This window comes from Polypterus senegalus, chromosome 11, assembly GCF_016835505.1.
Source record: "Polypterus senegalus isolate Bchr_013 chromosome 11, ASM1683550v1, whole genome shotgun sequence".
In the NCBI taxonomy this organism is placed as follows: domain Eukaryota; kingdom Metazoa; phylum Chordata; class Cladistia; order Polypteriformes; family Polypteridae; genus Polypterus; species Polypterus senegalus.
In genome coordinates this window covers 12920330-12979072 of record NC_053164.1, presented here as the reverse complement: position 1 = coordinate 12979072, position 58743 = coordinate 12920330, and the positions used below count along the sequence as shown (strand labels likewise).

General features: G+C 41.9%; 1 long non-coding RNA gene across 2 annotated transcripts; it reads left to right on the top strand.

Moving 5' to 3' along the window:
- The first annotated feature begins 22168 nt into the window (after positions 1 to 22168).
- LOC120538672 lies at positions 22169 to 47931 on the top strand. Of its 2 annotated transcripts, XR_005635495.1 has the most exons (4): positions 22169 to 22236; positions 27297 to 27409; positions 44550 to 44563; positions 47920 to 47931. It is a non-coding gene; the product is annotated as an uncharacterized LOC120538672 (long non-coding RNA). The 2 variants fall into 2 exon arrangements; XR_005635496.1 differs by lacking the exons at positions 44550 to 44563; positions 47920 to 47931 and adding an exon at positions 33983 to 34081.
- The last annotated feature ends 10812 nt before the right edge of the window (positions 47932 to 58743 follow it).

Sequence of the window (58743 nt, the reverse complement as noted above, 5' to 3'; positions counted from 1 at the left end):
CCTCACTGCTTCCTACTTTTCCTCCACAACCTCCATTCTCTTCTTTTTTTCTTTTTTCCCCCTTAACCGTCTCGGGCTTCTATTTATAATGGATGTGGTAGCTGTGGCTATCAACAGTTCCCAGGAACAATTACGGAGCGGACCGTCTCTCACCTGTACACTTAGGTGAGAAACGTTCCTCAGGACGAATCCACATGGGAACTGCTTCAGCCACACTACCATGCACCCTTGCTAAGCTGCGAGCGCGGTGATTATTTATTTAAAAGTGGCTTAAGACAAGAGCTGTGGACCCGCCATACCATAGGAACCCCTTTTCTCTGAGTTCCTTTATTTTCACACCTCCTGACCTGAGGATCAGGGCTTCCAGTCAAGTTTTAGGCTGGGGTACTTTCTCTATATGTGTGGGAAGCAGTGCTACTCGATTCCCATCACCATCAACAGGGACCACTTCACACTGTACTACCCCGAGATCACTCACCTGTACAGTCAGATCCATGCTGGGCAGCAGACCAATTCCCAGGTGCCTTAAATATCTCTTAGCAGCTTCAAGAAAGTAAGAGCTGAACACTTGAACAAGGAGACTTGTCAGAACTGTGGGAAGGATGGATGCAACTAAATACAGAATAGTCATTAATGAAAACACACTACAGAGTGCACTCTGCCTCAGACTGGGGTGACGGTTCACCTTTAAGCATGATAGTGACCCCGATTACTGTGCTACCTTTAAGGGAACAAATGGTACAGGAGTTGTTGTCAGGTAACAACAGCTGGTTCTCATTTCAATTCAACCAAATGTTAGGGCTCAACGTGCCAGGAAATGACTGACACTCATGGTGAAGGGTTGACCCTCTAGTAGTTTGTAAACCAAGATTGGGCACAGTGGTGAGTGAGAGATGACAACCAGGTTCAAATTGGCAAAAAGGGCATAGTACATGTTTGCTAAATCAAAAAGTGCCCAAAGTGCAATCACATATTCCATAAATCCAAATTCATAAAAATAGTGCAAAAAAAGTAAAGTTAAACTCCATTCAAGTTCCTTCAGTGGTATCTCTACAAATGTTCTTGTTGAATATCCAGTGTCCAATGAAGCATACCCCAGCTCTTGATCCAAGAGTGATGACTTAATCTCTGAGAGCGCTAACCCTTCAATGGCCAGGCAGACTGCAGTTCATCTTCTGGCAACTCCTGTCTCTGCTGCTCTGGCTCAGGAACCCTGATACCCGTTGGCCGAAGTCACTCACGCCTCCAGCTCCTGCACTACAATCTCCAGATGGTTGCACAGACTCCCTTTGCCACATTTAATCAGTATATAGAGTTTCATGTTATTTCACAGTGTCACAAGAACGACAAAGAGTCATTGGAAATGTTTGGAACAGCCACTCATATGCAAAATTGATTAAATAGAACAGACATGTTCACACGACTGAGTCCAAAACAGAACTGACTTCTGCCTTAAGATGGCTGCTTTTAAAAAGGGTCTGCAAGGAATTGAGAGTGAGAATCAGTGCACTTCACCGCCCCCTGGTCAGGCGTGGAATTACATTTATTCTAGCTCTTTAGTTGTTCCCTAAACATGTGTGTGTGACAACAGACAATCGTGAGTTCTTCTTTTTCATGAAAGGGTATCAACAAATATGTCCACGTCTGTACATGTAGGCCACCTTATGGAATTATTACATTCATCCATGAATTTATATTCCTAACATTTCAAACTGTAAGAACATAAAAAGTTTGAGACAACTTTCAGTCCAGCTAGCTCATTTGATTTATAGGGTCATGAGTTCTGTAGCACATTTTATTTTTGCCTCTATTTACCTGACAACGTAAATACTGTACTTTCCAAAAAGGTTAAAGCCAATAAAACATCAACTGAATACATGCTTTTAGTGTTTTTGTTTTTATTTTAGGTTTACCCAAAAATTTCCACTGAAATGAAAAGGAAATTTAGATCCAGTTCAACTTTCTGATTCCTTCTAACATCTTCACATTAAGTACTCATCACACCCTTCACTCTTAACTGTTTCACTTTGGCTTCTCTCATTATTACTATTATATTTTGCATTTTCCAAGATTCCTTATACTTGTCATGATGTAACTTAATACAATCTTTCTTTTACAATCTTCTTTCCAATTTGTTGAATGCTTCTTCTGGATAAAAATCCATACATTTGTCACTTTCTTCTTTTTCTTTTCAAAAATCTTCCTCATTTGTTCAGCCTCTAGTTTTGAAATCTGTTCATATCCTACATTATATTACCAGTTCTTCTTAATGTAGTTAAGAATTTCAGGGGGCTTTAGCCTACCCTGGCACCACTTCACACAAGGCAGCATATGAGCAATGAACATATGATGGAAAAACTGAAAATAGCATTGCTTAAGAAGACAAAGTTAAAGTTTATGATTTATTTTGCACAACATCTGGTTGGTTTATACCCCATCTTTAAACTGCAGAAAGATCACTGGTAAAATAATCTTGAAGGATAAGTTTGGTATTTTTGTAGTCAAAGTAATTTTTTCACAAACTCGCAAAATTATATTCTAAAGTTAAGTGTTTTCTATTCATTATAAACCACATATATCTTGTCTATACTGGTACTTTACAATGGAGGAAATGAGACATAAGGTGCCACTGGAAAATAAAGCATGAATCAAAACTTCTCAACTGTTTTGGACATCTTCTTCTTCTTTCGGCTGCTCCCATTAGGGGTCACCACAGCTGATCGTCTTCTTCCACATCTTTCTGTCCTCTGCATCTTGTTCTGTTACCCCCATCACCTGCATGTCCTCTCTCATCATATCCATAAACCTTCTCTTAGGCCTTCCTCTTTTCCTCTTCCTTGGCAACTCTATCCTTAGCATCCTTCTCCCAATGTACCCAGCATCTCTCCACTGCACATTTCCAAACCAGCACAATCTCGCCTCTCTAACTTAATCTCCCAACTGTCCAACTTTAGTTGACCCTCTAATGTCCTTTTTTCTAATCCTGTCCATCCTCATCACACTCAATGCAAATCTTAGTATCTTAAACTCTGCCACCTGCAGCTCTGTCTCCTGCTTTCTGGTCAGTGCCACCGTCTCCAACCCATATAACATAGCTGGTCTCACCACCGTCCTGTAGACCTTCCCACTCACACTTGCTAATAGCCGTCTGTAACAGTTCACTCCTGACACTCTTCTCCACCCATTCCACCCAGCCTGCACTCTCTTCTTCACTTCTCTTCCACATTCCCTGTTACTCTGTACGTTGATCAAGTATTTAAACTCATCCACCTTCGCCAACTCTACTCCTTGCAACCTCACCATTCCACTGACGTCCCTCTCATTCACACACATGTATTCTGATTTGTTCCTACTGACCTTCATTCCTCTCCTCTCTAGAGCAGATCTCCACCTCTCCAAGGTCTCCTCAACCTTCTCCCTACTATCTCTACAGATCACAATGTCATCAGCAAACATCATAGTCCATGGGGACTCCTGTCTAATCTCGTCTGTCAACCTTTCCACCACCACTGCAAATAAGAAAGGGCTCAGAGCCGATGCCCTTCCTGATGTAACCCTCCCCATTTATCTGGGCTTGGGACCAGCACGAAGAAACACACTGGTTTGTACATCCCCTGTGGCTGGGTTTCTCAACTGTTTTGGACATATTTTGTACGTTTTTAAGCTTTTAATTTGCAGTTGTGCCAGTTCACCAAAGGCAGATCTCAGTGTTTGACGGGGCACCATTCTATTTTATGATTCACTCAAACAGAATGGACAAGTTCCGAATCACCAACCAAACCAAAGCACAAATTGTTGGGATGTAGGAGAAATTTTGAAACAAACTTTGCCCCGATTTTATGAATGAATAAAGTAGGTGATTGATTAGATGCCTTTTTTGATGACTATGGGTTTTTTCTCTCTCTCCAAGTTCCACGTAGTGAGAAGACAAGCAAAATGACACCTTTTATTGGCTAACTAAAAAGATTACAACACAGGCCCCTTCTCAAGGCAGGATGAAATACAGAAACTGGCGTTCCCTGTGTTTATATACACACTAGGACAAGTAACAACACTGGTAAATCTTTAAGTGAGACATCTTAAATGTAAAATATTAATAGACCTCTTCAAGCTAAGGTTCATTTAGCAAGAGAGAAGACCAATGTATGGTCAAGATCTTTGGATAATATAACTGTCCAACAAACTCTTTGGAAGTTTCTGATGAGTTTTCCAATACAATGTGTATCTGTGGTCAGTTTGTCTGTGTCAGCCCGAGAGATGCAAACAATCCTCATATCTGGCCATAAAACTGTTGTCTCAGTTCAAACCATGTTGTAATGTATTAAATTTTAACATGAGTTTGACTTCCCATTCTTTTCTCTCTTGCTGTGCTTTGAAGTTGCCCATAAGCACTGTGAGTTTAAAGTCCCTCTCACAGTGTCCATGGCTGTTGAAGTGGGCCACTACAGGGACATGCAAGAAAACGATGACACAACAAGCAGTTACAATAGCCCCACCAATAAATCCACACGGACACAAGAAGCTGGCAGAAACTCCACCCTATTAAATTATATATGTTACAGCCGAAACCGCTCCTCCTTGAACCGTCACCTTATCGTGGTGGAGGGGTTTGCGTGTCCCAATGATCCTAGGAGCTATGTTGTCCGGGGCTTTATGCCTGGTAGAACCACCAAGGCAAACTGGTCCTAGGTGAGGGATGAGACAAAGAGAGGTTCAATAAACCTCTAATGAAGAATAAAAACCTTGGACGACGTTTTCCCTTGCCGGGCGGGTCACGGGCCCCTCTGGAGCCAGGCCTGGAGGTGGGGCTCATGGCGGCGCCTGGTGGCGGGCCTGCACCCATGGGGCTCGGCCGGGCACAGCCCGAAGAGGTAACGTGGGTCCTCCTCCCCATGGGCTCACCACCTATGGGAGGGGCCAAGGAGGTTGGGTGCAGTGTGAGTTGGGTGGTGGCCGAAGGCGGGGACCTTGGCGGTCTGATCCTCGGCTACAGAAACTGGCTCTTGGGGCGTGGAATGTCACCTCTCTGAAGGGGAAGGAGCCTGAGCTAGTGCGAGGTCGAGAGGTTCGGCTAGATATAGTCGGACTCACCTCGGCGCACAGCTTGGACTCTGGAACCAATCTTCTTGAGAGGGACTGGACTCTCTACCACTCTGGAGTTGCCCCGGTGAGAGGCCAGCAGGTGTGGGCATACTTATTGCCCCGACTGGAGCCTGTGCATTGGGGTTTACCCGGTGGGCGAGAGGGTGGCCTCCCTCCGCCGGGTGGGGAAGGGTCCTGACTGTTGTTTGTGCGTATGCACCAACAGCAGTTTGGAGTATCCACCCTTTTGGAGTCTCTGGAGGGTTGCTAGAGGGCATACCTTCTGGGGATTCCCTCGTTTTGCTGGGAGACTTCAATGCTCACGTGGGCAATGACAGTGAGACCTGGAAGGGCGTGATTGGGAGGAATGGCCCCGATCTGAACCCAGCGGTGTTTTGTTATTGGACTTCTGTGCTCGTCACGGATTGTCCATAACGAACACCATGTTCAAGCATAAGGGTGTTCATATGTGCACTTGGCACCAGGACACCCTAGGCCTCAGGTCGATGATCGACTTTGTGGTCGTGTCGTGGACTTGCGCCATATGTCTTGGACACTCGGGTGAAGAGAGGGGCGGAGCTGTCAACTGATCACCACCTGGTGGTGAGTTGGCTTCGATGGTGGGGAAGATGCGGTCAGACCTGGTAGGCCCAAGCGTGTTGTGAGGGTCTGCTGGGAGGGCTGGCAGAGTCCCCTGTCAGAAGTAGCTTCAACTCCCACCTCCGGCAGAACTTCAACCCGTCCCGAGGGAGGTGGGGACATTGAGTCGAATGGGCCATGTTCCGTGCCTCTATTGTTGAGGCGGCTGACGGGCTGTGGCGCAAGGTGGTCGGTGCCTGTCGTGGCGGCAATCCCGAACCCGTTGGTGGACACGGCGGTGAGGATGCCGTCAAGCTGAAGAAGGAGTCCTATAGGACTTTTTGTCCTGTGGGTCTCTGGAGGCAGCTGATAGGTACCGGCAGGCCAAGCGGAGCAGCGGCGGTTGTTGCTGAGGCAAAACTCGGGCATGGGAGGAGTTTGGAGGCCATGGAGAATGACTTTGGACGGCCGAGGAGATTCTGGTCCACCGTCCGGCGTCTCAGGAGGGAAGCAGTGCAGTGTCAACACCGTATATGGTGGGGATGGTGCGCTGCTGACCTCGACTTCGGGCGTTAGGGTCGGTGGGACCAGTACTTGAAGACCTCCTCAATCCCACTAACATGCCTTCCAATGAGGAAGCAGAGCCTGGGGACTCTGAGGTGGGCTCTCCCATCTCTGGGACTGAAGTCACCGAGGTGGTCAAAAACTCCTTGGTGGCAGGGCCCGGGGTGGATGAGATCGCCGGAGTTCCTTAAGGCTCTGGATGTTGTAGGACTGTCTTGGTTGACACGTCTCTGCAACATCGCATGGACATCGGGGACAGTGCCTCTGGATTGGCAGACCGGGGTGGTGGTCCCCCTCTTTAAAAGGGGACGGAGGGTGTGTTCCAACTATAGAGGGATCACACTCCTCAGCCTCCCTGGAAAAGTCTATTAGGGGTTCTGGAGAGGAGGGTCCGTGGATAGTGAACCTCGGATTCAGGAGGAACAGTGTGGTTTTAGTCCTGGTGCGGAACAGTGGACCAGCTCTTCACCCTTAGCAGAGTCCTGGAGGGTGCATGGGAGTTTGCCGACGGTCTACATGTGTTTTGTGGACTTGGAAAAGGCATTCACCGTGTCCCTCGGGAATCCTGTGGGGGTGCTCGGGAGTATGGGGTACGGACCCCTGATAAGAGCTGTTAGGTCTCTGTACAACGGTGTCAGAGCTTGGTCCGCATTGCGGCAGTAAGTCGAGCCCGTTTCCAGTGAGAGTTGGACTCCGCCAGGGCTGCCCTTTGTCACCGATTCTGTTCATAACTTTTATGGACAGAATTTCTAAGCGCAACCAGGGTGTTGAAGGGGTCGGTTTGGTGGACTCAGGATTGGGTCACTGCCTTTTGCAGATGATGTTGTCCTGTTTGCTTCATCAGGCCGTGATCTTCAGCTCTCTCTGGATCGGTTCGCAGCTGAGTGTGAAGCGGCTGGGATGAGAATCAGCACCTCTAAATCCGAGAGCATGGTCCTCAGTCGGAAAAGGGTGGAGTGCCCTCTCAGGATTGGGGGAGAGATCCTGCCCCAAGTGGAGGAGTTCAAGTATCTCGGGGTCTTGTTCACGAGTGAGGGAAGAATGGACGTGAGATGACAGGCGGATCGGTGCGGCATCCGCAGTGATGCAGGCTCTGCATCGGTCTGTCGTGGTGAAAAGAGCTGAGCCGTAAGGCAAAGCTCTCAATTTACCAGTCGATCTACGCTCCTACCCTCACCTATGGTCATGAGCTATGGGTAGTGACCGAAAGAACGAGATCGCGAATACAAGCGGCTGAAATGAGTTTCCTCCGCAGGGTGTCTGGGCTTTCCCTTAAAGATAGGGTGAGAAGCTCAGTCATCCGGGAGGGGCTCAGAGTAGAGCCGCTGCTCCTCCGCATCGAGAGGAGTCAGATGAGGTGGCTCGGGCATCTGATCAGGATGCCTCCTGGGCGCCTCCCTGGTGAGGTGTTCGGGCACGTCCAACCGGGAGGAGGCCCCGGGGAAGACCCAGGACACGCTGGAGGGACTATGTCTCCCGGCTGGCCTGGGAACGCATGGGATTCTCCGGAAGAGCTGGAAGAAGTGGCGGGGAGAGGAAGTCTGGGCCTCTCTGCTTAAGCTGCTGCCTCCGCGACCCGACCTCGGATAAGCGGAAGAGGATGGATGGATGGATGGATGGATGTTACAGCCGAAACCTGAAGTTCTGCCAGTTCCCGAATTGGCTTGGCATTTTGCATTTTGGCCGAGAGGTGTGGCCAAAGTCTGAATTACTAGAAATGACTAGTGTATATGGTACTTTGGCCAGCCATTTTGCTGGCCAAGAAAGCTCTGGCCGAAAATCGATGTGCTGACTCAAGGTGCGAAGATGCTTAAAAATTCTGATGCAAATTCAGAAGGGAATTTTCCATTCTGCACAAGAAATTGCTCACACTGGAATCCATAGGCACAAAAGAAAAATCACTACGACCTGTCGCGTCTTCCCAATCAGTGACCAGCGGCCATGGCTACACTCGATGCAATTGCAACAAATCGCTGCTCATGCCTTTTTTCTTCAGACTTTGGCTGATAGCCCCATGCCATTTCACCAACTGGCTGGCCAACTCCCGAAATCTAGGAAAAGATTGGATATTGGCCGGTCAATTTACAGTGACATTGGCCATTTCCCGATTTGTCCGGACACTTCCCACTTTGGCCTATTTCGGGTTTTGGCAGTAACATATAGACTGTTTCTGACAGAGAGTGAAAACAGGGATATCAAACAGAGAGCAAAATCGAATAGAAAACATTACTGTGGAGGAGCGGAGAGCCATACATTAACTAAGGGAAAATATAGAAATCATTATCAAACCAGCAGACAACGGGAGTGCTTCAATCATCATGAACACATCAAATTTTATATAGGAGGCACAAAGACAATTGTCCGATACTTTGCATTATTACAAACAACAAGAAGACCCCACAGATCTCAACAAGAAGGAACTAAAAAAGATAGTAAGCAGCTTTCCTCTTGTCATCAGGGATCATGTAAATAGTTTTATTCCTGAGAACTCTAAAATGGGTTACTTCTACATCCTTCCTAAAATCCACAAAGAAGGGAATCCAGGAAGGCCTATAATCTCAGAAAATGTTTCAGGTTGGGTGGAGCACATCCATAAACCCCTAGCCCGCAATACAACCAGCTACATCTAGGACACCACTGACATCTTAATAAAATTCTCTGGTATAGGCCCCTTACTTGAGGTAACCTTCCTGGCCACAATGGAAGTTGAGGCACTTTACACAAACATCCCCCTTGATGATGGCATATTGACATGTGAAATGTACCTCAGACAACATGACTTACCCCCAACATCAGTAACAGAAATGATAAAATTCACTCTGACTCATAATCTATTGTCTTTTGGATAAGATTTCTACTTGCAACAAATGAGGACTGCAATGGGCTGTCTATTTGCACCTCAGTATGCAAACCTGTTTATGGCAAAATTGAAGGAAGATTTTATGTCAATGTGCATCTTAAAAATGTCTCTGTTCCATAGAATACATCTTCATAATCTGCACTGCCAGTGAGAAGGACCTCATCCATTTTCATAATGAATATAATTCTTTTCACCCCAACATAAAGCTGAAGCTCCATCCATCCATCCATCCTCTTCCACTTATCCGGGGTCGGGTCGCGGGGGCAGCAGCTTAAGCAGAGAAGCCCAGACTTCCCTCTCCCTGGCCACTTCTTCCAGCTCTTCCGGGAGAATCCCAAGGCGTTCCCAGGCCAGCCGGGAGACATAGTCCCTCCAGCGTGTCCTGGGTCTTCCCCAGGGCCTCCTCCCGGTTGGACGTGCCCGGAACACCTCACCAGGGAGGCGTCCAGGAGGCATCCTGATCAGATGCCCGAGCCACCTCATCTGACTCCTCTCGATGCGGAGGATCAGCGGCTCTACTCTGAGCCTCTCCCGGATGACTGAGCTTCTCACCCTATCTTTAAGGGAAAGCCCAGACACCCTGCGGAGGAAACTCATTTCAGCCGCTTGTATTCATGATGGCGTTCTTTCGGTCACTACCCATAGCTCATGACCATAGGTGAGGGTAGGAATGTAGATCGACTGGTAAATTGAGAGCTTTGCCTTACGGCTCAGCTTCTTTTTCACCACGACAGATTGATGCAAAGCCTGCATCACTGCAGATGCCGCACCGATCCGCCTGTCAATCTCACGGTCCATTCTTCCCTCACTCGTGAACAAGACCCCGAGATACTTGAACTCCTCCACTTGGGGCAGGATCTCACCCCCAACCCTGAGAGGGCACTCCACCCTTTTCCGGCTGATGACGTTGATTTCGGATTTGGAGATGATAATTCTCATCCCAGCCGCTTCACACTCAGCTGCGAACCACTCCAGATAGAGCTGAAGATCACGGCCTGATGAAGCAAACAGGGCAACATCATCTGCAAAAAGCAGTGACCCAATCCTCAGTCCACCAAACCGGACCCCTTCAACACCCTGGCTGCGCCTAGAAATTCTATCCATAAAAGTTATGAACAGAATCGGTGACAAAGGGGAGCCCTGGCGGAGTCCAACTCTCACTGGAAACGGGCTCGACTTACTGCCGGCAATGCGGACCAGGCTCTGACACCAGTTATACAAGCACCTTAACAGCTCTTATCAGGAGGTCTGGTACCCCATACTCCCGGAGCACCCCCACAGGATTCCCCGAGGGACACGGTCGAATGCCTTTTCCAAGTCCACAAAACACATGTAGACTGGTTGGGCAAACTCCCATGAACCCTCCAGGACTTTGCTAAGGGTGTAGAGCTGGTCCACTGTTCCGCGACCAGGACGAAAACCACACTGTTCCTCCTGAATCCGAGGTTTGACTATCCGATGGACCCTCCTCTCCAGAACCCCCGAATAGACTTTTCCAGGGAGGCTGAGGAGTGTGATCCCTCTGTAGTTGGAACACACCCTCCGGTCCCCCTTTTTAAAGAGAGGGACCACCACCCCGGTCTGCCAGTCCAGAGGCACTGTCCCCGATGTCCATGCGATGTTGCAGAGGCGTGTCAACCAAGACAGTCCTACAACATCCAGAGGATTGAGGAACTCCGGGCGTATTTCATCCACCTTCGGGGCCCTGCCACCAAGGAGTTTTTTGGCCACCTCGATGACCTCAGTCCCAGAGATGTGAGAGCCCACCTCAGAGTCCCCAGGCTCTGCTTCCTCATTGGAAGGCATGTTAGTGGGATTGAGGAAGTACTCCCCCCATAAAATGAAGCTGAATTATTCAAAAACAGAACTCAGCTTCCTTGACACCACGTTCAACTGAAAGACAACACCTTTGTAACTTCTGTTTTTCACAAACCGACAGACAGACGGACTTACCTGAGAAATGATAGCTACCACCACAATCATATAAGGCGCTCCATTATTATCAGCCAAACAATACGATACAATCGTATTTGCTTAGACCCTAAAGACCAGGATAAACTACTGCAGGAGCCCAGACAAGGTTTCATCAGACAACGACAAACCCCTAAAACAACAGACACTCAAATAAAAAGAGCTACTTCCATACCCAGAGGCCACCTTCTGGAATATAAAAACAAAGACAACAAGAAACCCTGAAAAACATATTTCCTGAACCTCCACTCCTGGCAAACAGACAACCGCCAAACCTGCAGCAATTAATTGTCCGAAGCTCCATAACTGAACCAACAGAAAATGGCACATCTCCCTGCCTAAATAAAAGATATAAAACATGTCCTCACATTTATAATACAGACCATGTAGTTATACCACACTGCCGACTAGAACATCACAAAAAGGGATAATTTTCCTTCAGATCATCTAATATGGTCTACCTAATTCTCTGCATGAAATGTCTTGACACTGCACTCTATGTGGGAGAAACTGGACAAACACTCCACCAGAGAATGAATTTACACAGGTTCCACATCAAGCATGGCAACACAAACGTTCCAGTAGTGGCCCACGTCAACAGCCATGGACACTATGAGAGGGACTTTAAAGTCACAGGGCTTATGGGCAACTTCAGAACACACCAAGAGAGAAAAGAATGGGAAGTCAAACTCATGCTAAAACTGAACACATTACAACATGGTTTAAATAGAGACATGGGTCTTATGGCCAGATATGATAACTGTTAGCATCTCTCGGACTGACACAGACAACCTGACTACAGATCCACATTGTTTGGAAAAACTCATCAGAAACTTCCAAAGACTTTGTTGGACAGTTATCTTATCCAAAGTTCTTGACCATACATTGTTCTTCTCTTTTGCTAAATGAATCTTAGCCTGAAGAGGTCTATTATTTTTTTTACATTTACATGTCTCACTAAAGCATTTACCAATGTAGTTACTTGTCCTAGTGTGTATATAAACACAGGGAAATCCAATCTCTGTATTCCATCTTGCCTGAAGAAGGGGCCTGAGTTGCCTCGAAAGTTTGCATATTTTAATCTTTTTAGTTAGCCAATAAAAGGTGTCATTTTGCTTGAGTTCTCATTACATTCATAATGGCTAACACGGTTCAACATCCTAGTACTCCAAGTTCCATGCAAATTGAATTCTACCTTGAAATGTCTTTTAATTGCAGGAGACTTGAGTGTGACCAGTAATGAAAGTAAAGATGCCAGAGTTGACATTCCATTAGCATTACCTGAACCTTTATTATATGAAATGCTCCTTTTACTGGAAATTGTAATGAGCATTCACTTCAGTCCAAAGCTGCCCCTTATTGTTTCAAGACCGTGCATGACACATGCTGATTAGGCGGATTGATGGTATAGGGCAGCATTGTGGAACAGCGACATTCTAAGGTTGTTTTCTGTGAAAAGGTTGCACGTTATGCTTGTGAGTATGTGCTGTTTTTCTGGGTATTCTGTTTTTGTGTCCACCTCACCAGTTCAATTCAAGATGTATGAAATATGTTACTGGCAACTTCAATTTCACCCCCAAAATATTGAACTGGATAAAGCCAGTCTTCAATGTTATGCTATAAATTATTAGTATTATATATAGTATTGAATTCAAAGCTAGCAAAATAAAATTACAATCATTTGGTTCCTGCCAGGCACCCAGTCCTTCTAGAATAGACTTGACCCCATAATGATTCCCTACTTCCCAATCCTAATTAAGCAGATTTGACAATATTTATAGTTACACACTGCGATGGAGTAGCACTTTCTGCAAGACTGTCACCTGCCTTGTGTCCAGTGTCATGGGAATAGACACCAGCCCCTAACATTAAATTGTACTCAGTATGAGAAAGTTATGCAATGTTTGACTTTCACACTTCTTTTGCTATTGTAATGAAAACATTTTACATCTTTCAATAGTGACGTGAACAGAACATTTCTAATTACTAAACTCTGAGTGGGATGGAATGCACCAGAAAGAAAGATACACAATTAGGTTATACAGAGAAAAACATCACATGAAGGTTTGAGAATCATTTACGCATCTAGCAAATTTCAGGATTGCTATCCTGTTCTGATATTTTCTGAGGTACTACTGTTTGAAGTTTCTAAAAATGATTTAGATTAAACATTAGAACAGTCTGGAAGAGAACAGGCCATTCAGTCCAAGAAAGCTTGCCAGCCCTATCTACTTATTGTACTTCTTCGGAAATTACATCAAGTAGAGTTTTGAAGGTTGATAAAGTCTTATCATCTACCTCACTACTTGGTCACTTTTCCATGTGGCTATAGGTTTCTGTGTGAAGAAAAACTTACTGATGTTTGTGCGAAATTTACCCTTATCAAGCTTCCAACCATGTCCCCATGTTCTTGTTGAACTCATTTTAAAGTCACAGAGGACTAATTCACTTCATAGTTTTAAACACTTCAATCAGGTTTCCTCTTAATCTCCTTGTGTATTAAACTGAAAAGGCTCAGCTCTATTAATCTGATCTCATAACTCATCCTCTGTAGCCCTGGAATCAGCCTAGTTACTTTTCTCTGGACCTTTTCTAGTGCTGCTATGTCCTTTTTGTAGCCTGGAGAACAAAATTGCACACCGGACTCCAGATGAGGCCTCACCAGTGTGTTGTAAAGCTTCAGCAGAACCTCCTGTGACTTGTACTCAACATATCACAGCATTATATGACATAACATTCATCAATCCTTCTTAATGGCTTCTGAACACAGTCGGGAAATTGATGGGAATGACTTTTCTATGAGTCCCCAAATGGGAGGTGTACTTTCAGACCTCCCATTGTGTATTCAAAAGTCTCATTTTTCTTCCTACTTGTAATAATTTACATTTACTTACATTAAATTTTATCTGCCACAAATCTGCCCAAACCCATACAGTATGCTGTCCAAGACCCTCTGTAATAATTCACTGGGTTCCAGACTAATTGTATTTGCCAAACATCCTAGCTTGGCAAAACTAACCACCTCGTTATTTATATTCCTATCCAAATCTTCTTCTTCTTCTTTCTGCAGCTCCCATTAGGGGTTGCCACAGTGGATCATCATTTTCCATCTCTTCGTGTCTTCATCATCTTACTCTGTCACATCCATCACCTGTACAGTACATTCATAATTCTCCTCTTAGGCCTTCCACTTTTCCTCTTCCCTGGCAGCTCTATCTTTAACATACTTCTCACAATATATTCATCATCTCTCCTCTGCAGATGTTCAAACCAACACAATCTCACCTCTCTGACTTTGTCTCCCAACCGTCCAACCTGAGCTGACCCTTTAATGTCTTCATTTCTAATCCTGTCCATCCTAATCACACCCAATACAAATCTTAACATCTTCAACTTCGCCACCTCCAGCTCTGTCTCCTGCTTTCTGGTCAGTGCCACCATATCCATCCCATACAACATAGTTGATCTCACTACCACCCTATAGACCTTCTCTTTCACTCTTGCTAATACCCGTCTGTCACAAATTACTCCTGACACTCTTCTCCACCAATCCTTTCCTGCCTAAACCTTCAGCAACTCTACTCCTTGCACCCTCACTATTTCACTGACCTCCCTCTCATTCACACACATGTATTCTGTCATGGTGGTCCTACTGACCTACATGAAATGTATCAGAGATTAAAGGGATTTTCATAGAATAATTTGAACAGAAAATATCACTATATTCAGATGATATGGTACTGTATGTGTCAGAGCCACAAAAGTCTGGGCCTACAGCCCTAAAAGCACTAGCAGAATTTCAAAAGATACAGTATATGGATTTAAAACTAATTTGAACAAAAGTGTGCTCTTTCTAGTGAATTCTCTAGCAAACAACATTAGATTGGACACCTTCCCTTTAATCATTGCAGGTCAGTTTAAATAACTAGGGGTCAACATCGCAAGTAAATATAAAGCACTTTTTCAACAAAACTTTGCTGATTGCGTGGATAAAGTCCAATTTAAGAGGAAGAATTAACATTGTGAAGATGAATAACCTCCCCATATACATTAACAAATCTTTTTTTAAGATATTAGATTTAATCATAACCTCATTTATTTGGAATTCGAAAAATCCACATCGATCAAAATCAGAAGGCGGCATGGCTCTACCTAATTTTCAATTTTATTACTGGATAGCAAACATACAAGATATGAAAACTTGTACATTGACACAAACAGATGAGCACACACTAGCTTGATCTGCAATAGAAATGAAATCCTGCAGCACTTCATTATATTCCTTGCTTTGTACAGCAGTAAATACAAGATATCATCAATATGCTAACAACCCATTTGTCTTTCATTCACTCAGAATATGGAACCAATGTAGGGAGCACTTTAAGTTACAGAATATCTTATCTGTGGCCCCTCTATATGATAACCACCTTTTTCCACCTTCTTGAGCTTACATACTTTTAAATGTTTGGGATTAAATCAGTTAGAGATTTGTGTATAGATAATGTCTTTGCATCCTATAAACAATTATACTCCAAATTTAGTTTCCCATCAACACTATTTTTCCACTATCTCCAAATTAGAAAATGAAATCTGCCCAGTTTTCCTCACCTCCCACCTATTTATATTTCAGAACAGATATTGATCAGTCTTGTAAACTCAGACAGCACTCCTGTAATACTGTATATAAAACCATTTTAAAGTCCCTTCCTCTCGTATTCATCATTTCAAAAACGGAGCGGCAGCCATGCACAGAATTCACTTGAGCTCCATATGTGCAAAACATTCAATTATTCAACATAAAATCTTCTATCAAGTACATCTATCTCGTTTGAAATTGTCCAAGATGTTTCCAGGGCAAGATCCAACCTGCAAACGTTGCAATCGAGCCCCAGTTTTACTGGGCCACATGTTTTGGGTGTGTGCCAAATTAACATCATTCTGGACGAAATTTTTGAATGCCTATCAGACAGCCTTGGGGTCACAATCTCTCCTAACCCCTTAACAGCTGCGTTTGGTGGGCTCACAGAGGAGAAGTGGAGAAGGACAAAAAAACTGTAATTGTCTTTAGTTTACTATTAGCACATAGACTTATCTTGCTCAATTGGAAGAATCCTAACTCTCCTCTTTTAAGTCAGTGGGTAACTGTTGTTATATAATATTTGAAACTGGAAAAAATCTAATTCTCACTTAGATGATCTATTCAGAACTTTTTAAAAACCTGGCAGGACCAAATCAATAACATTTTAGAATAAGCATTTATATTGGGGGGAAAAGACTCCTTTCTCTCTTTACTACTCTTACTGGTTTTGCTCTGGCTGTTTGCCTTCCTCTCTTTCTCATGGGTGGGAATTGATTTGATTTTAGTTTTATTTTTTTGACTTGACTGTATGGAATGGTATATGCTTATAATAAATTCAATAAAAAAACATATCCTGTACAACTCTTATATACTTCACTGCCACTCCCGACTTCCTTATACAATACCACAACTCCTCTCGAGGCACCCTGTCATATCCTTTCTCCAGATCCACAAAGACGCAGTGCAGCTTCTTCTGGCTTTCTCTTTATTTCTTCATCAATATCCTTAGAGCAAACATCACATCTGCGGTGCTCTTTCTTGGCATGAAACCACACTACTGCTCACTAATTGTAACCTCCCTTCTTAACCGAGCTTCCGCTACTCTTTCCCATAATTTCATGCTGTGGCTCATCAATTTTATCCCCCTGTAGTTACTACAGTCCTGCACATCCCCATTATTCTTAAATATCGGCACCAGTACACTTCTTCTCCACTCCTTAGGCATCCTCTCACTTTCCAAGATTCCATTAAACAATCTGGTTCAAACCTCCACTGCCATCTCTCCTAAACACCTCCATGCTTCCACAGGTATGCCATGTGGACCAACGGCTTTTCCATTCTTCATCCTCTTCTTAGCTGTCCTTAATTTCTCCTTGCTAATCCGTTGTACTTCCTGATTCACTATCTCCATATCATCCAACCCCTTCTCTCTCTCATTTTCTTCGTTCATCAGCCCCTTAAAGTACTCTTTCCATCTGCTCAACTCACTCTCCTCACTTGTTAGTACGTTTCCATTTTTATCCTTTATTACCCTAACCTGCTGCACATCTTTCCCAGCTCGGTCCCTCTGTAGCCCACCGGTCCCTTTCTCCTTCCTTAGTGTTCAACCTCTCATACAACTCATCTTACGCCTTTTCTTTAGCCTTCGCCACCTCTCTCTTCATCTTGCACCTTATCTCCTTGTACTCTTGTCTACTTTCTGCATCTCTCTGACTATCCCACTTCTTCTTCACCATCCTCTTCATCTGTATACTCTCCAGTACTTCCCCATTCCACCACCAGGTTTCCTTTTCCTCCTTCTCTGTCCAGATCTTAGGCCAAGCACCCTTCTTGCTTTCACCCTTACTACATCTGCTGTAGTTTCTCAGCTGTCTGATAACTCTTCACTGCCACCCTGTGCCTTTTTCAACTTCCACCATTTGATCCTTGGCTCTGCCCTCACTCTCCTCCTCTTCTTGATCTCCATCATCATCCTACAGACCACCATCCTATGCTGCTAAGCTACACTTTCCCCTGCCACCACTTTTCAGTCTTCAATCTCTTTCAGATTTACTCTTTTTCATAGGATATAATCTAGCTATGTGCCTCTTCCTCCACTCTTGTACATCACCCTATGTTCCTCCCTCATCTTAAAATATGTATTCACCACAGCCATGTCCATCCTTTTCGTAAAATCAACTATCATCTGATCTTTTTCATTCCTCTCCTTTACACTATACCTACCCATCACCTCCTCGTCTCCACTGTCGCCTTCACCAACATGTCCATTGAAATCCGCTCCAATCACCACTTTCTGTCCCTTGAGTACACTGGCCATCGCTTAATGCAACTCACTTCAGAAATCTTTTTTCTCATCCATCACACACCCAACTTGCGGGGCATATGCACTAAGAACATTCATCATCACTCCTCCAATTTCCAGCTTCATAATCATTACTCTGTCTGACACTCTTGTCACCTCCAAACACTCTTGACATGCTGTTCCTTCAGAATTAACCCTACCTCATTTCTCCTCCCATCCACACCATGATAGAACAATTTCCACTTCCAGTATACCTGGCCTCACTCAACTTCCATCTGGTCTCCTGAAGGCATGATATATCAGCCTTCCATCTCTCCATCATATCTGCTAACTCTCTCCCCTTACCAGTCCTACTGCCAACATTCAAAGTTCCTACCCTCTGTTCGACTTTATTTTCCTTCCTCCTCTCCTCTTTCCTCCTGGCACAATTCCCCCCTCCTCTTCTGCTTCTTCGGCATACAGTAGCTCAATTTACATCAGCACCCTGTTGGCTAACAGTACTGGTGGCAGCCATTGTTAACCTGGGGATCAACCAATCCAGTTTTGACATTTGTATAGTTGTCTGCACGTTGATCTGGCAAAATTTTACACAGAATGCCCTTCCTGTCATAAGCCTCCCCAATCATCTGGGATTGGGACAAACATGAAGAAACACACTGGTTTGTGGCTGGGTTTATTCCAATCCAAATCTTTTATATATATTGTGAACACAGCTCCTAGGGAACACAACTACTCTTCTGAAACCCGCTCTTAAAACTCTTATACAGTAATTCAATTTGAAACAAACACAGCTTTTCAACTCCTGTTTGCGTGAGACCTACTAGTGTGCTGTCGTGCCATGTGATCTGCACCTCGTGCGGGGCTTTGAACATTTTAAAGACTGTACTGAGGCTGTCCTAGTGTCTCACTGTCTTGTCTGTCTGCCTCCAGACTCCCTCTGCTCCGCTCGGAACTCCAGAGCCATCACACCCCTTTGAAGAAGAAGATTTTGTATTCTTTTGATTAGGAGACGAAGTCGAAAGTAAAAACGTCATAGTTGACATTCCATCAGCATTACCTAAACCTTTATTATGTGAAATGCTCCTTTTACTGGAAATTGTGAAAGGTGTTTACTTGAGTCCAAAGATGCCCCTTATTGTTTCCAAGACTTTGTGTGGCACAAACTGATTAGTCGGATATGATGGTAAAGGGCAGAGTTGTGTAACAGCGACATTCTGGGCTTGTTATCTGTGAACAGCTTGCATGTTATGCTTGTGTATGTGTGGTGTTTCCACTGGGTATTCTGTTTCGTATCTACTTTCCCAAGATGAATGAGCTGAAGAGACTGGCAATTGTATTTTCACAGAACTGGATTAAGCCAGTCTAATAATGTTATGCTATTAATTATTAGAATTATATTTAATATTGAATTCAAAGCTGGCAAAACAAAAACACACAATCCTACTAAGATAATCTTTGGCCCATAATGACCGCCCCCAACCACACACACACACAGATCTCCACGATCCTGAACTAGATGAAGCAGATTTGACAATCTTTATAATTACACACTGTGATGGACTAATACTCCCTGCAAGGCTGTCTCCTGCCTCGTGTCCAGTGTCATGGGGATAGACAGAAGACCCCAACATTACCCTGGATTAAGCATCAGAAAATTATGCAATGTTTTACTATTACACTTCTTTTTGCATTGTAAAGAAAACCGTATACATCTTTTAACATTAAAGTGAGTAGAACAGTTCTAATTATTAAACTGTGAATGGGACAAATTTAAGATCTGACACAAAGAAAGAAACATAGAAAACATTATTTCAGGATTATTGTCCATTTCTAATTTTTTATTGGAGCTCTTCTCTTTAAAATTTATTAAAATGATCTAGATAAAACATTAGCACAATCTAGATGAGGGCAGCATGGTGGTGCAGTGGTAGCCCTGCTGAATCACAGCAAGGAGACCTGGTTCACTTCCTGGGTCCTCCCTGCGTGGAGTTTTCATGTTCTCTCTGTGCTGGTTTCCTGCAGGTACTCTGGTTTCCTCCCACAGTCCAAAGACATGCAGGTTAGGTGCATTGGCGATCATAAATTGTCCCAAATGAGTACTTGGTGTGTGGGTGTGTGTGTCTTGCGGTGGGCTGACGCCATGCCCGGGATTAGTTCCTGCCTTGCTCACTGTGCTGGCTGGGATTTGCTCCTGCATACCCCTGTGGCCCTGTAGTTAGGATATAGCAAGTTGGACATTGACTGACTGACTGACTGACTGACAATCCAGATAAGAACAGGCCATTCAGTCTAACAAAGCTCGCCAGTACTATCTACTTAATTCTTCCAAAATAACATCAAGTTTAGTTTTGAAGGTCCCTAAAATCCTACTGTTTACCACACTACTTGGCCACTTAATCCATGTGTCTATGGATCTCTCTGTGAAGATAAACCTCCTGTTTGTGCGAAATTTAACCATAAACAACTGTGTTCTTGAAGAGCTGGCATAGTGGCATGGTGGGAAGACTTTTAACTTTTTGGACGCTCAAATTCCCCTACTGACTCTGTGTGACCATGAGTTAATCACTTTATCTGCCTGTGCTCCAACTTGGAAAACAAAAGAAATGGATTGGATTGTATCTCAGATATTGTAGGTCCACTAATAAGTAGAAAATATGAAGACTAGAAATAAATTTAAACAAGACTAGAAAGAAATCTCCCAAAATAGACCATGCTTTTCAAACCAAATTCTCAGTTTTGACTCCTTTTATTTCAGTTGTATCTCATGTCCACTTTTTGTTCAAAGCTATTTCTTCTAAGAAATTTGAGGAGAAACATTTGTGACAAAGTTGATTCTTAAATTAAACATTAAGGGGAATATCCTTTGAGTCTCAGGAGCCTTCAAAGAGCAACCATTAAGCAGTAAAATGTACCTATGGGAGACAGTATATGGAGACTCTGTGCAGTGCATGATGTGAACTGCATTCTGGACGTCAGGTACCTGCATTACCCGCTGTGCAGCCAGGTGTCTGTTGGCCAACGCGAAACCACAAACAGTTGAAGAAACTATTTTCTCCACACAGACCTGTTCTTTCCACTTCTTTGAAACATGAACATCAGACTTTTGGCTTCTTTTTCACAAAGGTGAAGGAGCACACGTAGGCTTCCATCGTGTGTGTGTGATTTATTTTTTAATTTAGTGAAAATCAACATGTCCTGTATAGCCTTGTGAATGGCACATTAATAAAATTGATCTCCTTCTTCATTATTACTGCTGCTTCCTTTAAAGGAGAAAATGGTACTGAACTTTAAGTACTTCTCTGTTGATTTGTACTGCATGGCCTCAGCTGGAAAATGTTTAAACTGTTGTAAAAGCTCAATTGAAAAAAAAAATTAAAACAACAAACAGACAGTTCTCACAGTTAATAATCTTCAAACTGCAGAACAGAACTGGAAAACTGCAACAATAAAGAAATGTATTTGTTGTATAGCCCAAAAAAAACCACAAGGAATGGTTTTTAACAGGTCTTGTTTTTTGACAGTCCCCCAGTGTTGACGATTTGCTAAGAAGACAAGAAAATACTTTAATAAAAAACCACAAAAAACAGTGTGGGTGCCACGGTGGAGCAGTGGGTAGCGGTGCTGCCTTGCAGTTAGGAGACCCGGGTTCGCTTTCCGTGTCCTCCGTGCGTGGAGTCTGCATGTTCTCCCCGTGTCTGCATGGGTTTCATCCCACAGTCAAAAGACATGCAGGTTAGGTGCATTGGCATTTCTAAATTGTCCCTAATGTGTGCGTGGGTGGGCCCTGCCCGGGGTTTGTTTCCTGCCTTGCGCCCTGTGCTGGCTGGGATTGGCTCCAGCAGACCCCCATGACCCTGTATTAGGATAAAGCTGGATGGATGGATTTTCAATTTTCTCTTTTTTATGTGAACTGTTTTTCTTTGAATTTTATCTAAAACTTTTAAAAACAAATATATTTTGTCTGTGAAATCATTTCAGCACGTCAGACTTTTGTTGAATCCCATTTTTTAAGTTAGAGCTGCTGAACTTTGGTAATTTTGGAAAAATACTGCTACAAAAGTCTGATCTGAATGACCTATTCATCAAAATATTTTTTGTATTACACAAACATAAATGAAACTTGTAATTGTTAAGTGAAAGTGAAATCACGAAAAAGACAAAAACAAAGTAAGTATGGGAGGAGACATTACCCTTTAAATACCTTTCCTTAACTCAAAAACTCAGTGTCAGCCGGAGAGAAGAGCCTCAGACTCTCATCTGTGAAGTTCAGTGATGGGAATGTGATTTGACACCCATCTCGTAAGCTATTTGTTTATGTGTGTTGTTTTTATTTTTCTTCATTTATCTTATATTCTCTAAGCGTCATAGGATTAAACTGTTTTCAGCATAACTAGTGATAACTCTAGATAGTATAAGAGCTTGAGAGCAACAATTAAGAAGGATATCCGGGAGGCAAAATATATATATAAAAAATACTTTTTAAGAACCTGGCTTATATTAAGTTAAAAAGTGTTCTAAAAAGTAAAATATAAGTCTCTCATACATCACTCGTAAAATAAAAGAAGGGAGCTTTTGCTAAGATTTTAAGAAGTGTTTTTTGAATGTTGATTTATAAAAAGCGCCCACACTTTTTAACTTAATACAGGGTGACACAGAAAAACAGGAACTTTTAAAAAACCCAATAAAAATAGAAGAAATCCAACAAAAAATTTTATTGACAGCAATTGAACCACTACAACTTGCCTTTTAAGAGACAGTTATCCAAATTATCAATTTCTGAAAATTACGTCCTGTAGATGGCGTCCTCCTGTATGTATGCATTCTTCCAATCTGCTGTTGAGGTTCCCCATTGATCGCTGCAACATCTCAGCTGGGATACCACGAATTTCGTCTTGAATTCTTTGTTTCAATTCATTCGGTGTCCTTGGCCGAGTCGTGTTGACCCGACTCTTAAGGTAGCCCCACAAGAAAAAATCACAAACACACCAATCCGGATGATCTTGAGGGTGAGGGAATGTCACCGAATCTTGAGATGACACGATTACCGAACAATTCTCACACAGCTGCCATTGATTGCCTTGCAGTTGATTACTAAATTACTAAATGGCGAGATTGTTCACAGCTCAAGGTCCCTGTTCTGCAGTGCTGCCAACTGTACATGGCTGCCACTACGCATTTCAAAAGTTCCCGTTTTTCTGTGTCACACTGTATAAGCATGGTTTTTAAAAGGTTTTATATGGATATATATATATATTATTTTCAACTTTTTAGTCTTGGGTTTGCTTTAGTATAATTTTGTAATCAATTAACACTTCCTTTAAAATTTCTGTTACTAGCACCTTCAATTGGTGAAATCTTGAACGATTCTTCTTATGAAAATTTAATTTCTTAATTAACATAGATTAATTGATCAGTTAGTAAAAATGATTATTGTTTCATGAATTGTCATCGGAAGTGAGAAAGTCTGCAAAATGTCAAGTCATTTGAATTACAGGAAGTTGGTTAAATATCGATTACAAGATTTGTACCAGACAACGAACAGGTGAAGTTAATATAAGCGTGGTAATAAAAAAGAAGTTAGAGAGGAATATAACCGATAAGGTGAAAGATGACCCCAAGAGATTCTTTCAATATTTTAGAAGTAAAAGAACAGTCAAGAAGGAGGTGAAGTGCATCAGAAATAGTAAAGGATAGGGATGATATTCAGGAATGTGGACACGATAGAGGGATAAAACTGATGTCACACACAATGAAAATTTGGTAAAGGCTTAGGGAAGAAACCACCACAGCAGAAGAGCAATTTGGTTTTATGCCAGGGAGAGGAACAACTGAGGCAATCTTTGCTTTATTAAAGCTCACAGAAAAAAATTGAGGAAAACAGAAGGGTTTTGCATATGGTGTTTATTGATTTGGAGAAGAGTTATGATACGGTGCCACATAAAGAGGTCTGGTGGTGCCTAACAGACAGAAAAGTTGACCAAGTAAGTATATGAGGACTCGGGTTAAAATCAGTCCTGGGATAACAGACCAGATCCCAGTTAGGGGAGGTCTACACCATGGATCTTCTTGAAGTCCTTATCTCTTTGATCTGGTTATGGATATGCTGAGTCATGGGAGAGAAGACATTATGTTGTGTAACAGCAGAAAAGTGGAAGTGGAGAGAAAGTTGGTAAAACGGAGAAGGGTTTTGGAAGACAGAGGACTGAAAATAAATGGTAAAAATAAAATAGGAACATATGAGGTTTAATTATCCATATTCAGAAGTTAGCCAGCAAGGAGAGCTATTGGAAAGTGTGGATACATTTAAATATCTAGGATCAGTGATAGCCCAAGATGGAAAATTAGATCCAGAGAGAGAGTGCGGTGTGGATGGAACACGTGGAAGAAGTTATCAGAAGTGTTGTGTGATCTAAGAATTGTAGGAAAATTAAAGGTAAGGATTTGAAGACAGTGGTAAGACCAGCAATGATGTATGGAGCTGAGACATGGACAGTAAAGGGAGCACAGCAGGATAAGAAGTTGGATATGGCCAAAATAAGAATGTTGAGATGGACATGTGGAGTTATAAGATGGACAGAAAATGAAATGAGACAATAAGAAAAAGAAGAAGAACAAGAAGAAGAAGAACTGAGAGAAAAAAAACTAACGTTTTAGGAGTTCCAGGCCACAAGACCACCCTGCTCCCAGGAGAACAAGAAAAAAAGCCGAAAAAAGTAAAGTTTAGTAATGGTTGCAGGGTCACTGAAGAGTATGCTAATTTTATGCATATCCATTTTATTAAGTGCAGAAATAAAATATATCCATAAAAATCCATAGTGGTTCTGCTCAGGTGGCATATCACACATTTGATGCCACAACTACAGCACGGTAACAACAATGCTAGAGAAATTATAGAAAGGAGTAACTACTCTTATTATAGAATACTAGCCAACCAGCGGCGTACCATACGCCGCATAATCAGGCCGGATTTTTAATAATTTTTAAGCACAGGGAGAAAATTTAACATTTGCAAAATCGGTAATGTAATAAATCAGCAAGAAAAGCAAAATTGTAACAATGCACGGAACGACCCAGCACACAATCGTCCGTGCGGTGTAGCGAGGTGGGAGGGGGGTGTGTACAAAGTGCAGGAGCATCTAAGAAGACACATGTTTGTCGCGGATGCGAATTGCTTTATGTAGTGTGTAAAACACTTTGCTATGCTGCACGCGGTCGTGCGTCGTAACCGAAAACTCGTTTTTTAAAGACTGCTCACTTCATTGTGTTTTAACCTCAGTTGTAAAGGAATGTTTTAATGATCCCATGGGAAACCCCTCACAAACAGTTTTACATGCTGCATATGGCGATTCACCTCTGCGAGAAACATGCCTCTATTAACAGTCAATGTGTGGGAGGGAGGTGTGTACAAAGGGTAAGGACGAAAACAGTGGGAGCGTATGAGTCGCACTTAGTGGCAATTCCACGGTTTGCAGCCCGAATGCTGAGCCTCAATACACTTTTGATTTCCGGATCATCGCTAGTAGATAAGTCCACCTCATCCGGTCTCTTAGGCCATTCGTACTCTGGCTGTAATAGGAAATTCGGGCTTTGTATCCAAGTTTTACTTTTGATGAAGCTTTCTATTGTCAAACCTCTTGATGTCTGATCCGCGGGATTTTGCGCAGATGCGACGTATCTCCATTGCGAAGGTTGCGTGTGCTCTCTTATTACTGCGATTCTGTTGGCAACAAAGGTTTTGTAGCGTGCACTTTCATTTGCTATGTACCTTAGTACTGTGGTGCTGTCAGTCCAAAAGATCGACTCTTGCAGGGGAATCTGCAGTTCTCGTTTTAACATTTTGTCCATTTTGACTGCAATCACTGCTGCTGTAAGTTCCAATCTTGGTATAGTGACAGATTTTAGTGGTGCCACTCTTGATTTCCCCATTAGAAATTAATAATGCCTCTCATTTTCTTTGTTAGTCAAAAGGAGGTAGGAAACAGTGCCGTACCCGTTTTCTGATGCATCTCCAAAATAATGCATTTGTGCGGTCACGCCTAGACACACGCTTAATCTCATGCATAATTATTTATTGAATGGTAAACACTTCTGGAAAGACACGGTTGTCTAAAACAGGTTAGTGTGAGAATACAACAGTAAGTGAATGAAAAGATGAAACTCTGGAGAGAGCAAAATACAACACAATAGTGAACCCGCGGCATAACAAACGCCGCATAATTATTTGTTGATGGTTGAACACTTCTGGAAAGACACAGGGACACCCCTCGCAAACTGTTCTACACGCCGCATACAGCGATTCACATCTGTGACAAACAAACTGTTTTACACACTGCACACAGCGAATCACATCCGCGACATGATTTTTCCTAGATGGTCCTGTCACGTCCACCCTCACACTCGAAGCATACACACTGCCTGCTCATGTGCCCGGTCGCAAGCCGCATCCAGCCTCATTCTCGAAGCATACACACCGCCGTGTGTGTCCGCTCATAAGAGAAACTCACGGAGAGCCGCCATCAGCTGCCTGTGTGTGTGCCTCTGTCTGTCTCTGGCGCGGCTTTCTCTTGCGCTGCCTCTGTGTGAACCGGTCAGGCACAGAGAAGGTCAGCTGCTGACAGAGCGTCTCGACTGTTGCAGGGCCTGCATTGGTGAAGCAGGTGAGGCGGTAATGAAACAGAGGCACAGGGCTTATTGGTTTTTAAAGACTGATTCCTTCATTGTGCTTTAACCTCAGTTTTAAAGGATTGTTTTAAGGATCCCATGGGATACCCCTCGCAAACCGTTTCACATGCTGCATATGGCGATTCACCTCCGCGAGAAACATGCCTCTATGAACAGTCAACGTAGCTCGGAGGTACATGACATTAACCTGACCTGCACTGCATGTGGCCTCTACGACAGACGAACATAAATGACTCAATTTTTTCTGTGTCGTCGCGTCCGAGTTGGTGGGCGTGGCCCTGCGAGTTGTCGTCGTATCCAATGGACTTGGAGTTGGTGGGCGTGGCTCCTTCCTGCGTGCGCCATAGGTGTCTCACTTGTCGGCGGCTTAGTGAATCCACGCCTCTTCCGGCGTGCTTTTCATGGTTGTTTTGCCTTAGTGAATTATATATATAGATTGGAGCTTCAACTATTAGGAAAAGACTAAAGAAAATTAACCTTTATAATTTAAAGAAATTATGATAAAGAAGGGACAGCATAAAAGGTTATAGTAATTAAGGCAATTACTAGGTTGATGTCCACTCTTCCTTGAGGGAAACTGATTAAATAAATATAATTTCTGCTTAAGACAGAACATTTTTCTAAAGGAGCTTGTGCCTATATATAATGACACATTTTTTCTTGTTTTTTCATTTCAGAACAACATAAACAATGAAAGATGAAAATACACTTTTCTTACTGATTATTTTAAAGACTCTTGTTTTTGGTATGTTTGGGAAAATTATTATTGAATTTTCAGCAGATGATTAAGGTAAGTATCAAATCATACTTTTTAAAATATTTGTTCATTTGATGAATTCATTCATTTGTATTTATCAATATTAAATTTCAGATTTTTTTTATATATTAATAGGTTAGGTTAGGTAACCCAGCCACAGGGGATGCACAGACCAGTGTGTTTCTTTGTGCCGGTCTCAAGCCCGGATAAATGGGGAGGGTCACATCAGGAAGGGCAGCCAGTGTAAAATTTTACCAAATCAATATGCGGACAATAATACAAAATTCTATACCAGATTGGTCGAGTTTTGGGTACCAGTACTGTTAACCAACATGGTGCTGACGTAAGTTAGGCTACTGTTTGCCGAAGAAGGAGAAAAAGAGGGAGAAGACATGTCCGGAGGCAGAAGGAGAGGAGGAAGGTAAAGAGAGTGGAACTGAAGGTAGGAACTTTGAATGCAGGCAGTATGATTGGTAAGGGGAGAGAGTTAGCAGATATGATGGAGAGAAGGATGGTTGATATATTGTGCGTGCCTAAGACTAAATGGAAGGGTAGTAAGGTGGATCGGAGGTGGATTCAAATTGTTCTACCATGGTGTGGATGGGAGGAGAAATGGTGTAGGGGTTATTTTGAAAGACCAATATGTCAAGAAAAAGTGTTTTGGAAGTGAAAAGAGTTTCAGACAGAGTGAAGATTATGAAGCTGGAAATTGGAGTTGTGATGATGAATGTTGTTAGTGCATATGCCACACAAGTTGGATGTATTATGGATGAGAAATAATATTTCTGGATTGAGTTGGATGAAGTGATGGACCGTGTACCCCAGGGACAGAAAGTAGTGATTTGAACGGATTTCAATGGACATGTTGGTGAAGGGAACAGAGGAGACGAGGAGGTGATGGGCAGGTGTGGTGTCAAGGAGAGGAATGAAGAAGATCAGAGGATAGTGGATTTTGCCAAAAGGATGGACATGGCTGTGGTGAATACGTATTTTAAGAAGAGAGAGGAACAAAGGGTGATATACAAGAGTGGAGGAAGACGCACACACGTAGATTACATCCTATGAGGAAGAGTCAATCTGAAGGAGATTGGAGACTGCAAAGTGGCGGCAGGGGAAAGTTTAGTTAAGCACCATAGGATGGTGGTCTGTATGATGACGTTGGAGATCAAGAAGAGGAAGAGAGTGAGGGCAGAGCCAAGGAACAGATGGTGGAAGTTGAAAAAGGAAGACTGCAAGGTTGAGTTTAGGGAGGAGGTGAGACAGGCCATGAGTGGCAGTGAAGAGTTAACAGACAATTGGGCAACCACAGCAGATGTAGAAAGGTTGACAACAAGAAGGGTGATTGGCATGACATCTGGACAGGGGAAGGAGAAAAAAGAAACTTGATGGTGGAATGGTGAAGTACAGGAGAGTATAGAGAGGAAAAGGATGGCGAAGAAGAACTGGGATATTCTGAGAGATGCTGAAAGTAGACAAGAGTACAAGGAGGTAAGGCAAAAGGTGAAGAAAGAGGTGGTGAAAGCTAAAGAAAAGGCGTGTGATGAGTTGTATGAGAGGTTGAACACTAAGGAGTGAGAAAAGGACCAGTGGGCTAGACAGAGGGACCGAGCTGGGAAAGATGTGCAGCAGGTTAGGGTGATAAAGGATAAAGATGGAAACGTACTCACAAGTGAGGAGAGTGTGTTGAGCAGATGGAAAGAGTACTTTGAGAGGCTGATGAATGAAGAGAACGAGAGAGAGGAGAGGTTGGATGATGTGGAGACAGTGAATCAGGAAGTGCAACAGCTATGAAGAGGATGAAAAATGGAAATGCCATTGGTCCTGATGATATACATGTAGAAGTATGGAGATTTTTAGGAGAGATGGCAATGGAGTTTTTAACAAGATTGTTTAATGAAATTTTGGAAAGTGAGAGGATGCTTGAGGAGTGGAGAAGAAGTGTACTGGTGCCGATATTTAAGAATAAGGGGGATGTGCAGAACTGTAGTAACTACAGAGGGATAAATTTGATGATCCACAGCATGAAGTTATGAGAAAGAGTAGTGGAAGCCATGTTAAGAAATGAGGTGATGATTAGTGAGCAGCAGTATGGTTTCATGCCAAGAAAGAGCACCACAGATGCAACGTTTCCTCTGAGCATGTTGATGGAGAAGTATAGAGAAGGCCAGATGGAGACTCATTTCGTCTTTGAGGACTTGGAGAAAGCATATGACAGGGTGCCTCGAGAGGAGTTGTGGTATTGTATGAGAAAGTCGGAAGTGGCAGAGAAGTATGTAAATGTTGTACAGGATATATATGAGGGAAGTGTGACAGAGGTGAGGTCTCTGGTAGGAGTGATGGATGCATTCAATGTGGAGGTGGGTTTACATCAGGGATTGACTCTGAGCACTTTCTTATTTGCAATGGTGATGGAGAGGTTGACAGACAAGATTAGACAGAAGTCCCGAAGGACTGTGATGTTTGCAGATGATATTGTGATCTGTAGTGATAGTAGGGAGCAGGTTGAGTAGTCCCTGGAGAGTTGGAGATTTGCTTTGGAGAGATGGGGAATGAAGGTCAGTAGGAACAAGAAATAAAACATGTGTGTTTATGAGAGGGAGGTCAGAAGAAGCTGGCAAAGGTGGATGTGTTTAAATATTTGGGATCAACAATGCAGAGTAATGGGGATTTTGGAAGAGAGGTGAACAAGAGAGTGCAGGCAGGGTGGAATGTGTGGAGAAGAGTGTCAGGAGTGATATTTGATAGACGGGTACCAGCAAATGTGAAAGGGAAGGTCAAAGTATGGTAATGACACCAGCTATGGGCTGGAGACGGTCTCACTGACCAGAAAGCAGGAGACAGAACTGGAGGTAGCAGAGTTAAAGATGGTAAGATTTGCATTGGGTGTGATGAGGATGGATAGGATTAGAAATGAGGACATTAGAAGGTCAGCTCAGGTTGAAAGGTTGGGAGACAAAGTCAGAGAAGTGAAATTGCGTTGGTTTGAACATCTGCAGAGGAGAGATGATGAATATATTGGGAGAAGGATGTTAAGGATACAGCTGCCAGGGAAGAGGAAAAGAGGAAGGCCTAAGAGGAGGTTTATGGATGTGGTGAGAGAGGACATGCAAGTGGTGGGTGTAACAGAACAAGATGCAGAGGACAGAAAGATATGGAAGATGTTCAGCTGTGGCAACCCCTAACGGGAGCAGACGATGAAAGAAGAAGAACGAAAATGATATTTATAAACTAATACGCAAAATATATATAAATTAAGTTTATTTTTTATTTCAGCCTTAGTGGTCCCTGAAATTATTCTCCTATTTTCACTGGTCCCAGAGTGTATAAAGGTTATAAAACACTGGTTTAAACAGCACCTCTGTTAAAAGAGATGCAGTGATGAACAGTCGGACGAGGTGGGCTAAAAAGAATGTCTGTCTTTACTAAATTGAGTTGGAGATGGCATTCCTTAATCGAGGTAACAATATCAGTGAGACATGCAGAGATTATAGTTGGTACAGTGTGGTCCCCAAGACGGAGTGACACGTAGAGCTGTGGATCATCAGCATAGCACTGATAAGAGAAACCATTGGACTGGATGACAGTGGCATGAACAGCAATAACTAACATTGCTTTTTTTTAATATGGGACAGTAAATAATAGCCTACCTATGGAAAACAAGGATTATATTGGATTAGATTAGATTAGATTAGATTAGAGATGTTTATTGTCACATACACTGCAAAGGCAAACAAAAATTGTTGATCCGCAGTTGTGGGGTGTGGGAGGGGGATGGGGTGCAGGAAAGTATGTACAGACAATAAGATAGATAAATAAATAAATAAATAAATAATAGGAGAAATACAGCAAATAAAGAGTAGCAGAAGAATGGTGTTACATACCTAGAGGAAAAAAATTGTATTAAACAGTTTGGAGAAAAGAAAAAAAAAGCAGATGGCAGCCCACTTGTAATGAACAGTGCAATTATAAAGAAACCAGCATGTGGGTAGGGCATACAGTACAGGACTTGTAAGATCAAGATTCTGTGAGGACAGCAACGTTATGGCCTGGAAAAGAAGCTGTCCCTGAAACAAATGGAGCGAGTCGTGAGGGTCTAGTTGTATCTTCCAGAAGGCAGAAGTGAAAAGAGGGTATGAGCTGGATAGCTTTCATCACATATGATGGATCAGTTCTCCTCAGACATCTGGTGGAGTAAATAGTATGAAGCTGTGGAAACTCAATCACATTAACATCTGTAAGTACAGTCCTATGTAGGAATTTGTGATGCTGGCAAGTCTGATTACTAAACAAAACTGTGATGCATCCGGACAGGATGAATTCAATAGTAAAACAGTACAGGTTCACTAGTATTCTGTATCCCACCCCAAAACTCCTTAGCCTCCTCAGGAAAAAGTGCCTATCTTGATCCTTTTTGATGATGCAGGTTGTGCTGACACACCACAAAAGGCGGTCGGTTATGTGGACACCCAGGAACCTGAAGCTGCTAACTGTATGGAGCAGAGTGTGATTGCCTTTGTTGTTTCTGAAGTCAACACTGACTTTGTTTTGTTGATATTCAGGAAGAGGTTGTTGTTATGGCACCTTATGGTCAGTACTGTTACCTCTCTCCAGTATGCAGTCTCATCATTATCTCTGACAAGGCCATACACAAAGGTGTCATTAGTGACCTTGATGACTGTGTTGCCAATGCTGCACAGTCATAAGTGAATCGACTTTATAGTCTTCAAAGACCAATCCACAGATGAAGCTGCTCAGACCAAGGTCTCTGAACTTCATCTCCAGGCTGGAGGGCAGAATGATGTTAAAGGCAATGCTATAGGGGGGTCCAATGCTACAGAGGGGTCCTTTCATCGGAGCAATGTTTCCGCCATGGCATGGCCAAATGGGGAGGCAGCTAGATGGGAGGCAGCTAGATGGATGAGGTCTCCAGGACTCTAAAAATATCCAAACCTAATTATGTCATATCATCTACTGTTAAACCGTACTTCTAAAATTTTTATTATTATGCTGTCTTAAGGAATTGTTCTGTTCTGTGTATTGTATTGTATTGACCCCCTACTTTTGACACCCACTGCACGCCCAACCTACCTGGAAAGGGGTCTCTCTTTGAACTGCCTTTCCCAAGGTTTCTTCCATTTTTCCCTACAAGGTTTTTATTGGGAGTTTTTCCTTGTCTTCTCAGAGAGTCAAGGCTGGGGGGCTGTCAAAAGGCAGGGCCTGTTAAAGCCCATTGCGGCACTTCCTGTGTGATTTTGGGCTATACAAAAATAAACTGTATTGTATTGTATTGTATAGATAATGAACACCATGCTGACATACTTACCTTTCCAGATGTCCCATCATCCACAGATCTGTTATGCTGGTATGTACACAATTCATCATTACAAAGCTTAACGCATTGGGCCAATAGTCATTCAGACAGGAAACATCCATTTTTTGGCACATGTACGATTTTGAATTTCATGAAACACTGCATCTCCATACATAAAGACAGTGACAAGTTGGAGCTGTCAGCATACAGCTATGTCAGCTGCCTTTCTCTGTCTCTTAGAAAGAAAAGGAGGTGTACGTTTATGATCGGAAATGATCAGATGTTAACAGGAGAAAGCAGCAATTAGGGCAATGAGGGGACAGGGGCAGGGGTCTTAAATCAATTAACGTATTTACATGTGCTTCAATAACCCAATTATTCACCAAAACCAGATTTCTAAAAACCTTAATTATAGTTAAAGAAATCAGGTTATTGGCCTCTCAGAAACCTGATTAACAGAGTAGGATTTCTCCATGAATAACCCAGAAACAGGTGCTACATGTACCATTGGCCCATTCCTAGTTTGCAGTTCTTTAATGTATACCTCAGAAATAGGTTGCTGTGGGTTCACCCCAAAATGGAGACTTCACCTTTAAGGAGAAGACACAGGGTGGAATGGACAATTGGCCTAAAGTGGATTTAATCCAGAAAAGAAGAAAGAGAAAGAAGGACATCGAGTAGTGAAGCGAAGATCAACAGCATGTTAGCACCAAAAATCCACTACGGGTGCAACCTGCTAGAGGAAGGTTTCTTTTTTCCCAAGGTTACAACTGAGATGTGTCTCTGAATACAAACAATTTGTCACTGATCTAGAGCGATCAACCTATGAACTGGTTGGGCAAGAATGTTTATACTATTGGCATCAGGTGTCTCTTTACTCCATTGTGCTTCTGGTATTTCATTGTCCTCTTGAACTTTAAGGACAGTAAACCAAACTTTAATATATTGGGGGAAATGGGTTATCTTTACCAATAGCATCTTGCATCCTAATATGTGAATTTCTGGCTTTACTCGCTTAATGTACATGTTTTTTGGGGAGTTAAGTTTAAAATATTTGTCTTGATTGGTAAAATGTAAAGTAAGTTCAAAGCAAGTTCATGTAAGTTCATCTATTTCCGGCGCCACCGCAAGTGGCAGCCATTCCAGCAGCCTCGTGTATGACTTTATCTTTTTACTTTTTTTCTCTATTATTTCTCTATTTCACTGATCACTTCTACCACTTTCTTTAATGTGGAATCACTCCCTGGACACTTTTTACTGCTTTTTCTATTTGACATGGATTTTTACATGCCGAGACTCACCAATTCAAGTTGTCAGCTTCCTTCAACATCTGCAATAAGATGCTTCAGATGTTCTACCAGACGGTTGTGGCGAGTGCCCTCTTCTATGCGGTGGTGTGCTGGGGAGGCAGCATAAAGATGAAGGACGCCTCACACCTGGACAAACTTGTTAGGAAGGCAGTCTCTATTGTAGGAATGAAGCTGGACAGTTTGACATCTGTGGCAGAGCGGCGGGCACTATGCAAACTCCTGTCAATCATGGAGAATCCACTGCATCCACTGAACAGGATCATCTCCAGGCAGAGGAGCAGCTTCAGCGACAGACTGCTGTCACCGTCCTGCTCCACTGACAGACTGAGGAGACCCCACACTATGCGACTCTTCAATTCCACCTTAAACGTTAACATTATTCAAAGTTATTGTCTGTTTAAACCTGCATTTTCATTACTCTTTAATTTAATATTGTTTTTTGTATCAGTATGCTGCTGCTGGATTATGTGAATTTCCCCTTGGGATTAATAAAGTATCTATCTGTCTATCTAAATATACTTTTTTTTTTCATTGCTTTAATACTTTCCATTGAATGCTGATCTGGTATGTGTGGTGAATAAGCTAAACAGTACAAGTGTTGGTTATGGAACTCAGAAAGATTTCTATGAAGTACTTCTGCTATTACTATAGCGGTGTTCTGATAGTTCAGTTGCTCTGGATTTAGTTTTTCTCCAGGGGTACCAGTACATCCTGATTATGTGGCCATGTACACCTTTAACTAGGTTACTGTTCATGATTTGGTAATCTGTGCATGTCCATTGTATTCTTTCAGCCAACGCATGTGTTTGCTTCACCCACAATTTCAGCAATCATGAGTAGAAGTGTCCATAAAATACATTTTCAGAGGCAAATGTTCTGGCTGAAATAATCTGTCTCAATATTTCAGAAATCAATACATTTGTGTCGATGAGCTGAACGTACCGAGAGCATTGTGTTAATATGATTAAAGTAATGTGCATTAAGTACAGTATTTTGAATACTTTTCAAAGTAATTATTAACTTAACGCAACCTAACCTGGCACGAAGCACATGTATACTGGTACACCAGTCCTTAGCATGGCTCAGTCACACAGCTAAGAAGAAAAGACTTTGCTATGTGCAACCAGGTAACAGGAACCTATAAATAAAGCATCAATTGGACTAAATATAAGTATGAAATGCAAGAAAATTATCAGAGGCATAATGCTTATTTTCAAATTCATGGTAGCCGGTGTAACCAGTAGGGGGCACAAGCAACCCCCAAACCTTTTTTGTTTATTAACACAGTACCTTCATGAATGGACAAGAGCTGCTTATATAGCCATCAAATATATAACATTCCTTCCCCTCCTTGCAGTCCCCGAGGTGAGAATCACCTTCTAAATTCTGGAGGAGTCTGGACTGCTTCCTTTTATGTTGGATCTGGCGCCATAACACTGAATCATATAAGCACTTCCAGGTCCTACAATGATAGGAAGTTCTTCTCTCTGTAGTGCCCTCTGGTGGCACCCAAGGACTCAGAGAGCGTTGTCCCTCAGGACTACGAATCCAATGGATTCCTGTGGATGTCCATACTGGGTCAGTGGTAGAAAAGCACTACCATCTATTGCATTTTTTGGATATACAATTTCCTCTTTGTCCATCCACTATGGCCTCACAACCAGGAAAGGCACCCTTAGCCAACCTGGCCGAGATGCCCGTGCACCCAACTTGGCATTGAAATATCCCAGTTGAGCCTTGGGGGGTGCAGTATCCAGCCCTGCAAGAGGGTAAGTCTGCTCCATAAAGCACTGTGAGTTTCAGTGTTTAACTCCCCTGTCAAGAAGAGAGAAAACACTATCAGCTGCCATTGCACAAGTAATGCCTTTGGACTGTCCCAGTGACTCTCTCGGTTCTTGTATAAAAGTAAAGTGTTGAAATGTTTTTGTGTATTTTTTTAAGGGCAGTGCTTCCACACATGTCCCTGCCTTTGACATTCATACCAATGCCATCCAAAAAGTTAGTGTATTCCTCTGTGCTTTCTAAAATAGGGGAAAATTTTGACATTGCTTGGTGAGACCTTTCATAAAGCTTCTGTTCTTTGGGTTCTCCTCCTTCTAATTTACTATGATTGGTTCTTATTGTAATGGAGGGTGGAACTACTGTGGTGTTCCTGCTGTGTGCAGTAGAGGGCAGTAGGCATGGAGGAGGGAGAAGAAGGGTGGAGAGGGTCGTAGAGTTCGTGTTGGAGTTGAGCATTAAAGAGGATTGTGATAAAGAAGACTACGTGCTGTTTTTACTGTCATAATATACAACATATTGGCGACGAGGATGTCTTTACTATCCCTGCAGCAGCCAGCACCTTTCCTTCCACACCCGGGTGAGCCTACAGTTACTTTCACTGCTTGGCTACGCATTTTTGAGAATTACATGCTTGCCGCTAATCAGGTCGATCTACCCGACGCGAGAAAACGTGCTTTGCTTATTCATTGTCTCGGAGCAGAAGGACAACGTATTTTTTACACATTACCATCTGAAGACGATACATACAACACTGCGGTAGCGGTTCTAAAAAAGTTTTTTGTGCCGAAAGTTAATGCTGTTGCTGAGCGTTACAAGTTCCGCCAGCGCAGCCAAAGGGCTGGCGAGTCAATCGAGCAATATGTTGCAGCTTTACGAGAACTGGTGGTTACTTGTGGGTTTGGAGAATTGACGAATGAAATGATACGGGATCAGGTTGTGGAAAAGACTAGTTCTTCTCGTATCAGAGAAAGGCTACTTCTGGAGTCGGATTTAACTTTGTCGAAAACAATTACAATTGCAAGTCAGATTGAATACGCCATGGCTGAGGCCAAAACACTTAGCCAAGGGGCTGCTGCTAGTGTGCACGCTGTTCTTACAACGCAAAAAGTGGACAAAAACGCCGCTGCACAAAAGCAGTACAGTAAGACGTAGAGCGCCAGCACAACTGACCAGACAGTTAACTGACATGCAGAAAAAGACGTGTTTTAGGTGTGGATCAGCGCAACACACAGCAAATCATGCGGGGTGTCCTGCTAAAGATGCAGAGTGCCGTAAATGTAAAAAGCATGGTCATTTTGCGAAGGTTTGTCGCAGTGCAAGATATACAGATGTTCATGAAGTAACAACCCCTGAAGTTACGGTGCTGCATGTAGAAAACAATATTAATATCTCAGACAAGATCCTGTGCACTGTCTCCATCACTACTGTATCAAATAGAGAAGTGATTCCAATTAGCTTGATGCTTGATACTGGTTCAGCTGTTTCGATTTTACCTGAAGCAGTTTATGCTACTTATTTCGCAAAGGAATCACTTACAGCTCCTAAACTGCGACTGGTTAGTTACCTTAAAGAACAAATTCCTGTTCTGGGATGCCTGCCTGTGACTGTAACATATCAGTCCAACAGTGTGGATGCAGAGTTTTATATAGTACAGGCAGGAACATCTATACTGGGTAGAGATCTATTTGCTGCACTTAAATTGCAATTACTGGATGGCTATATTACTACATTTCCCTTTACCACAGTGCAACCAGTGTCAGCACTCACACCATCAGTCAACAACAGTGATCTGGGTTGTGCAAAAGACTTTGTGCATAAAATAAAAATACGAACAGAGGTGAAGCCTGTCCAACAGAAATTGCGACGATTACCTTTCTCAATAAGAGATGCTGTTTCAGAGGAGTTAAAAAAGCTAGTTGAACAAGATGTTATTGAAAAAGTGGAGTCATCTGAATGGGTTTCGCCAATTGTAGTAACCTTAAAGAAAACAGGAGGGATTTGTTTGTGTGTTGATCTGCGTGAACCTAACAAAGCAGTTGTAATTGATAGTTATCCATTACCAATTATGGAAGAAATATTTGCAGAACTAAGAGATGCAAAGGTATTTTCAACACTGGACCTTCAAAGTGCCTATCATCAAGTACTTCTTCATGAGGACAGCCGAGATATTACTACATTTATCACCCATGACGGTTTATTCCGCTTCAAACGTGTTCCTTATGGACTTGCTTCGGCACCTGCTTGTTTTCAGAGGATGATGGCATCAATTTTAAGAAATCAGCAAGGTGTACAGTGTTATTTGGATGATATTATTGTGTATGGGTCAACTCCTGACCTTCATGAAAAACACCTTAAAGCTGTCTTGCACCACATTAATGCAGCAGGATTAAAACTGAATTTTTCAAAATGTCAGTTTAGACAGAACAAATTGTCATTCTTAGGTCATATAATTTCTCAAGAAGGCTTAAAACCAGATCCAGAACATGTCAAAGCAGTTACGCAAGCCCCTGCACCCTCTGACCTACAGGCATTACGTTCCTTTTTGGGTCTCACTTCTTGGTATGCTAAATTTATACCTAATTACGCATCAGTGCTGGAACCATTGAGAGCATTACTGCGTGGAACTTCAGTGCTTACGTGGTCTGATGCAGCTCAACACAGTTTTGATATTGTCAAACAATTAATTGTAAATAGCCCAGCACTAACCCTGTTTGACCCTACATTACCTACTGTGGTCACTACAGATGCTTCAGACTATGGCTTAGGTGCAGTCCTTTCACAGATTCACTCAGATAATAAGGAGAGAACTGTATCATTTGCATCCAGAACACTCAGCGAAACAGAACGGAAATACTCAGTAGAGAAAGAGGCTCTGGCATGCGTATGGGCTACAGAAAAGTGGAGAACGTATCTGTGGGGACGTCACTTTACCTTACGGACAGATCATAGCCCACTGATGACATTACTGACAAGTAAAGGACTAGGAAGAGCGGGAATGCGCATAGCTAGATGGTCAGCCAGACTTCTAAATTTCAATTACACCATTCAGTACAAGCCAGGTTCAGAGAATATTACAGCTGATTGCTTGTCGCGACTACCTTTACCTAGCACAGATAAAATACTTGATGAGGACGTTGAGGTGGTTGCACTTATAAAGGCATTGCCTTCTATTATTACTCCTGAAGAGTTTAAAAATGCCTGTCTTAAATGTCCAGTACATATTAAGCTGAAAGAGCTTTTACAAAAGAAATGGCCAAAATCGGAAAAAAACCTAGATCCAAATATTCGAGCGTATTATAGAGTGAGGCATGAATTGTCTTTAATGGATGGCTATATCATTCGCGGATCTCACCGCTTGTTGGTGCCTCTGAACTTACAGGATAAACTGGTACATATTGCACATGAGAGTCATCAAGGTATCGTCAGAACCAAACAAAGATTGAGAGATTTGTTTTGGTGGCCTGGAATGGATGCCCTGGTGGAAGTGGCAATTCGTTCATGTGTAACCTGTCAACTCCATGACAAAACAGCAATTGTACACACTCCTCCACTTCAGCCAGTACCTTTTCCTAACTTTGCATGGGAGAAACTTGCAATAGATATTGTAGGGCCATTTGCAGATGGAGCACTGGACTGTCGTTTTGCAATTACTCTGATAGATTATTACAGCAAATGGCCAGAAGTGGCTTTTACTTCTCAAGTAACCTCTGCTACTGTCATTACGTTCCTAACATCAGTTTTCAGCAGAGAAGGTTATCCAAGGGAACTGATTTCAGATAATGGGCCTCAGTTTGTCTCTGCGGAATTTGAAACCTTCCTGAGAGAGAGGAATATAACCCACAGAAAATCCTCATTATATTATCCCCAGGCAAATGGTGAAATTGAGAGATTCAACAGAAGTCTCAAAGAAACGATACTAACCGCAAGCCTTGAAGGAAAACCTTGGAAAGCATTTGTTTCTGAGTATTTACTTAACTATCGAGCAACTCGCCATGCAACAACCAAGATGTCTCCTTCAGAGCTACTTCATGTTAGACAGATGCATACAAAGTTACATATTACAGTGTTGAAAGAAAATATAAAGCCAGAGACACAGAAGAAAGGTATTATGGATGCAGTACGACAAAAACAGGACAAAAGTAAAATTTACACAGATCTAAAGCGAGGGGCCAGGGAAGTTGATTTTCAGCCTGGATCATTTGTGCGTGTAAAAAAACCTGGAATACAGAAGAAAGGAAGATCTAAGTTTACTAAACCACTTCAAGTATTGAGAAAGAAAGGACAGTATACCTATGAGTTGTCGGATGGAGGTATAATTGAATGCGTTTCATCTTGCTTCTGTTCGTTCAGACCACGAAGAGGAAAATGATGAAAGGCATCTATCTGTTTCTGTTATGCCTCACAGACTTACCCAGTCTGAACCTGTTAGACGGAGTGAAAGAGTTAGAACACCACCTGTATGGGCAAATGATTACCAGATGTAAATGACAATAATAGTTGGTTTCAGAGGAATGCAGAATGCATTTTCATATGTTTTCTCAATGTAAAAATCTTGTGTGCTGATTGGGATGATTTAGTTCAAGTTCTGTTAGTTTAAAAAAAAATGTAATTTGTTACAAGCTTTACTTACTAAAGGGGGAATATGTGGTGTTCCTGCTGTGTGCAGTAGAGGGCAGTAGGCATGGAGGAGGGAGAAGAAGGGTGGAGAGGGTCGTAGAGTTTGTGTTGGAGTTGAGCATTAAAGAGGATTGTGATAAAGAAGACTACGTGCTGTTTTTACTGTCATAATATACAACAACTACTGGGTCATATGCCTCTTGACGTGTAGCAGTATGACTGTTGGGCATGCCTTACTTTTTAGCATTGCTACCTGTTTTACTTTGTTGTATCTACACAGCCCAAAATCTTCTAGGAGTGATACAGGTCCTTCTCAATGTCTGTCTCTTTTAATTTTCCTTCAACATGGAAATGTTACCAGTCACTGTAGGAGTCACAAGAACTTGGACAGCTGCATCACTAAACATCTCCTTTTCATTCTGTACCTGAGCAATACTTCTTTTTAAATATCATCTTTTGTATAGGACTTTCAGACAGCAGACAAATAGTCACAATATGCGACACAATTGTAAGAACTGCAGTTACTTGATTTCCTTCACATACGTCTGTAACTCTTTTGCTCTGAGTTCCTTTATTTTCACCCCTCCTGACCTCAGTATTCAGGGTAATGTCTTCCACAGGTCAAGTTTTAGGCTGGGATAATTTCTCTATATGTGTGGGAAGCAGTGCTACTTGATTCCCATCACCATCAACAGGTACCACTTCACACTGTACTACCCTGAGATCAATCACCTTTACAGTCAGATCCATGCTGGGCAGCAGACCGATTCCCAGATGCCTTAAATATCTCTTAACAACTTCAAGAGGGGCTTTTAGAACATTCTCAAGATCTTTAATAGTGGCCTCCAAGAAAGTAAGAGTTGAGCACTTAAACAAGGAGACTTGTCAGAACTGTGGGAAGGATGGATGCAACTAAATACAGAATAATCATTATTGAAAACACGCTCCAGAGTGCATTCTAAATCAGACTGGGGTGACGGTTCACCTTTAAGCATGATAGTCACCCGGATTAATATGCTACCTTTGAGGGAACAGATGGTACAGGAGTTGTTGTCAGGTAAAAACAGCTGGTTCTCATTTTAATACAAGCAATTGTTGGGGGTCAACGTGCCAGGAAACGACTGACACTCATGATGAAGGGTTGACCCTTTTGTATTTTGTAAACCAAGGATGGCCAGAGTGGTGAGCGAGAGACGACAATCAGGTTCAAATTGTCAAAAAGGCCATAGTACATGTTTGCTAAATCAAAAAGTGTCCAAAGTGCAATTACGTATTCCATAAATCCAAATTCATAAGAACAGTGCAAACAAAAAGTAAAATCCATTCAAGTCCCTTCAGTGGTATCTCTAAAAATGTTCTTTTTGAATATCCAGCCTCCAATGAAGCATACCACTGCTCTTGATTCAAAAGTAATGACTTAAGCTCTGAGAGTGCTAAAGCTTCAATGACCTGGCAGACTGCAGTTCATCTCCTGGCAACTTTTCCAGTCTCTGCTGCTCTGGCTCAGGAACCCTGATACCCGTTGGCCGAAGTCAGTCACACCTCCAGCTCCTGCACTACAACCTCCAGATGGCTGCATAGACTCCATCTGCCACGTCTACTCAGTATAAATCAATTACAGAGTTTCAAATTATTTCACAGACAACCATGAGTTCGTCTTATTTCATGGAAGGGTATCAACCAAATATGTCCACGTCTCTAAATGTATGCCACCTTATGGTATTATTACATTCATCCATGGAATTTATTTTCCTAACATTTCAGTTTGTAAGAACATAAAACGTCAGTCCAGCTAACACATTTGGTTTATAGGGTCATGAGTTCTGTAGCACATTTTTGCATCTATTTCCCTGACAACGTAAATACTGTACTTTTTCTAAGGTTAAAATCAATAAAACAGAAACTGAATACATACTTTGGGTGTATTTGTTTTTATTTTAGGTTTACCTAATAAATTCCACTGGAAATTTAAATCCAGTTCAACTTCCTGATTACTTCTATCATCTTCACACCCTTCACTCTTTACTGTTTCATTTTCTTTTCTCTCGTTATTCATATTTTATTTTACATTTTCCAAGATTCCATCTACTTGTCATGATTTAACTCAATACAATAATTTTTTTTTTCAATTTGTTGAATGCTTCTTCTGGAAAAAAAAATCCATACATTTGTCACTTTCTTCCACATTTTCAAACATCTTCCTCATTTGTTCAGCCTCTGGTTTTCAAAACTGTTCATATTCTACATTATATTCCCAGTTCTTCTTAATGTAGTTAAGAATTTCAGGGGGCTGCAGCCTACCCTGGCACCATTTCACACAAAGCAACATACTGTAAAACTGAAAGAAGCATTGCTTAAGAAGACAAAGTTAAAGTTTTTTAAAAACATTTTAATAATATGTTAAATTACTGAGGACACTTTATGATTTATTTTGCACAACATCTAATGGGTTTATGCCCCAGACTTTTAACTGCAGAACGACCACTGGTAAAACGACCTTAAAGGATAAGTTTGGTATTTTTGTAGTCAAAGTTATTTTTTCACAAACTTGGCATGTATGCATTTGCCACACAAAATTGTATTCTAAAGTTAAGTGTTTTCCATTCATTGAAAAACCACATATATCTTGCCCACACTGGCACTTTACAATGGAGGAAATGAGACATAAGGTGCCACTAGAAAATAAAAGCCTGAATTAAAAAATCTCAACTGTTTAGGACATATTCTGTCACAATTTAAACTTTTAATTTCCGGTTGTGCCACTTCACCAAAGTCAGAACCCAGTGTTTGATGATGGGGCACCATTCCATTTTATGATCCACTCAAACACAATGGACAAGTTACAGAAACACCAATCAAACTAAAGCACAAATCGGGATGTGTTTGCCCCAATTTTATGAATGAATAATGTAGGTGACTGATTAGATGCCCTGCTTGATGACTGTGGGTTTTTTTCTCTCTCTCCAAGTTCCATGTAGTAAGAAGTCAAGCAAAATGACCCCTTTTATTGGAAAGAAAAGAATGGGAAGTCAAACTCATGCTAAAATTGAATAACAACAACAACAACAACATTTATTTATATAGCACATTTTCATACAAACAGTAGCTCAAAGTGCTTTACATATTAAAGAATAGAAAAATGAAAGACACAATTATAAAACAAAATAAATCAACATTAACATCGAATAAGAGTAAGGTTCAATGGCCAGGGGGGACAGAAAAAACAAAAAAACTCCAGACGGCTGGAGAAAAAATAAAATCTGTAGGGATTCCAGACCATGAGACCCCCTGACCAGTCCCCTCTGGGCATTCTACCTAACATAAATGAAACAGTCCTCTTTGGATTTAGGATTCTCACGGAAGGGCTTGATGATGATGATGGTCACGTAGACTTCTGCCTTTTAATCCGTCCATCATTGTTGGAGCATCTTGAAGCTTTGAGTAGGTGGAGGTGGCGCAGGCCACCACCACAAAGAAACCGGAAAAAAAAACAGAAAAGAGAGTAGGGGTCAGTACCCCATTTTAGCCACCATGAATAGTTATTTTGAGGAGATTGAACATATAGAGTATCAGGATTAAGTTAAATTACGATTAAAATGAAGTTATAAAAAGGCCATGTTAAAGTAATGTGTTTTCAGAAGTGTTTTAAAGTGCTCTACTGTATCAGCCTGGCTTAATTCCTATTGGCAGGCTATTCCAGATTTTAGGTGCATAGCAGCAGAAGGCCTCACCACTTCTTTTAAGTTTTGTTATTGGAATTCTAAGGAGACACTCATTTGAGGATCTGAGGTTACGATTTGGAATATAAGGTGTCAGACATTCCGATATATAAGATGGGGCGAGATTATTTAAGGCTTTATAAACCATAAGCAGAATTTTAAAGTCAATCCTGAATGACACAGGTAACCAGTGTAGTGACATTAAAACTGTCCATTCTGCACTAGTTGCAAGCGATTTATATCTTTTGGGTAGTCCAGAGAGGAGTGCGTTACAGTAACCTAGTCGACTGAAAACAAACGCGTGAACTAATTTCTCAGCATCTTTCAATGATATAAGAGGTCTAACTTTACTTATGTTTCTTAAGTGAAAAAATGCTGTCCTAATGATCTGATCTGCTGCATCTAGAGACTGACTTTCTCTCTTTCTTTCCTAGGTGACGAAGCGGAAGTAGAAGCAGACAATGGCCGACAGTGAGATGACTCACGTTATCGTCGTTGTCGAGGAACTCCAGGCACTCGACAAACAGATTCAGAAACTCCTGTCTAGACGAAGGTACCTCAGAGACTTGAAGACTCGGCTGCTGGACAAACCACACCAAACAACTGAAGTCGGTAACATCAACCCCACCTCGTGCGCTCAAGTCCAAGGGCAAGTAAGCTTCACCCCGCCTCGTAGGAACAACGACAACGCTGATGAAGACCTCGACGGGTTTCAGCTTTGCAGGCGGGGGTTCAAAGCTAGAACACCTCCAGCGGCACAGGCGAGCATTCAAATTCAAAATCGATTCGACTCTCTCCGCGTCCCCAGTCTGCCTTCAACCCCGGGTGATATAATGCGTGGTAGGTGATTCCATTGTATGAAACCTGAATATCACGTGCCCTAATCAAAAATCCTTTGTTTCTTGTTTTCCGGTGCTCGAGTTGAGATGTGATGAGGCGCCCGACCTTCTACCAGAAGCACAAGAGGGCAATTGGATCCATCATTCTACATGCGGCGTAAATGACATAAGGCACCGAGAGTCAGAGGTTCTCAAGGCTGACTTCGCAGCACTAGTTGAAGACACGAAGGAGAGGACCCCATCCGCAAAAATCTTCATCTTGGGTCCACTACCTCTCGTCAGGCGATCGCATGAATACTACAGTCGTCTGCTGGGTTTAAACAACTGGCTGAGAGGCTTCTGCGAGAATCAAGACATCGGGTTTATAGACAACTGGGATCTTTTTGGGAAAGGCGCGCTTCTTCAAGCGGGATGGACTGCATCCGAATAGATTTGGCGCCCGGGTCCTCTCCGAAAACATCGCTAAGGTAATTCGTCTATCTTGACTGTCTACTTCTACTGCTAACCCCTTACGTAATGCTACTGGTTTGATAGGACATAATGGCTTAACAGAGTCTTCCGTTAAAGTGCACATCATTAATAATCTAATAACAAATCTTAATGCGTAAAAATCTAGGCAGTGCGGCAAAAACACCAATAATTTAATTGAAATTACTACTTCAGATCAACACTGCATTAAGACTATAAAAACGGATTGTAGATTACATAAAAAGTACACACAGAGCGTTAACAAAAATAACTTAATTTTGTTCCGATTACCGATAACACGCATAAAATTCAGCTCTGCCCTTCAGAAACATTAAATATGGCACTATTAAATGTTAGAGCTTTAACTAACAAGACATTTTTATAAACGATCTTATTAGTGATAGAAACATTGATTTTATTGCTAAATGAAACATGGCTTAATTCAATGGGGCAGTTTTAATCGAATCTGCCTCGGATTACAGTTTTACTCGTGCGACCGCCAGGGAAAAAGGGGCGGTTTGGCAAACATTTACTCGAGCGATTAAAATGTAAAGATGTTAGTTTTGGTAAATTTAAGTCCTTTGAGTATCTCGCCGTTGTTATTCATGGAGATTCTCACGTTCTCGTATTATCCGTGTATAGACCTCCTAAATATAACGCGTCTTTCCTTGAGGAATTCTCTGACTTAATGTCAATTTAGTTACAAACTATGACGCACTCTTAATAGTCGTGACTTTAACTTTCATGTCGACAATCAGTGTGACCAAAAGGTAAAGGAATTCATGAACCTCCTGGACTCTTTTGATTTGAGGCAGCTCGTAAATCAGCCTACACATAAAGCAGGTCATACGTTAGACTTAGTGATTACTAAAGGACTTAAAGTTGATATAAAGCAGGTCACTGATATCGGTCTATCAGACCATTTCCTTCTACTATTTAATATAGAAATAAAGATAGAAAACGCTCATGAGAAGCATTTTGTTAAAAACGCTTCTTTGACTCATCAGCAGCTTTAAAACTTACAACTATTCTAAGCAATCAGTCCGTTTATAATGCCAGCTATAATAGCGAGGATAATGTAAATAGTAAAGTGGAAAACTTTAATTCTAAAGTAAGAACTGCTGTTGACATAGTTGCACCTGAAAAGACAGTTAAAAAATCCTCTAGTACTGTTATTCCATGGAAGACCCAAAGAGTGTCTGATTTAAAAAGAACATGTCGTAGAGCTGAGCGTAAATGGAGGAAAACTAAACTAACTATCCACTATGAAATATTAAAAGTTAAAATAACAGAATACAATAACACTGTCCGTCTTGAGAGGCTGCTATTTCTCTAATATTATAAATAACAATGCTAGTAATCCCAGAGTGTTATTTTCAACAATTGACCGTCTGTTAAACCCAGGTAACACAAAGGAATGCCCCAGAATACTTCCAGTGAAACCTGTGAGAACATTGCTGTATTTTTCACTCAAAAAATTAATGATATTAGAGATAACATAGTATATCTCCCCAACACTGCAGAACCTCCAAAGCCCGGTACTCCGTTATAAACAAATTAAATGCTTTCACCAGGATAGATTTACCTGAATTACATAGTATAATCTCTCAACTGAAACCCTCCACCTGCGTCCTTGACCCAATACCAACCAGGTTTTTCAAAGAAATATCAGGCGTGCTAATTGACAATATTCTGGACATAGTTAATTCGTCATTAGATACGGGGTCTTTCCAGACTGTCTTAAGACTGCTGTAGTTAAACCCCTTCTTAAGAAACATAATCTTGACCCCTCTGCCTTTGAAAATTTTAGACCCATTTCTAACCTGCCCTTCTTAAGTAAAATTCTAGAGAAGGCAGTCATTATGCAGTTAAATGACCACCTCAATAAACATGCTATTCTTGATACTTTTCAGTCAGGCTTCAGAACAAATCACAGCACAGAAACTGCACTTGTTAAAGTAGTAAATGACTTGGGGTAAATGCAGACAGAGGCCATTTATCTGTTCTCATCCTCTTAGATCTGAGTGCTGCATTTGACACCATTGATCATAATATTCTTAGAAATCGCCTTAGTCAATGGGTGGGCCTCTCTGGCAGTGTCTTAAATTGGTTTGAATCCTACCTGGCAGGGAGAAAATTCTTTGTGAGTTGTGGTAATCAAATCTCAAAGACACATGATATCCGATATGGTGTTCCACAAGGCTCTATCCTGGGTCCGCTGTTATTCTCAATCTACATGCTTCCGTTAGGTCAGATTATCTCAGGTTACAACGTGAGCTACCACAGCTATGCTGATGACACACAGCTGTACTTATCTATAGCACCTGATGACTCCGACTCTTCGATACACTAACACAATGTCTTACTGGTATTTCTGAATGGATGAATAGTAATTTTCTCAAACTAAATAAAGAGAACTGAAATTTTGGTAATTGGCAATAATGGATTCAGAGAGGTTATCAGAAATAAACTTAATGCACTAGGATTAAAAGTTAAGGCGGAAGTAAAAATTTAGGGGTAACCGTTGACTGTAATCTGAATTTTAAATCGCATATTCATCAGACCACTAGGACAGCATTTTTCACTTAAGAAACATAGCTAAAGTTAGACCTCTTATATCATTGAAAGATGCTGAGAAATTAATTCACGCTTTTGTTTTCAGTAGACTAGATTACTGTAACGCACTCCTCTCAGGACTACCCAAAAAAGACATAAATCATTTGCAACGAGTGCAGAATGCAGCTGCTAGAATCCTAACTGGGAAAAGAAAATCCGAACACATTTCTCCAGTTTTGATGTCACTACACTGGTTGCCTGTGTCATTCAGGATTGACTTTAAAATACTGCTTATGGTTTATAAAGCCTTAAATAATCTCGCTCCATCTTATATATCGGAATGCCTGACACGTTATATTCCAAATCGTAACCTTAGATCTTCAAATGAGTGTCTCCTTATAATTCCAAAAGCTAAACTTAAAAGAAGTGGTGAGGCGGCCTTCTGCTGTTATGCACCTAAAATCTGGAATAGCCTGCCAATAGGAATTCGCCAGGCAAATACAGTAGAGCACTTTAAAACACTGCTGAAAACACATTACTTTAACATGGCCTTTTATAACTTCACTTTAACTTAATACTGATACTCTGTATGTTCAATTCTTCATAATAACTATTCATGGTGGCTCTAAAATCCATACTGACCCCTACTCTCTCTTCTGTTTCTTTTTCCGGTTTCTTTGTGGTGGCCTGCGCCACCACCACCTACTCAAAGCATCATGATGCTCCAACATTGATGGACTGAAAGCCAGAAGTCTACGTGACCATCATCATCAGGTCCTTCCATGAAAACCCTAAATACAAAGAGGACTGTTTGATTATGTTAGGTAGATGCCCAGAGGGACTGGGCGGTCTCTTGGTCTGGAACCCTACAGATTTTATTTTTTCTCCAGCCTTTGGAGTTTTTTTGTTTTTCTGTCCACCCTGGCCATCGGACCTTACTCTTATTCTATGTTAATTAATGTTGACTTATGTTTATCTTTTATTGTGTCTTCTATTTTCTATTCATTTTGTAAAGCACTTTGAGCTACATTTTTTTTGTATGAATATGTGCTATATAAATAAATGTTGATTGATTGATTGATTAATTAATATGTGATTTAAAATTCAGATTACAGTCAACAATCACCCCTAAGCTTTTTACCTCCGTCTTGACTTTTAATCCTAATGTATCCAGTTTATTTCTAATAGCCTCATTGTATCCATTATTGCTGATCACTAAAATTTCAGTTTTCTCTTTATTTAACTTGAGAAAATTACTATTCATCCATTCTGAGATACAAGTCAGACATTCTGTTAGTGAATCAATAGAATCAGGGTCATCAGGTGCTATTGATAAGTACAGCTGTGTGTCATCAGCATAGCTGTGGTAGCTCACGTTGTGCCCTGAGATAATCTGACCTAACGGAAGCATGTAGATTGAGAAGAGCAGCGGACCCAGGATAGAGCCTTGTGGACCACCATATCGGATATCATGTGTCTTCGAGTTGTAATTCCCACAACTAACAACAAATTTTCTCCCTGTCAGGTAGGATTCAAACCAATTTAAGACACTGCCAGAGAGGCCCACCCATTGACTAAGGCGATTTCTAAGAATGTTGTGATCAATGGTGTCAAATGCAACACTCAGATCTAAGAGGATGAGAACAGATAAATGGCCTCTGTCTGCATTTACCTGCAAGTCATTTACTACTTTAACGAGTGCAGTTTCTGTGCTGTGATTTGTTCTAAAACCCGACTGAAATTTATCAAGAATAGCATGTTTATTAAGGTGGTCATTTAACTGCTTAATGACGGCCTTCTCCAGAACTTTACTTAAGAAAGGCAGGTTAGAGATGGGTCTAAAATTTTCAAGAGCTGAGGGTCAGATTATGTTTCTTAAGTAGGGGTTTAACTACAGCAGTCTTAAGACAGTCTGGGAAGACCCCAGTATCTAGTGACGAATTTACTATGTCCAGAACATTATCAATTAGCACGCCTGATACTTCTTTGAAAAACCTTGTTGGTATCGGGTCAAGGACGCAGGTGGAGGATTTTAATTGAGAGATTATTTTCTTTAAATCAGGTAAATCTATCCTAGTGAAAGAGTTGAATTTGTTTATAACAGGATGCTGGGGTTTAGGAGGATCCTTAGTGTTTGGGAGATATACTATGTTATTTCTAATATCATTAATTTTTTGATTGAAAAATACAGCGACAGCCTCACAGGTTTCACTGGAAGCACTTAGGAGGCATTCCTTTGAGCTACCTGGTTTAGTAGGCGATCAACTGTTGAAAATAAGACTCTGGGATTACTAGCATTGTTATTTATAATCTTGGAGAAATAGCAGCGTCTCTCAAGACGGACAGTGTTATTGTATTCTGTTATTTTGACTTTTAGTATTTCGTGGTGGATAGTAAGTTTAGTCTTCCTCCTTTGACGCTCAGCTCTACGGCATGTTCTCTTTAAATCAGACACTCTTTGGTCTTCCATGTTATAACAATGTTAGAAGATTTTTTCACTGTCTTTTCAGGTGCAACTCTGTCAACAGCAGCTCTCACTTTAGAATTAAATCTTTCCACCTTACTATTTACATTGTCCTCGCTATTATAGCTGGCACTATAAACGGACTGATTGCTTAAAATGTTTGTAAGTTTTAAAGCTGCTGCTAATCAAAGAAGCGTTTTTAACAATATGCTTCTCATGAGTGTTTTTATCATTATTTCTATATTAAAAAGTAGAAGAAAATGGTCTGATACACCAATATCAATGATCTGTTTTATATCAACTTTCAGTCCTTTAGTAATCACTAGTTCTAATGTATGACCTGCTTTATGTGTAGACTGATTTATGAGTTGTCTCAAATCAAAAGAATCCAGGAGGTTCATAAATTCTTTTACTTTTAGATCACACTGATTATCTATATGAAAATTAAAAGTCGCCAACTATTAGGAGTGTGTCATAGTTAGTAATTAAAATTGACATTAAGTCAGAGAATTCCTCAAAAAACGACGCGTTATATTTAGGAGGTCTATACACGGATAGTATTAGAACTTGGGAATCTCCATGGATAACAACGGCGAGATACTCAAAGGACTTGAACTTACCAAAACTGACATCTTTACATTTTAATCGGCTCGAGTAAATGTTAGCCAATCCGCCCCCCCTTTTTCCCTGGCGGTTTGCGCAAGTAAAACTGTAATCCGGAGGCGCAGATTCGATTAAAACTGCCGCGGCATCCAAACTAAGCCATGTTTCATTTAGAGCAATAAGATCTATTTTTTTATCACTAATAAGATCGTTGATAAAAAACGTTTTATTAGTTAAAGCTCTAACATTTAATAGTGCCATATTTAATGTTTGGAGGTGCAGAGATGAGTACTATGTGCGTTATTGTTATTTGGAATAGGAACTAAATTATTATTATTATTATTAGCGCCGCTCTGTGTGCATTTTTTGTTTAATCTGTGATCTGTTTTTATAGTTTTAATACATTGTTCCTTTAAAATAGTGATTTTAATTAGATTATTGGAGTTTATGCCGTATTTCCTAGGTTTTCTACGTGCATTGAGATTGCTTATTACAGTATTAATGGTGTACACTTTAACGGAAGACTCTATTAAACATTCATCATGTCCTGGCACAGCAGTATTATTTCGGAAGGGGTTAAGAGCAGAGATAGATAGTCAAGAAAAACGAATTACCTTGATATGTTTTGGAGAGGACCGAGCGCGAAACTGTTCGGATGCAGGCCATCACGCTTGAAGAGGCGCGCCTTTCCAAAAAGAGATTCCAATTGTTGATGAAACCGACATCCTTCTTCTTGCAGAAACCCTGTAGCCAGTTGTTCAACCCTAGCAGACGACTGTAGTAAATGGTAAAATGGTAAATGGCCTGTATTTGATATAGCGCCTAACTAGAGTTCAAGAACCCCCCTAGGCGCTTTACAACACAACAGTCATTCACCCATTCACACGCTGGTGATGATAAGCTACTATGTAGCCACAGCTGCCCTGGGGCACACTGACAGAAGTGAGGCTGCCGAACACTGGCGGCACCAATCCTTCCGACCACCACCAGGCGGCAAAGTAGGTTAAGTGTCTTGCCCAAGGACACAACAGCTGCATTCTCATGCCGGGAGCCAGGATCGAACCTGCGACCCTCCGATTGCTGGACCACCCGCTCTACCGACTGAGCTACTACTAGTACTACTAGTACTACTAGTACTACTAGTACTACTAGTACTACTAGTACTACTAGTACTACTAGTACTACTAGTACTACTAGTACTACTAGTACTCGTTGGATCGTCTGACGAGAGGTAGTGGACCTGAAACGAAGATCTTTGCTGATGGGGTCCTCTCCTTCGTGTCTTTAATCAAAGCTGCGAAGTCAGCCTTCAGGATTTCGGATTGTCGGTGCCTTATATCGTTTACGCCGGCATGCAAGATGATTGATCCAACTGCCCTCTCCTTGTGTTTCTCGTAGACTGCCGATTGTCGATGAACCCAATGTCTTGAGTCTCGCAGAAGCCTTTCAGCCAGTTGTTTAATCCCAGCAGACGATTGTAGTATTCATTTGATCATCTGACGAGAGGAAGTGGACCCGAGATGAAGATTTTTGCTGATGGGGTCCTCTCCTTCGTGTTTTTAATTAGTGCTGCGAAGTCAGCCTTGAGAATCTCTGACTGTCGGTGCCTTATGTCGTTTACGCCGGCATGTAAAATAATGGATCCAACTGCTTTCTTGTGCTTCTTGTAGATGGTCGCCGCACGTCTCATCACATCTCGGACTCGTGCACCGGGAAAACAAGAAACAAACGATTTTGCATTAGGGCATGCGACATTAAGGTTTCTAACGATAGAATCACCTACCACTAATACATCACCAGGTGCTGAAGGCGAAATGGGGACGCGGAAAGGGTCGAACCGGTTCTGAGATAAAATGCTCGCCTGTGCCGATGGAGGTGCTCTGGCCTTGAACCCCCGCCTGCATAGCTTAAATCCACTGAGGTCAGCAGCGGCGTCGCTCCTACGAGACGCGGGGGTGAGGTCGGCCCCATGCGGGGTTGATGTTTCGCCGGTTCCAGATGGCAAGGACGGTTTTTCCAACAGCCGGGCCTTCAGATTTCTCAAGTATTTCCGTCGGGACAGGAGTTTCTGAATCTGTTCATCAAGTGCTTGGAGTTCCTCAACTACGATTTCAACGCGAGTTACCCCACTGTCGGCCATTTTCTGCTTCGTGCCCTAGGAGAAATGAGAGAGAGAGAGAGGTTAGTGATGAACAGTGGACTTGCCTTTCTAGCTCCTCCTCCTCCTACCAATACATCACAACATGGTTTGAATAGAGACATAAGTCTTATGGCCAGATATGATGATTTTTTGCATCTCTCAGACTGACACAGACTACCTGACTACAGATCCACATTGCATTGAAAAACTCATCAGAAACTTCCAAAGACTTTGTTCGACAGTTATCTTATTCAAAGGTCTTGACCATACATTGTTCTTCTCTCTTGCTAAATTAATCTTAGCCTGAACAACAACAACATTTATTTATATAGCACATTTTCATACAAACAGTAGCTCAAAGTGCTTTACATAATAAAAGAATAGAAAAATAAAAGACACAATAAGAACAACAAAATAAATCAACATTAATTAACATTGAATAAGAGTAAGGTCCAATGGCCAGGGGGGACAGAAAAAACAAAAAAAACTCCAGACGGCTGGAGAAAAAAATAAAATCTGTAAGGATTCCAGACCATGAGACCACCCAGTCCCCTCTGGGCATTCTACCTAACATAAATGAAACAGTCCTCTTTGGATTTAGGGTTCTCATGGAAGGACTTGATGATGATGGTCACGTAGATGTCTGCCTTTTAATCCATCCATCATTGTTGGAGCATCATGAAGCTTTGAGTAGGTGGAGGTGGCGCAGAAACAGAAAAAGAGAGTAGGGGTCAGTATGGATTTTAGAGCCACCATGAGTAATTATTATGAGGAAATTGAACATACAGAGTATCAGGATTAAGTTAAACTAAGTTAAATTGAAGTTATAAAAAGGCCATGTTAAAGTAGAAGTCTACTGAAGAAGTCTATTATTTTTTTACATTTAAGATGTCTCACTTAAAGATTTACCGATGTTGTTACTTGTCCTAGTGTGTATATAAAAACAAGGAATTCCAGTTTCTGTATTACATTTTGCCTCAAAAGCTTGGATATTGTATTCCTTTTAGTTAGCCAATAAAACTTGTCATTTTGCTTGACGTCTCACTACATTCATAATGGCTAACACGGTTCAACACCCTGGTACTCCAAGTTCCATGTAAATTGAATTCTACTTTGAAATGTCTTTTAATTGCAGGAGACCTGAGTGTGACCAGTAATGAAAGTAAAGATGCCAGAGTTGACATTCCATTAGCATTACCTGAACCTTTATTATGTGAAATGCTCCTTTTACTGGAAATTGTAATGAGCATTCACTTCAGTCCAAAGGTGCCTTATTGTTTCAGAACTGTGCATGACACATGCTGATTAGGTGGATATGATGGTATCCTGTAGGGCAGCATTGTGGAACAGCGACATTCTAAGCTTGTGTTCTGTGAACAGGTTGCACGTTATGCTTGTGAGAATGTGCTGTTTCTCTGGGTATTATGTTATTTTGTCCATCTTCCCCAGTTCAATTCAAGATGTATGAGATTGGTTACTGTGAACCACAAGTTAACCCCCAAAATATTGAACTGGATTAAGCCAGTCTAACAATGTTATGCTATAAATCATTAGCATTATATATAGTATTCTGCGGTGGGCTGGTGCCCTGCCTGGGGCTTGTTTCCTGCCTTGCGCCCTGTGTTGGCTGGGATTGGCACCAGCAGACCTCCATGACCCTGTAGTTTGGATATTGCAGGTTGGATAATGGATGGATGGTGTGAACGCCACCCGGGCACAGACAGGCAGACATCTGTTTTGCACAAAACCACCACACGTTTATTTACACTATTTACAGTTAAATTGGTCACAAAGACCCCCAAATAATGGTCACAAAGACCCAGTTCAGTGCACAATACCCCAAACACTCAAAGTCCTGGCCACAATGCCTTTCTTCGGGCAGCCTCCACACTCCTCTTGCTTCGTCCTTCTTCCACCCGACTCTAGCCTCGAATGAATGGAGAGAGCCCCTTTTATGGAGGACCCGGATGAGCCCCAGGTGTTCCCGGCAATCTTCTGGCCACGCCCAAGTGTGGCGGAAGTGCCGGCTGTCCTCCCGGCTGCTCTCCGGGCGTCGTCATAAATCTTCCCCCCAGCACTTCCTGGTGTGGCGGGAGTGCTGGGGAAACAAGTCCCAAGGCATTGGGCGCTCCTGGCAGTGACCACGGGCCCCTACAGGGAAGGGCTTCCATGCCCTCGACCCGTGGCCCCCAAAGCAACCCGGAAGGCAAACCCCACGTGGTCCAGGCAGGGCTCTGACCCTCTTCCGGTCCCTCCTGGCGTCCCGGCCGGGTCATGGCCCCTGGCATCCCTGACAATGGATATATGGGATTGAATTCAAAGCTGGAAAAATAAAATTACAATCATTTGGTTCCTGCCTTGCACTCAGTCCTGCTAGAATAGGCTTTGCCGCGTAATGACTCCCTACTTCCCAATCCCGATTAAGCAGATATGACAATATTTATAGTTACTCACTGCAATGCACTAGCACTTTCTGCAGGACTGTCACCTGCCTTGTGTCCAATGTCATGGGAATAGACCTCAGCCCCTAACATTAAATGGGACTCAGCATGAGAAAGTTTTGCAATATTTGACTTTTATACTTCTTTTGCTATTGTAATGAAAACCTTTTACATCTTTTAATAGTTATGTGAACAGAACCTTTCTAATTATTAAACTCTGAATGGGACCAATTTAAGATGCACCACAAAGAAAGATGCACAATTAGGTTATACAGAGAAAAACATCACATGAAGGTTTAAGAATCATTTACACATCTAGCAAATTTCAGGATTGCTATCCTGTTCTAATATTTTCTGAGGTACTACTGTTTGAAGTTTATAGAAATGATTTAGATTAAACATTAGAACAGTCTGGAAGAGAACAGGCCATTCAGCCCAAGAAAGCTCACCAGTCCTATCTACTTATAGTACTTCTTCGGAAATTACATCAAGTAGAGTTTTGAAGGCTCCTAAAGTGTTATTATCTACCACACTACTTGGTCAGGTTTTCCATGTGGCTATAGGTTTCTGTATGAATAAAAAATTAGTGATGTTTGTGCGAAATTTACCCTTATCAAGCTTCCAGCCGTGTCCCCATGTTGTTGATGAAGTCATTTTAAAGTCACAGTCTTGATCCAATGGACTAATTCACTTCATAGTTTTAATCACTTCAATCAGAATTCCTCTTAATCTCCTTGTATTAAACTGAAAAGGCTCAGCTCTGTTAATCTTATCTCATAAGTCATTCCCTGTAGCCCTGGAATGGCCTAGTTGTTTTTCTCTGGACCATTTCTAGTGCTGTTATGTCCTTTATCTAACACTCCTTCTCTCTCATTCTTTCCTAGGTCACGAAGCGGAAGTAGAAGCAGACAATGGCCGACAGTGAGAGGAATCGCATTGCCGTCATCGTCAAAGAACTCCGGGCACTCAACAAACAGATTCAGAAACTCCTGTCCACACGAAGGTATCTTAGAGACTTGAAGGCTCGGCTGCTGGATAAACCATCCTCGACATCTGAAGTCGACGTAACATCAACCCCACCTCATGCTGCTTAATTTCAAGGTCAACTAAGCTTCACCCACGCGCATCGTAGGAGCGACGATGACGCTGATGAAGACCACGGCGTGTTTTAGCTATGCATGCGGGGATTCAAGGCTAGAACACCTCCATCGGCACAGGCGAGCATCTCAATCCAGAACCAGTTGGACCCTCACCGCATCCCCAGTTTGCCTTCAACCCCAGGTGATGTAATCATGGTAGGTGATTCAATTGTACGAAACCTCAATATCACATGCCGTAATCAAAAATCTTTTGTTTCTTGTTTTCCCAGTGCACGAGTCCGAGATGTGATGAGACGTGCGGCGACCATCTACAAGAAGCACAAGAAAGCAGTTGGATCCATTATTTTACATGCCGGCGTAAACGACATAAGGCACCGACAGTCAGAGATTCTCAAGGCTGACTTCGCAGCACTAATTAAAAACACGAAGGAGAGGACCCCATCAGCAAAAATCTTCATCTCGGGTCCACTTCCTCTCGTCAGATGATCAAATGAATACTACAATCGTCTGCTGGGATTAAACAACTGGCTGAAAGGCTTCTGCGAGACTCAAGACATTGGGTTCATCGACAATTGGGACCTCTATTGGGAAAGGCCGCGTTTCTTCAAGCGGGATGGCCTGCACCCAAATAGATTCGGCGCCCGGGTCCTCTCCGAAAACATTGCTAAGGTAAATCGTCTATCTTGACTGTCTATTTCTACTTTAAACCCCTTCCGTAATGCTACTGCTTTGCTAGGACATAATGGCTTAACATAGTCATCCGTAAAATTGCATAACATTAATAATCTAATATCCAATCTTAATTCACGTAAAAAATACAGTTTACAATAAAATACAGTTTATTTTTGTATAGCCCAAAATCACACAGGAAGTGCCGCAATGGGCTTTAACAGGCCCTGCCTTTTGACAGCCCCCAGCCTTGACTCTCTGAGAAGACAAGGAAAAACTCCCAATAAAACCTTGTAGGGAAAATGGAAGAAACCTCGGAAAGGCAGTTCAAAGAGAGACCCCTTTCCAGGTAGGTTGGGCGGGCAGTGGGTGTCAAAAGTAGGGGGTCAATACAATACAATACACAGAACAGAACAATTCCTTAAGACAGCATAATAATAAAAATTTTAGAAGTACGGTTTAACAGTAGATGATATGACATAATTAGGTTTGGATATTTTTAGAGTCCTGGAGACCTCATCCATCTAGCTGCCTCCCCATTTGGCCATGCCACGGCTGAAACATTGCTCCGATGAAAGGACTACTCTTTCCCATGATTCCTGTGATCCTCCATCAGGGATGACTTTACCATAGGCAGGCAAACAACTTGGCAGGTGGGCCGTGGCACCAATTGCCACATTTGGGTACCGAGAAAAGAAACAGAATAGGTGAGGGTTAGTATTCAAATATAATTATCATGTTACTTATGTTATAGTGCTAATGACTAACAACAGAGATGCAGTATGTACAGTTAATCAGCAGCTCTAGTCAGGATATGCTAAACTGAAGTAGTGAGTCTTCAGCCGGGATTTAAAGGCTGAGACTGAAGGGGCATCTCTTATGGAAGCAGGAAGACCATTCCACAGTTTAGGGGCCCTGTAACTAAAAGCTCGACCTCCCACTGTTATTTTATTAATCCTTGGAATCCTAAGCAGACCGGCATCTTGAGATCTTAATGTGCTCAGGTTTGTAAGTCATGATAAGTTCAGACAAGTAAGCGGACCTTGGCCATTTAATGCTTTATATGTTAAAAGGAGGATTTTGAAATCTGCCCTAAACTTAACTGGGAGCCAGTGTAAAGATTTAAGAACTGGGGTTATGTGTTCATATTTTCTTGTTCTTGTAATAATTCTTGCAGCGCATTTTGGATTAACTGGAGGCTGTATAGAGAACAGTTTGACCAGCCAGTGAACACCGCATTGCAGTAGTCAATCCTACTAGAGATAAATGCATGAATTAATTTCTCACAATCCTGTTTATTTAGAAAGCCTTAATTTCCTAACATTTTTAAGATGGAAAAACATGTTTT